Below are 70,564 nucleotides of genomic sequence, written 5' to 3' on the forward strand. Positions count from 1 at the left end.
GCCAAGGCGGGGCGATGCTCACAGGGGAGCAGATTATATTCTTTCTGGGGCACCCAATTCACAGTTTCCTGGACAGCTTGTGGGCAAAACCCTCACAGCCCTCTTCTGTGTCTCCCATCTTCTGTGGGAGAGGTGAGGTCTGCTGTCCTGAGACTGGTAAACATCCCATTTGGAGTCTTGTTGTATTTCTCGGAAGAGGTCATTTAAAGGCCCCAGAGGACCAGGACAGACAAAGCCAGGCTCGTGTTCCTGGGGGCGTTTCTGCACCTACCCAGAGGCGGGGGTGCGACCTCACCCAGCTGACAGCTGTTTTGTGTTGTTTGGGGAGGCCACTGGGGCTGTAATGTGCCCCCTGGGGCCGGGTCCTGGGGAAGAAAGCCACAGCCCTGCCCCACCCCCGGGGACTCCCAGTAGCTCCGAGGAGAACCCAATGGCCGTAGCTCCAGCCAGTCCTACACACCAGCCATTTGTTATCTGTGGGCCAGTTTCCTCTGAGGTGGCTCTTCACGGAGCCAGGTCCTAGCCAGGGTGCGCCTTGGAGGACAGGGTGACTGCCTTACGCTCGGGCTTTATGTTCAGTACCAAATCAATAAACAGATAACTGATTTTCATTTTTATTTTAAAGTTATAGTTGGCATACAGTAGTTGCAGGTGTACAACCCAGTGATGAGACATGTATATACCTTACAAAGTGATGATCCCCTCAGTAAGCCTAGTGCCCGCCTGGCACCGTACATAGTTGCTACAGTGTCACTGATGGTATTCCCTTTGCTGTACACGGCACGCCACGTCCTCGTGATTAATAACTTAATAACTGGCAGGTTGTACTTCTTAATCCTCTTCACCTTTGTGCCCACCCCCCACTCCCCTGTGATCCTGTCCCCAGAGACGTGGATTTGCATGGTGTGCTGAGGGCAGGGCGCCGTGCACACAGCGAGGACGTGCTGAGCCCCACGCGCGGGCTTCGGTCCTGGTCCTCACGCTGCCCGGGGCTGGCTGCTCACGCTTCTTGGGTCTCTGCTCCCCTGTTTGTGAGTACGGTGGGAGTGTGGGGGGCCCCACAAAGCCTCTCCAGCTCTCTAGCATAACCCCCTTCTCTTTCTGTGCAAAAGAGCTTGGGAAAGCCAAGGTGAGGCCCTCAGCACACGGCGGTGGTGTGGGCATGGCCCGCCCGGGAGGCAGTGTGTGGGTCTGAGGGAGTGGGGCTTCTCCGAGGCTGCAGGAGTTACCCTGCATAAGGAATGAAAGGTGCAGTGGGCAGAGCCGGAGCAGCCCACGGGCAGAGGTGGGGAGGATGGAACCCCTGCGGCCCAGGGCACCAGGCCTGGCCATTGTCACGCCAAACCAGGAGGGGGCAGGCTGAGCACCCACAGGACTGTGCGCATGTGACGGCGCAGAGCCAAGAAGGCAGCCAGCCTTGAGCAGTCTGGATGGACATCCGGTGCGTGCTCCCCGACAGGCCTCCACAACCCACACCTTAACCCTCATCTCCCACCTGAGAAACTCAGCGGGTTTAACAGCGCCTCCCACCAAACCCAGACTCCTTGCCGTGGCCAAAACACCTGACATGATCTGACCTTGGCTCTGCCATTGCAGCCTCAGGGGGCTCCTTCTGTCCCTCCCACGTGCCTGCTCGTTCCCCACGCGGCCTGTGTGCTCACAGAAACACCCCTCCCCCGCTGTCCCATTACCCCATTTCCAATCATACTCATCAACGCCTTCATGGCCCTTGTCTGTCCGATTCACACCTAGCGTGTATTAGGTGCTCAATACGTTCTTGTTGAGTGAGAGAAGGAACTTGTGCAGCCACAGAGATGTCACATAATGACCCCTGGCCACTGTGAGCTAACCACAGAGCGCTTCAAGTGAGCACCCTGGAGGCCCGTGGGGGCAGTGTGGAGGCCAAACTCACATTTTAGGTTTATTAAGTTTACTGTAATTCTGGAGTAAAGGTCGCTGGGCTATGTTACCATTCCCAGGGTCGCTAAGGAATGAAAATGTGCCAACCCAGACACATTCCATGCCGCCCGTCACCCGGGAGCTTTGTGGAAAAGACCATGACTGGGGTTCCTGGGCTTTGGTATGTGACCCGGATCGCTGCGGACTTTTGATGACTGAGCCTCAAAAGTGGCATCTGGGCAGCAAATGCAGCTCTGCTGGGATCAGGTGGACCCTGAGAACCGGGGAGGGGGAGGGGTGGCACATCCCAATGTCACACCGGGATCTTGGGGCAACGTGGCTTATTTCCTGTGTACTGCTAACAGGTCATCAGTCAAAGGCCTTTTCCCGCCTAGAATTTGGTGGGATCTTCAACCTTGCCTAGGAAGAGTATGGTCTCTGTGGCTTTGTTGATGATCAGCAGCAGGAAGGACCTGTTGAAGCAGATGGCAGGAGAGGGGCTGTCCTTCGACCGGATCGTGAGCTTGGTGGCGGTGGCTGCTGCGGCTGTGGTACCGTCCTCGCTGATGTCCAGCACGGCCTTGTGGGCGGCCTGCCAAGGGGAAAACAAACATCGACCCTTTTTAAAAACTGAGTTTGGGGGTTTTGCCTGGAAATGGAGACTCTCACCCCCCAAGAGGCCAAATGCTTGGCATGAGATTTTCTACCGGCCAGTTGGTTGGCTCCTGAGCATGGAGATGAAGGTTACAAATACAGCCCAGAAAGACCCAGATCTGAGTCCCCGTTGTGCCACTTGTCACTGCAAAAGTTATTTAGGTAAAAGGGTGATAATAATTGCACGTGTCCCACGGGGTTATCTGATGAATGGAAGGAGATCCTACGACGTACGTGTACCGGGGGCTGCGTGGGGGACGGGGCTTAGGCACGGCTGAATATCGCCTCCCTACTTGCTCTTCCAGACTAGAGATTCTTCGCCTGGGTTCACGCACTGCCTTGTTTGGGGGGCTCGTGAACTCCCGACAATTCAACCATTATTTTTCATTTGTGCATGTGAAATCCACTATGCTCATCATATTCTTATTTTAATCTTCACTTGAGGATATGTTTATTGATTTTAGAGAAGGAGGGAGGGGTGGGGGAGAGAGAGAGAGAGAGTAAGATAGATCGGTTGCCTCCTGTATGCACCCTGATTGGGCATTGAACCCACAACCTGGGCATGTGCCCTGACCTGGAATCTAACCCACAACCTTTCGGTGTACAGGATGATGCTCTAACCAACTGAGCCACGCGGCCAGGGTTGCTCATCGTATTCTTGTGGAATCTGCCTGTGGTCCTTCCCTGGACACCAGTGACAAAGGATCCCCTCCGAGGCCTGGGGCCACTTCTGACCAGTATGATCTGTTATCAGAATAAATGTTAGGTCAGGGATCGGAAACCCATATGAAGACAGGGTAACCCCAATGGGATGAGAAGACCTCTTGTGAGAGCATGGGGTCCATGGGGAACCAGGAGGTGCCCTCTGTCTAAAAGGGGTGCTCATGGCTCAGCTCCAACCAGTGGCCTCTATGTAGAGGTTTGGACTGACTCGATGATTTGTTCCAAGAGAATCAGAAATCTAGTTTTTTAGGTCCAATAGCCTACGTTTTAGAAGTCAGCTCCCTCTTTTCCTATTTTTCTTTCTTCCTTTTTCTTTTCTTAATCACGGCAGGCCAAACACATCAACAGGGTACTAATGGCCCAAGGGCAGCCATCGAATGACCTCGGTGTGAGGGCCTGGGCCCCAGGGAGGTGAGGTCGAATGCCAGCTGGGCACCTGCTCGTCTGCAGCTGGTGTGGGGCGATGCCCGGTTCTCACAGGACTGTCATTGAATCTTAGGAACACTTGTTTGAAGAGGGATAAGGGGCCCGTGTATCAGAGGTACGGTGGCCACAGGCCTGGCCATGGGATCGGCCCTATTTCTGCCACAAAGAAGTCACTTCGCCTCCTGGGGACTCGGTTGCCTTATCAGTGAGATGAGTGTGCTGATTGGCCAGTCTCTGCAGGCCCTTCCAACGCTGCCTTTCCTGCAAACACGCTCCCGGACCAACTCACTTTGGAAACCTGCAGGAAGTCTGTCTTTGTGATTCCAGAAAAATCCGCCTTTCTGTCAAAGGCATCCCTGATGCCCATCTTCGGGAGGATGGTTTCCAGGGCGTAGGAGGTAGAAGTGGAAAATTTTGGAAGGAACACCTCTAACCACCTGTGGAGAAGGGGACAAGAAGAGGTGAGGTCAGAGGCCCTGGGTCCCCTTCTCTGTGTCTAGGCGGCATTTCAGGAGACTTCTTCCACTCGGGTGAACACATCCCGGACAACCAACCTGGGTTGCTTTGGAAGTAAGTCTCCTGGATGAGCAAGTCCAGCCCTAAAGATGTGTGAGATGAAAAGCAGGCCCCCTAATGAAGTAGGGGCCATTGTAGAGATGGGAGCTTATGGCAGAGACCAGTGGGAGGCACTGGATAGTGACGGGAGTGAGCCTGCCTCCCCTGGACCAGAGTGCCCCCCACCAACCCTTCTTGAGACAAACCCTCCTAATCTCCGAGAGCCTCAAAGTCCAGAACTTTCTACAAAGTTGGAAATATTCCATATCTGCGATGTCCCATATGATAGCCACTAACCATATGTGATTATCGAGCAACGTAAATGTGGCTAGTGCCTACAGGGAACTAACTAAATGTTTAATTTCATTTCATTTTAATTAATTTAAACTTAAATAACCACCTGTGGCTGATGGCCGCTGCATTGGACAGCACAGCTCTGGAGTCTGGCATGTTCTTAGTTTCCGTGAACCAAGAGTGAGAAACGGCCTGCGTTTATGGAGCATTTACTGTGTGCCAGGCATCGCCTCAGGCACATCCTTGAACACCATCTCCAGTTTTAGAAATGATAAAGCTTCGTTTTAGTGCTTTGCCCAGTCATGTGCTTACTGAGTCACAGAAATGTAAGCACAGAAGTGTTGGACGGACACTTGGGTGCCCACTGATGGACTTCCCGTGACAGCAAGCACCACCGACAGCTCTCTTCCCTGTTTTGTGTCTTACCCTGGCTTGGCCATCTTCATCTTCTCTCTGCTCTGTCTCTTTACGGACACCCCCACGCCCACCCCCAGCCTCCGCGCTTGCTCTCTCCTCTGCCCCTATCCAGCCTTGGTTGCAATCTAAGAAGAGAAGAAACCTGCGACACATTCTACAGTGTCCCTCGATCCTCAACCTCGCATCTTCGCTAGTGCTGTTTCCTTGGCCAAATATGCCTTGTCCAAGCCTCTGTGTCCTGGCCGTCCCTTCATGTTCTAGCCATACTGTGGCTCAAATGCCCCGCCTCCCTGAAGGCGCCCATCAGTCCCGGCTGCACGTGATCTCTGCTCAGACGCCCCTCAGCCCTCCCTTGGGCATTGATCTGTGTCTTTCCCAAATTACAGTTACCCTGATCCCATCCTTTCTCCCCTCCCAGACACAGTGCCAAGAAAATGCTGCTAAGAGATCAGACCTAAGACTTTGTCACTCCTTTTTCTCTTATGGTTAACGTCCCTTTGATACTCTTCATAAAAATTATAGAACTAATGATAATATTACTATTAGCTGACATTTATTGAACCCTTATCATCTCCCTGGCATCCTCCTAAGCACTTTATAAATGGTAACTTATTTTATCTTTCCAACAACCTATGAGTTCAGTGATGTTATTATCCTCATTTGTAGGTGAGCACCAATGTGTGTTTGTTGTTTTTTATGGAATTAAATATCTTATTGGCTGATAGAGTAAGCTCAGCTAGCATGGAATAGCTACAGTGATATAATAGTTTTACAGGGGCATAGTAGCTGCTTGGCCTTGGGTAATTCACTTCCTCTCTTGGAGCCTCTGTTTCCTTGTCTGTGAATGGGGGTGATTGCGACGTTCACGTGAGAACACTTGTGCACAGCACTGAGCTCCCTGTCCCGCATGCAGTTGGCGCTCACTTTGCAGGAGTGATTATTCCACAGCCGCTGTCATGGTCTTTCCCCCGTTCTTAGACGTATACCATCACCTGCCTCAGGCCCCGGCAGATTGACAGAGGTACCCACCTCTTCTGGAGTGAGTGGCTCCACTTCCTCAGTGTCCTGGATGACAAGGCCTGTTCCAGCTGCCTCATCTTGCCCTGGCCGGGGAGGACAAAGAGGGCCGCGGTGTCCCCACTGTAGTCCATCTGCAGCACAGAGCAGTTCAGCTCCGGGTCCACCGCAAATGCAAACTGCTCCACCTGGTGCATCATTGGGACCTTCACGGTGGTCTTGCCCACCAAGAATGGGTATCTTTTACTTGTGTACCTCGGGTTAAAGGGCTTCTCCCACTTGGCTAGCACAAAGAGAGAGAGGTCTTTCGTCACAGTGTAATCAGTGTGGTGAAGACAGAAACAATGATAAAGTAAGGACTCTGAAAACGCCACCAGAAAAACAAGGAGAAACCTGCCAACAATGGCTAAAATGAACTTTTTTAGAACTCTGGAAATTAACCAAATGCTTTCAGCAAACTGAGAAACAATTTATTAAAGAAAAACAGCTAAATTTTGGTAAGAATAGTCAGCTTGGTGGTATTTTAACTTGTCCTGTTCCACTCCCCATGCCCAGCTCCATAGGAGCCTTGAAACACAATAGCCTGCATTTGCAGTGAAATCCAGCCACCCACAGTCACTGAAGGAAAGAAATGGGGCTGGAACCTTTTCAAAGCCTCGTTCCCAAAGAATTCTCATTATTTGAGTGGCCTTATGCTTCCCTGGAAGGCATCACCTGCAAAGCTGTCTGGATTTGATCTGATGCAAAAAGCCAGGTCCTTATGGAAAATTAGTCAAAATTTAGTTACAGGCACTGATAAATTTTTCAGCTGCTTGAGGCTGAGGATAACAACTGAATAATCAAAAAGCTTAATAGGCCCTGGCAGGTTTGGCTCAGTGGTTAGAGTGTTGGCCCGTGGACCAGAGAGTCATGGGTTCAAGTCTGGTCAAGTGCACATACCTTGGTTGCAGTTCGGTACCTGGCCTTAGTCTGGGTGGTGCGGGAGGCAACCATTTGATGTGTGTGTCTCTCTCTCTCTCTATCTCTCCCTCCCACTCTGTCTGAAAATAAATGGAAGAATATCCTCGGGTGAGGATTAAAAAAAAAAAGCTTAATAGGACAGGCCGGAGGTGATGGTGGGGGTGGATCTGCAAAAATGACAAAGTAAGGACCTCTGCATATTTACCCTTTCAAAAAGGCAACAAGAAAAATTGGCAGAAATAGTCAGAATTGGCATTTTCAGAACTCTGGAAGTTAGCCAAAGTCTTGCAGTAGCGGGGGGAGAGTCCATTAAAAAAAAAAAAAAGGCTCAACGAGAACAGTCAACTTTGTGGCATTTTAACTTGTTTTAGTCTCCCCCTCCTCTCTCTAGCTCAGCAGTAGTCTTGAAAAATAGCAAACTGTATCTCAGTACTAGAGGGAGAGAAACAGTTCTGAAGAAGTTTCAAAGCCTCTTTTCTAAAGAGTCATATTATTTGACCTGTCTGATAGTTTCCTGGAAGACCCCACTTACAGAATTTCTTGGTGTTCACTCAGCGCTAAATGCATTTCTCCTCCAGAGTAAGGGAGTATTTGCTAGGAACAATTATAAGCAAGTGTTTTAGCTTCATGGTTGCCTGGATGATGATAACAGATGGGAAAAACAACAGACTAATCAAAAAATTTTAAAGCAAAAGCTGAAGAAAAAGTGTCCATAGAAACTTTGGAAAGATCCAGTGTACCCTGGGCATTTAGATGCTGTGTGCATGTGTAATGTTATGTGCATATTTAAAAAACAAAACAAAAAACATATGAGAAGGTTGTAAGTTCTTACCTCTGACTGACCTTGAAGTTCTGCACAAACAGAAACTGAATGCTAGATCAGTGTTATAAACTGCCTTGATGAATGTTGATGGCATGCTGCACCATACCCACAAAGACCCTCTGCAAAGACTTGGAGATGTATTTCTTCCAGGCATTTAAGAAACCTCTGCCCAACCATAGCTGACCATTAAAATAACCAGGAACAGACTTCAGTGACTACACATGATAAAGTATAGACTTTAAAAATTATTTAAGAAAAATCAATAAGCAAACAACTATTGCAACAAGCAGTAACAACAAACCCTTTGGAGGGGGAAATAATTTTAAAAATCCAGCTTAAAAAATTATTTGGCATAAAAAGAAACAAATTATGGGCCATACACAGGAAAAAAACAATCTAGTAGTATAAGAAATGAAAGAAGGAACACCACTACAGATCCTAGAGACATTAAAAGGAAAATAAAGGAATACTATGAACAACTCTATGCCCACAAAGTTGACAACCTAGATGAAATGGTCCAATTCCTTGAAAGGCACAATTTGCTAAAACTCCTGTTAGAAGTAATAGACAATGTGAATAGGCCTACATCTATTAAAGAAATTGATAATAATTGATAACTTTCTAAAACAAAAAACATTACAGACAGGGATAAAGTTTGCAGCTGCCTGAGGAAGTTGCAAAAAAGTACCACGTTCAGATGGATTCACCAGTGAATTCTACCAAATATTTAAAGAAGAAATGATACCAATTCTCTACAATCTCTTTCAAAAGAAAGAAGCAGAGAGAATACTCCCTAACTCATTCTATGAAGCCTGTATTACCCTAATACCAAAACCAGATAAAGACATAAGAAAACTACAGACCAGTATTTCTCATGAACATTAATGCAAAAAATCCTCAACAAAATATTAACAAATCAAATCTGACAACATATAGAAAGGATTATACACTATGACCAAATGGAGTTTATACCAGGTTTGCAAAGCTGGTTCAACATTTGAAAACCAATTAATGGCCCTGGCCGGTTTGGCTCAGCGGTTAGTCCGGAGAGGCCCGGGTTTGGTTCCCGTTAAGGGCATGTACCTCGGTTGCAGTTTGTCCCCGGCCCTGGTTGGTCGTGCGGGTGGCAGCCACTCGATGTGTCCCTTTCACATCGATGTTTCCCTCTCTCTCTCTTCCTCCTCTCTCTCCCTCCCACTCTGTCTGTACAAAAAATGAAAAAATGTCCTCGGATGAGGATTAAAACAAACAAACAAACAAACAAACAAAAAAAGAAAACCAATTAATGTAATCTGTCATATAAACAGGCTAAGAAAAGACAATTACATGATCATATTAATAGATGCAGAAAAAGCATTTGATAAAATCTAACAACCATTAATGATTTTTAAAAAACCCACCCCCACAAAAAAACTTCTCAATAAACTGTGAATAGAGGGGAAATTCCTCAACTTGATAAAGAATTTCTGCAAAAGGACTTATAGCTAACATGACACTACATAGTGAGAAACTCAAAACTTCCTCATTAAGGTCAGGTATAATACAAGGATGTCCTCTCTCACTACTCCTTTTCAACATTGTACTGGAAGTTATAGCTAATGCAATAAGACAAGAAAAGGAAATAAAAGGTATACAGATCATGGAGGAGAAAATAAAACTCTTTGTTCGCAGATGACATGATTGTCTATGTAGAAAATTCAAAAGAATCAACAAAAGAATGTCTGAAACTAATAAGTGATTATAGCAAGGTTGCAGGATACAAGATTAACATACAAAAGTCAGTCACTTTTATATATACCATCAATGGACAAGTAGAATTTGAAATTAAAAACATAATACCATTTAGCATCTTCCCAAATGAAATAGGCATAAATCTAATAAAATATGTATAAGATCTATAAGAAGAAAACTACAAAACTCTTATAAATGAAATCAAATAATTAAATAAATAGAAAGATATTCTATGTCTCTGGATAGAAAGACTCAATATTGTTAAGATATCAATTCTTCCCAACTTGATTTATAGATTTAAGGAAATCCCAATAAAAAACCCTAGCAAGTTATAGAGTACGTATCAACAAACTGATTCTAACATTTATATAAAGATGCAAAAGACCCAGAATAAGCAACACAATATTGAAGGAGAAGAACAAAGTTGAAAGACTGACTCTAACCAACTTCAAGATTTGCTATAAAGCTACAGTAATCAAGACAGTGTGGTATGGGTGAAAAACAGACAGATAGAGCAACAGAACAGAATAGAGAGCCCAGAAATAGATCTAGATAAATATAGTCCACTGATCTTTGACAAAGGAGCAAAGGGCAATCAATGGAGCAAAGACAGTCTCTTCAACAAATGGCGTTGGAGTAACTAATGTCCGTATGCACAATAATGAATCTAGACACAAACCTCACACTCTTTACAAAAATTAACCCCAAATGGCTCATAGACCTAAATGTAAAACACAAATGTAAACCTACAAGGTAAAATAGGAGAAAACCTAGATGACCTAGGGTATGGCAATAACTATTCAGATATAATACCAAAGACACAATACATAAAGGAAATAATTAATAAACTGAACTTCATTAAAATTAATAAACTGAACTTCATTAAAATTCAAAACTTCTGCTCTGGAAAGACAGTGTTAAGGGAATGAGAAAACAAGCCACAGACAGCAAGAAGGAATTTGTAAAACACACATCTGACAAAACATACAAAGAACTCCTAAAATTTAACAATAGAGAACAAACAACCGGATTAAACAATGGAAAGGCCTTGAGAAGATACACAGGTGGTGAATAAGCACACGAAAAGATGTTCTGAATCATATGTCATCAGGGGAATGCAAATTGAAACAACAATGAGATACCAGTACACACCTATTCAAATGGCAAAACTCTGGAACACGGACAACGCCACCTAGGATGTGGAGCCACGGGAACTCTCACACTTGCTGCTGGGAATCCAAGATGGGGCAGACACTTTGCAAGACTGTTTGGTGGTTCTTTTCAGAACCAAACAGATTCTTACCACTCCATCCCGTAATCATGCTCCTTGGTATAAAGAATCAAAGAGGACATTTACTGAAAGACCTGCACACATTGTGAGAGTCTATTTATATGAAATGTCCAGAACAGGCACGTCTGTAGAAACAAAGAAGCTGATTGTTGCTGGGGGGAAGAGCAGGAACAAGGAGTGACTGCTAATGGATAGTGGGTTTCTTTCTGAGCTCATCAAAATGATGTGGCTTCTATAGCAGAGGTATTTACACAATCCTGTGGATATGACATCAAGTAACCAAAACCCAAAACCAAAATCCACTGAATTGTATACTTTAAAATGGTGAATTTCATGGCTTGTGAATTATATTTTAATAAAATTAAGTTAAGCGGAACAACATATACTAAGTGCAGGGAACTTAGCAGGGACTCGAGCATATTAATTCTTTTTCCCTTCCTCCCACCTTGCAGAATGGATGGTAAGTGGGTGGAAGGATGCATGAAGAGAGGCAGAAAGGAAGGGAGGAGGGAGAGGACGGAGAGAGGGATGTGCAGTAGTGTCCGTGATAACTCTGCCTGGAGAGTCTAGGCACTTCAACCCTAAGCACAACCCTATGAAGTTGGCTTTATGTCCATCCAGTTAGCATGAAGACTGGCTCATGTCAGGCACTCAACACATGGTTGATCTTTTAAAGCAACATGCCTAGGACCATGGAGCAAGTAAGGGCAGAGGTGGAATTAAAACCGGGACTGTCCGACTTTAAAACTTAAGCTCATTCCGTGCGACACAATGTCTTTGTCCACTGTGAAGCTCTCGACAGATGTACAGGAAATGTGACTGACAGTTCCACCGGCCTGTCTGCACGTCCACACCTATGAAAGTATTCTCACCTTTGAATTGGCTTCTTTTTTTATTTTTAATTACAGTCGACATTCAGTATTATTCCATGTTAGTTTCAGATGTGTAGCATAGTGGCCAGTCATGTACTTTACAGAGTGGTCCCTCGATATTTCCAGTGCCCACCTGGCACCGTCATAGTTATTACGACATTACTGACGATGTTCCTACATTGTAATTCAATCTCTGTGACTATTCTGTGACCACCAATTTGTACTTCTGAATCCCTTCACCTTTTTCACCCAGCCCTCCAACCCCCCTCCCCTCTGGCAACTATCAGTCTGTTTCTTAGCCTGGTTTGTCAGGGAGCTGTGTTCCTTCTCAAAAACTTCGGGGGGCTATGGGGCAGCTACTGGTGGGGAGAGAGAAACTCTTTTCTCCCAAGCTAATTTCTAGGAAAAGTTTTTTCCATGGGCTGCCCACAGAGCCCAGGGTTAGCCCCTCAGGACACATGATCAGGCTATATATACAAAGACAGAACTGAATGAGCCCAAGTTGTGATTGATACACTGAAGCTAAGAGAGAGAACATGAGACAGCCAAGGTCATGCACCCAGCTAGTTGCAAAGCTAGTTTGAACTCGGGCCTTCTCCCTGCTCTGCCCTGTTGTCCAGGGTTTGTCTAGCTTGATTATTTGACTGCAGGTAGGGAGGAACAGAAGGTTAAAATCAAAATCAACCTCTCAGAGCCTTACCTTTAAAGAAAATGTAGTTCACCAGGACCATGGCTGTCTGAGGTTCAAGGTCTTGAATTAAGTCCACAATCTTCCCTTTGGTCTCCTTCTCCACATAGCTGTTGATCCTCTCCCGGGCAGAAGAGGTGTTAGAGAAGTCTGTAGAAAAGACTTCCGACTCATACAGCCTCTTGACGTTGTCTAGGAAATGTGTCTGCAGCTGCAGCTCCTTTTTGATGAAGAGGACGCTCCCCATCCTCAAGTCCAGGTCTTTGCTGGGGACATTGAGGGAGTGGACCAGATGTTGGAAGCCCTGCTGAATGGCGGGCTCTGGCGTGTGTGTGAAGTTGAACCCCATGCTCTGAAGGATCTGGGTCTTGGTGGCTGAGCGGGCCCCGAGGGAGAGCATGGCCAGGGAAGCAGAGACACTCACGGGGGAGAAGAAGATGTTCTGACTTGGGGTCTTTGAAACCAGCCTCTGGTACAGGCGGAAGGCAAAGTTGGCATTGCTGGAGGACACCTGGGAGGCAGGGGTGCTCTTTGTGGAGGATGGGCTGGGGGCACTGGATGAGGACACACAACAGATTGGAGCACAGAGGCTCACAACTAAGAACACTTGATAAAAGGAAGATGCCATTTTGGAGCGAAGTACGTCTGCAAGAGAGGCAAGAACCATTGAGGGGAGGTAAGCTGAGGGTCCAGACCCTGAATTAGAGACCCTGCAACATTCCACACCATTAGCAATTGAATGGGGACCCGTTAGGACAGTTACCAGGGTCCATGAAACAGAGTCTCAGCCCCAGAGAGGCTGGAGGAAAAGGGGACAGGGAGGGGTGAGCGACAGGCTGCAGAATCAGAGGCCTGGCGCTGACATAACCGGCTTCATTCCGGACCGTGGAGCACTGAAGGACTGATGCGGAGGCCTGCCTCCATCATGATGGAATTCTCAAAGACTATTCTGGTAGCTACGTGTGGCATTCATCGCTCTCCCCGCCTCCAGCCCGGTATGGCGCACAGCTCAGTGGGTGCTGGCGCACTGACCTGAGCTGGGGAGCCTTTACGCCGGTGTCTGGACCAGGGTGGAAGGGAACACAGGAGGGAGGAGCGCGACACTGAAACCCCGAGTTTCTCCCATTTGATGAGCTCTGTGACAGGCTGGGGTCTTCAGGAAGCCATGTGGGAATGGGGGCCTGCAGGACGCCGTGTGATGGGCTGGGGCGTCTGCTGTGCTAGCGTGGGTAGTAATGACTGACTGTAGCCCTCGATCTTGACAGCCAACCCCAAGGCAGAGCCTAAGCAAGACCATTTGTTTCCTCACCACCTCCGAGCAGTACATTGTGTTTAAGGACTGTGTTCTTGTGCAACGGCCTCTCCCGGCGTCTCCTCCCCGAGTCTCACTTTCCCCAGCCGTGGAAAAGGGTGGCTCCGAGGAAAACGTGAGGCAGTCTGTGTGATGCTAGCATGGCATCTGACCCTCTGGGCCTGGGAGGTGGGGTGAAGGGACGGGCATGTCCCTGGATATTCAGATCCCTCCGTGGCTCCCACTGACCGTGGGAGGAACGCCCGAGCACCTGGCTATCAGATCCGTCTCCACCTGGCCCAGCTCACGTCCAACCAGCAGCAGCTGCCGTGGGTTCCCGGAGAGCTTCATTTCCCGCGGTCCCCCCACCCCGTGTTCGTTTGTCTTCTTATCCAGCTTCATTTCATTCCAAAGCGCTACCCACCCTGGGATCTCTGCATCCATGATGGATATTTTCAGCAAGGACTAAGGTAGGCAGTAGGGTCTGCTGCGAATTGCCAGTCACCCGTCTCGACTTGCCTGCTCCCAAAGCCCTGACCGCCTGTCCCGCTGCCTGCAGGGGATGTCTCAGCCTTTTCCTTATGTGGGCTCCTCACCCTGCCCCCACACCTGGATCAGAGAGCCCTCAGCAGAGGAACTGCCTCGCCCCACGAAGACATGGCCCTCCTTTGCCCAGCGCTCCTCCCCTCCCCCACTCCTTCAGCTAGCCCTTCTTCTAAGGTCATTCTTCCTCCCGGAACTTTAGAAAGCATCCTTTACCTCCACCTCAGGGCCCTTCCACCTCTCTCTTCTGTATTTAAACACCCCACCTTACTGGATCCTTGCCATTGGCTTTTGAAGATGTTCAAGTCTAGCGCATCAAGTCAAACAAACTACTGAAGACACAATAAATATCCCACTCCCTTCTAGCTACTGCCCTATTTAAAGAAAAAAAAAAAAAAGCCCTGGCCGGTTTGGCTCAGCGGTTAGAGCGTCGGCCTGTGGTCCAGAGAGACCCAGGTTTGGTTCCCGCTAAGGGCATGTACCTCGGTTGCGGTTTGTCCCTGGCCCTGGTTGGGTTGTGCGGGTGGCAGCCACTTGATGTGTCCCTTTCATGTCGATGTTTCTCACCCTCTCCCCCTCTCTCGCTCCCACTCTATCTGAACAAAAAAATGGAAAAATGTCCTCAGGTGAGGATTAAAAATAAAATAAAATAAAAAAGATAAAAACTTTTTTTTTTTTTAGAGACAGGAATGGAGATGGAGAGAGAGAAACATGGATTGGCTGCCTCCTGCACACTCCCTACTGGGGATCGAGCCCACAACCGGGGCATGTGCCCTGACCGGGAATCCAACCAGGTTTTGTGGCCTCCCCTCCCCCACATTCCCGGCCCTGGGACTCTGCTCTGGGTCCTGAGTCCACAGCAGTGGGGCAGCCCATGAACATGTCTAGGCTCTTGCCTTACCTGACCTATCAGTAGCACTTGGCACTAGAGACCACACTCAGCTTCTTATCCATCCCCGCCCTGGGCTCTGTGACACCATGCTGTGTCCCCCCCACCCCGATCCTCCTCCTCAGTCACCTCTGCTGGTTTCCCTTCTCCTGCCCCATCCTCATGGGCTCAGCACCCAGCACTCTCCTCACTTTAATCTCTCCTCTCATCAGCTGATCTCATCACACACCACCCACTGCTCTATTACTAAAAAATGCAAATTACTTATTTTTAATTTCCAGTCCAGACCTTTCCTCTGAACTCTGTATATCTAACCACCTACTTGATATTTCCTCCTGATGTTGCAAATAAGCCTTAAGCTCAGAATCGCCCAAACTGAACACACACTCCCACCCAAACACCATCTCCCAACAAAATTACAACTGAAACCTCTTTTGCCTGGCCAGCGTGGCTCAGTGGACTGAGCATCCTCCCCTGGACTGAGAGGTCCTGCTTCCATTCCTGGTCAGGGCACATGCCCGGGTTGTGGGCTCGATTCCCAGTAGGGAGCGTGTAGGAGGCAGCTGAGCAATGTTTCTGTCTCACATAGATGTTTCTATGCCTCTCCCTTCCTTCCTCTCTCTCTAAAAAATCAGTAAAAATATATTTTAAAGAACAAAGAAAAAAAAATAACTGAAACATCTTTTAATATCTCCATCCAGGGCACCACCACGCACCTCCTTCTTGCTTATTTCCCAACCCATGTCAGCACTTACTATTTTAAAGTGTTTCAGTAGCCTCTCGTTTCCTAGAGAAATCTTTCACTGAACCTGCACTCTGGCCTCCATTGGCCCCTCTCACGTGATCACACAACTCAAAGGCCTTTTCTCTGGACGGCTGTGTCCGGCCATTCTGCCCATTTTTATGATCCGCACATGTGATCTTCGCTGTCCCCTACTCTTGGAGTGTTCTTCCTCTCCCCTCATCATCCTCCCCCCAGTAGATGTTTATTCATTGTTTAGGTCTTAGCTCATGTAACTTCCCCAAGGAAGCTCTCTTGGACCACACAGGTAAGGAAAATTCCTCCTATTAAATGTGTGTGTGGTTTTTTTTTTAAACATATAGTACCATTAACCTCTTTGTGAGACACTTACCACTTTCATAATCTCACATTTCTTTGTGCGACTGAAGATGTAACGAATCAAGGCAGTTGCCTATTTTGTTCTCCTTGTACATCACAGTATGGCCAGTACTAAGGGCTCAGTAAATGACGAATGAGTAAATTAATGAGTGGAAATAGAAATGAGCAATTTGCATCTGAGGATTGATACCAACTGGAAATGAGCAAGAGAGACTTTTTCAGGGTCTTTTAGGGTTAAAGTGATAGTTACACAGGTATATGCCTATATAAAATATGAGTTGACTTACACTTCTGGCCAAGACAAAGTAACTGACTTTGGACTTTTAAATAGAAAGAAATAGAAAACAACTGAGACACAAAAAATCTATGAAACAATTCAGACATTGGACAACAGGCAGAGAAGGGAAACAAATGAGGTAAACCCTATGATTGTCCCAACTTTCCGCCTACAGGCACTTTCTGGACACAGGGAGGGAACACAGAGAGCGTGGCTTGCTGAGCTCGGGAGACAGAGAGCATTGTTTGAGGAAGCTAAGGAAGCTACAGTCGTGCAGCAAAAGTGTGCGTTCGCTGAAGTCCAGAACTAAGTCCTAAACTCTACATTCATAAAGTGAAATTCTGTGAGGTTAGTCCAAAAAATAAATAAATAACAGCAACCCCCAAAGCCCTCAGAGCAAAAGAAGAAACCGCTGGATGTAAGTGGAACAGTTTCCAGAGTTCACACAACGTGGGGAGATATTTAGGTTATGATCAGCTAGAGTGAGGAGACCTCATTGAACATCCGGGGCATTCAGTAGAGACCCTGTTTGTTGGATCCTGACATTAAGGCTAAACTGACTTTGGTTTAAGGCTACTCTAGATACCCTAACAAGGCTTGAAAATATGCCTTGATGGGGTAAGTAGTTCTGTAAGTGATTTAGTTGGCTGTCAAAACAGATGTCGACACACTGTAAAGGAAGATAACAAAATCCAGACCAAAAAAAAGAAAATTGTGCTCTGGCTGGTTTGGCTCATTGGTTAGAACAACAGCCATGGACCAATGAGTTGCAGGTTCAATTCTGGTCAAGAGCATGTACCTTGGTTGCGGTTTGTTCCTGCTCAGATAAGGGTCATGTGGGACAACCAGTCGATGTGTCCCTCTCATGTCGATGTTTCTTTCTCTCCCTCTCCCTCCCTCACACTCTATCTGAAGATAAGTAAAAAAATATCTTCAGGTGAGGATTAAAAAAAAATTTGTAATGCCACAATGACCAGCATTCAATCAAAAATTGCTAGATGTTTAAAAAATAGAAAAATGTGACCCATGACCAGAAGGGAAAATCAGTCCATAGAAACAGACCCAGGCATAACTGGGACTCTGGAATTAACAGACAAGGACTTTAAAATGGCCTCTTAACATAGGCTTAAATAAAGACAACTTGAATATAATGTGAGAAAAATCAAAACTATAAAAGTATCAAATCAAACGTTCAGAGATGAACAACTCAATATCCAAAATGAAAAACTCACTGGCTAGGCTTAAGAGAAAAGTTATAGAAAATAAAAAGATCAGTAAGTTTGAAAACATAGCAATAGGAACCATCTAAACTGAAGAGAGAAAACTGGAACAACAACAAAAATTAATAGCAGAGCCCCAGGACCCCGGGGGACGAAATCAGGAAATCTAACAGACGGGCAGTTGGAGTTCCAGGCAGGAAGGGGGTCAGGAAGAACAGAAAAACTTTTGAAGAAACAATGGCCAGGACTATTTGTTAATTCGCTCTATGTAAACTGCAGCTAAATCACAAAGACTAAATGCAATGCAATGAAATAGCTGGAGCCCTGTCTTTCTCCCACCCCATGTCGTTCGATCACACCTGGTTCTGTGTTCCTAGACGGCCGGCCCCACTCACCCCACCTGACAAACTTCCTTCCATCCTGCCAGCCCCAGTTCCAAACTGCCCAGTCCAAAGACTCCCTGAGTCCCACAGAAAGCCTGTCCCTTCCTGGAGCAGAGCACACCTGGAGCACCCCACTGCAATTTACCTCGTTAGCTAGTCGACCTTGTGTGGCTTCCTCGAGGGCAGGGACTATGAGCAGCAAATGATGGGCCAGAGGGAGAAGAATGAGGGGCATATAAAGAAGTAGGAGGGAGTGGGAGGGATGGTTGGAACCCCAAGGGCCAGGCTCTGTTGACTCACCCACCCCTGCTTTGAAGCAAGGTGGCAGTCGGAATGAGTTTGGGGTTTCCCAAGCTTGGTTCATTGTCGAGAGAAACTGTGATCTCATTAAAAGGCAGATCACCAGGCCCCACCAAGAATGACAGATTCAGACTTTCTAGGGAAAGACAAGAAGGCTTGGGAGTGCGGGGATCTGGGTCTTCCTAGCCCACGACCCCTGCCTTTGCTCCAGGGAGAAGCTCTCCAAGGCTCCCTGCATCTCTGAGCTCCTCGGTTCCTGGGACCTCTGCGCCTCCCAGGGAGCAAAACCTGTTTTTCTTCGAATTGGTCAGACCGATCCTGCTGGAGCAGCGACGAGGCGAGAACATCCCCAGCAGCCTGATCGTGAGTCCCTGCTGCTCCACGGAACCCCTCCTGCCACATCCAGCCACTCTAGACGCTTCCTTTCCTGACCGTAGAATCTCTCGCCTGTTTTTATGCTTTGGTCCCATTGCTGGTGTATGGAGATCTTCATATCATTTTCTAAAATTGGCTACATCTTTATACTTAAAAAAAAAAATTATTTTAAAATGTCACCTGTTATTTACTGTCAACCGCGGAGCAGATCGGGTGCCTCACGGTTGAACTTGTGATGTCGCCTTAACCAGAAGCTTCCCTTCAAAAGCCTCTGGCAGGGACCCGATAACACCCACTGTGGACATGCGCACCTGTCTCCCGGAGAAGTGCTCCCTGCGTCTCTTCTGCTGCGTCACGGCTCATTTCTCAGCCTGCCGGGCGTGGTCAGGACGGGGCAGGGGTCGGAGCCCCAGGACCCTGGTCTGACTGTTCATTTGTTCTAGTAGGTTTGGGCAAGGGATCACTATGTCCACTTTATATGCCAGCTGGGCTTCCTGCTTCGGGAATCTAGTGCCCAGCCTAGTTCGGGAATCTGGGATTCCTTTATTCACGTCACACAGAGAAGCAACAGCCGAAGGCCACCTGTGCTGGGCGGACAGCGGCTTTCAGAGAGGCACCCCTGGTAGGCATCCCTCCCCCACCCTGGGTGCCTTGAAAGGACACCACTCATATGGCTGGACGCCTACCCACAGGCATGACATCGCTGAGTCCCCCCGAGAGATGGACGTGATGACCCCCTTCGCAGAGAGGGAAAACTAAGACTCGGGTGTGATTAAGTGCCTTGCCTCACGTCACAAAGCAAACACGTGGCAGAGCTGGGATGTGAGCTTCAGCCTTCGGGCGCCAGGGCCTCCCACCAACCGCCAGCCTCTTGAAGCCCCAGCCCAAGTCCGTAAAAATGAAAGGCCACTAAACACAGCAGGGGATCGTGGGCTCGAGCCTGGGGCAGTTGAAAGGGGCTCAGTGAGAACAACTGCTGAATGGCAAGTGAAGCTTGGCTAATAGTCGTACGAACGTGCACTCCTGCGTTGTGACTAATGTCTCATGGCTACGTGAGCTGTCGACATTGGAGAGACGGGGGTGGGAGCTGTAGAAACTGTACTGTCTGCACAACTTTCCTGCAAATCTTAAATTATTCCGGAACACAAAAATGCATTTAAAAGAAGGAGGAGGAGAACGGAAGGCCAGGCGTCAGGCACATAAATCATGTGCACATTCCCACCTTGACCTAAGATCTCGGCGGTCCGGTTGGTGACTTCCGTGAGCTCACAGGCTGCACAGTCTCGGATGCCTTCTGCCCACGATGTGGAACCAGACGGTGACAAATCCAGTTCTCTCCTGATCTTCTCCAGGAGACTGTCTCAGCTGGTGCCATAATCCTGACAACCATTGTATACCTGCTGACTCCTTTTTTTTTTAAATCCTCACCTGAGAATATTTTTCTATGTACCTTCAGACAGAGTGGGAAGGGGAGAGAGGGAGAGAAAGGGAGAGAGAGAGAAACATCGACGTGAGAGAGACACATCGATGGGCTGCCTCCCGCACAACCCCGACCAGGGCCGGAGATGAACCGCAACCGGGAATGTGCCCTTGACGGGAGTCGAACACTTGGCTCGTTGGTCCTCGGGCCGACGCTCTAACTGATGAGCCAAACCTGCCAGGGCTGACTCTGTTTTTAGGGGAGGGGTGACTTGGGTGAAATTTGATCTTATTTCAGAACCTCCAAACATGACGTCATTTTCAAACACATCTGGCGAAACTCCTGGAAACACAAGCAAAGGAAATCGAAGGTGGATGAGCCCCTGACACGTCTTTGCAGCACCTCGGACGGAACAGAGAAGTCAGACACTTTCACGTTCTCAGAATGAAGGTCAGTTTTTCTCAATACGTTTCATGGTGACTGAGGATCCGACATGCAAAAGGCACAGAACTGAGGGTAGACAGAGAAAAGCCTTCCTCTCAGCCCTGACTACAAGCTCCCTGGTTTGCTGTCCCTGGAGGCCCCCAGGGTCGCCAGTTCCTTTGTCTACCTGGAGCTTCTCGGTGCACAGGTAACCGTGAGCATCGGCTTCCCGCCCCTGTGGTGTTCACACGGCGACATTACCACCCAGCCTGAGCCAACTGCTCTCGTCTCAGTGCCGTTTGACGTCTAGATCTTTGCCAATTGAATAGCTAAGGCGTGTGGTCTCGTCGTTTCTTAAACATTTTTATTTGTTTTTCAGTTACAGTTGACTCAGGGCTGCAGTAGGCAACAGTCTTGGTGGAATTTAATCAGAGGGTTGGTTTTGTCGTGTGTATTTTTACAGTTAACTTCTATTTGTGGCGAGTCTTCTGGGCTTCGATATTAATTTTTCTGTCTAAACAAATATCTTTCATTTTTCTAAAGTCGATGTAAAGATCCACCATGAGCAAATAATAGTACAAAACTGATGAGGCTTCAGCCACGATCATGGAGGCAGTTCAGGAATGAATGAGATTCGGGAAAATGAGCAGCAATGGCGAGCATGCTTCCCCCAGGGGAAGGAAGGGTACCTTGGCCCTGTGCTCCTCACTCCTGAGCTCTGGCGTGGCGGCTGAGCAGGTGGGGCGCGCTCTCCAGCCAGCCCTGCGACCCTGAGCTCCCACCAGGCTTTCCCGTGCCTGGCACACTACCTGGCACCCAGTACCTGCTCAGTAAATACCTGTCGACTCAGTGGTTGCCCGGAAAAATGAATATGCAGATGCCGCTTTGGAGCCAGTGCAATCAGTCCCGTAAGAGCATCAAAGTATTGTCTGCGGTAGGAGGGCAGCCCCGTCATTGCACAAATGAGAGGCGCAAGCCCAGGAAGGGAAGGTATTTGCCCAAGCCAGGAACTAGGGCGTCTCACCTGTGACTACCCTTGCCAGCACACCAGACTGTCACTTCCAGTATGTCCCATGTGAATGACCTCAGCCTGGACAGATGAAACTAGCCTCCCGGTACCCTGCCTGTGCACAGAGAGTCACCTGCGCAGAGGCTGTCTGCATTTCATGGACAGTCTAGCTGAATGTCGTCACATGGGCTTTCGGACCCCGGGTTTCGGATGTTGGGCACTTCCATTCTTGGTTGGGGCCAACACCTCTCCCGTCATCAAGAACACCCATGCATGTGCACCTCCTGGGTCAGAAGGCGCCAGAGGCCGATTATGCAACAGAGACCGTGGAGAAAGGAATCACAAAATCTATTGTCTCAGGGAGTGTCATTGTCTCAGCAGGGCGTGTCACCTTCCCAGTGAGGCCGACCTGACCGCCACCAGCACCCTCAGTACCTCCAATCACCCTGACCTGCTCTACTTTATGCTCTTTTTTATTGATTGATTACCCTGTTGTTTATTGCCTGCCTGGAAGGTCCCCAAGAACAAGGAGCTGTGTACAGTTGTTCGCTGATGTGTCTCGACCCCCTAGAAGAGTCCCTGGCACTCAGCAAATGTTTGTTGGCTGCCTCCTGCACGACCCCAACTAGGGCCGAGGACAAATGGTAACCGAGGTATGTGCCCTTGACCGGAACTGAACCCGTGACTCATTGGCCCACGGGCCGATGCTCTAACCACTGAGCCAAACCTCCAGGGCCATGGGGTCTTCTTGATCCTCAGTTTACTCATCAGTCAGATGGAACGGTCATACTAACTGGAAGGGTTGGTGGGGCACAGGGCTGGAGAAGACACCTTGGTGCTGGGCTCGGAGAGACATTCAGTAGCTGTTACATCAAAGTCAAAACCCATTCGTTCGTCACCTGGTCAGTCGGTCCACAACGTGGGCCGGGAAGGCTTCACAGAAGGAGAAGGGTGAGTGACGTCAGGGAGGAACTGGTGGGCGCGGGAGGGAATGGGGAGCATCCGCGGGGTGGGGGGTGGCATGAGCGATGCGAGGAGTGGCCGGCAGTGCCGGGGCGTGCCTGGCAGGCTCTCGTGAAGAAGCGGGCCTTCCCTCCCGGAGGAGAGGAGCGCTCTGGAGGGGCTGGCCTGTCCGGGACACGGGCAGTTGCTGCACAGTCGTCCTTCTCAGCAAACACGCACCAAGCACGTTCTCCATGACATGCACTGGCCTGGGCACTGGGGCCACAGGAAAACCCAGTCTGCAGCCAGAGGGACACTTATAACAAATGAGTCACCCCTCCCCCCAACTAAACACCTGCAACAGCTCATCACAGTTGTTCAGTCAAAGGCCAGCAGTTTCCCTGTGGCTCACAAGGCCCCGACCTACCTCCCCAGCCTCGCCGTCCTCTCCTCCGGCCTCGTTTTGTTGCTCTGGCAATATTAACGCCATTTCAGTTCATTGTCCATGCTGCCTTCCTACCCCAGGGCCTTTGCATGGGCTGTTCCCTCTGCTTGGTAGAGTCTCCCTCTGCTCCCCACCCCAATTGTTTTCCCCTCTGTTTTTCTGTAATTACAGAATTTATTTCTGTGATAAAGAATAAAAATATGGCTGTGAAGTAGGAAATTGATCTTTAAGATGCAACAATCATTTTTTTTTTTAATCCTCACCCGAGGACACTTTTTGTATTCATCTTCAGATAGAGCGAGAGGGAGAGAGGGAGAAAGAGAGCGAAACATTGATGTGAGAGAGACACATTGACTGGCTACCACCCACATGACCCCAACCGAGGCCGGGACAAACTGCAACCGAGGTACATACCCTTAGCAGGAACCAAACCCGGGTCTCTCTGGTCCGCAGGCTGACGCTCTAACTGTTGAGCCAAACCAGCCAGAGCAGCAAGTCATTTTTTAAATTAACTTACTTAAAAGGAAGATGAATAAACCACTAGAGCTTCGGCTCAATTTCTATTTGAATGACCAGCCAGTATTTTAGATCTTTATTTAATCACAAACCCCTCTGCCCGCCAGGGGGAGAGAAATCACTGCCAGCCAAGTGGGTGGGGTAGGGCATCTAGCCCCAGCGTTTGAATGGGCAGAGGGGGGCTACGTGCAGAAGGCCTGGGGCCAGCAGTGCTGCCTGTATGGACGTCCCTGGGCGCTCACGGTGCTGTGGGGGGAGGGCAGTATGTCCCTGTGGCCTCAGTCCCCGGGAGATGAAGCGTCTGGAATTTTCCTTATGCGCCGGAAGGATTAGTAATCTTTCCTACGAAGAGCATGGCGGGTATGATCTTCTCTGTAATCATCAGCAGAAAGGGTCTGTTCAGCTTGTAGGTTAGCGGCTTCTCCATGGGCAGTGTCTCCATTCCAGAGGCCGCGGCCGCCTCCGTGCCCTTCTCGTCGACCTTCAGCTTCGCCTTGTGCACCGCCTGTGGGAACCGGCAGCGAGGTCAGTGCGCGCCCAGCGCCGGAGCCCGGGGTGAGCCAAGGACGGCAAGAGGCCCAGAGAGGGAGAGGCCTCCACGGCCTTGCTCAGCACAGCAACAACAGCTGGTGCCAGCCTCCCCGGGCCTCTGCGGTCACCTGTCATCACTGAAGGACACTCAACAAGGAGATGACGCATGAGGAAGAAATGATGCAGCGGAAGCATCAGCTATGGGGGTCGGGGTGGGGGTCTGGGGGACAGAGTGGAGTTTGCTCTCCTTCCTGGGAAGTACAGGAAGTGCCAGTGGCGTAATGGCTCCATGGGAGGGAAGTGGTGGCCCTGTGCTGAGGCCTCCAGCCCGATGACCCCAGAGGCCCGGGGAGGCTGGCACCAGCTGTTGTTGCTGTGCTGAGCAAGGCCGTGGAGGCTCACCCCGGGCTCCTGGTGGCCCGGCGCTCCTTCCGACTGCCTGGGAGATGGTGGGCGGGTGGTTACGAAGGAGCCCGTTCCAGGCCAGCTGTTGCAGATAACTTGGATCCCAGATCCACCCCAATACCATCAACATCTGGGACCAGGTGATGGGCACTGGGAAATTGATGGGTATCCGTGAAAGACTCACACGCTGCATCCCATCCTACAAAATTCTACCCACTTTCTAGCCATGGCTCACATATAGGGTCACAGCTATGGGCACCCCTAACTGAGGGAGGAGACCAGCCATTGAGCCGCGTAGAGCTACAGGGTAGCTGACCCGGCACGTTTGTTTATAAGATGTCTGGGGCTGGAAAACTGAAAAGGGAGAAAATTCTATTCACTCTTTTCCTCCCTCTTGCAAACTGGAAAAAATCGGAATCAGTGCCCACAGTCAGCTTGGCACCTTGGCTTGACCTTCAGGCTCAGCACCAGACAGTCCCCACCCCCACCAGCCTTTGGCGGCGCTGCTCCCCCTACTGGAAGCTCCTCCCCACACCCAGTTCTGCTTGAGACCTTTCTCCCCTCAATTCTATTTTAACCTAAAAGTAGGGTTCCTAAATAAAATACAGGGCACCCAGTTAAAAATTTTTTTTCAGATAAATAATGGATTCTTTTGTGTAAATGTATCCCATGCAATATTTGGGACATGCCTATGCTAAAAAAAATTTACCCTTTATCTGAAATTTGAATTTATCTGGGTGCCCTGTATTCTATCTGCTAAATCTGGGACCCTACCCATGTGTTCCTCTCTGCATGCCCCTGAAGGCAGGTGCCCAGCCTTGCTGGAGACCACAGGCCCTTTGCTTGCTCATCTTTTAATCACGCAGACCATGTTCACAACTTACTCCCGACAGGCCTGTGATGCCTTTGAGTGAGGGTCTGGGTCAGACCTAGACCCGTTCTAGGCCTGATAAATGTTCCAGACCCTGATCAATTGTTTGCTGCACCGAATCGACTTCCAGAACAGCACCAGGAGTGTGGTTCTTATCTGAAAGACTGGGAACGTGAGGCTGGGGGAGTTTCATGATTCACCCAGGAGCACGTGGCTGGAGCACGTGGCCGGCAGGGGCCAAGCTGCATTCGAACTCGCCAGACTGGAGGGTGGAGTCCCGGCTGTGCAGTGCCGTGACGGTGGCCCTGGCCCGGCTGTGGGAAGGCTCCCTGTGCCGGAGGGGGCAGTGCCCAAGCCTAGTCGGCTTACCTTACCCACTTTCAAGCTTCGATTAGGGGCTATCCTGGTGAGATCACCATGCTCCTCGAAGATTTTGCTGATACCCAGGTAGGAGAGAGTCTTCTTTAGGTCGTAGGTGCCAGTCATGGAGAACCTGGGCAGGAACACGTCTACAACCCTAGGGAGCGGGAACGGACAACGGTGAGCAGCAAGGTTCTAACCTAGAGAGGCCCCAGGATGGATGACGAATGAGACAGTCTCCCCAGACTTGAAAGTCTCCGACTTTTTCTTTATCCACAGAATGAGGAGGGTTTCTCAACTCTAAAAACACCCATGCCCTCTGGACTGTCTCTGCTTCCTATCAGACCTGCTCCAGAGCCTTCATCCCCAGAAATGTTCTCAAGTCCCCACCATCTCAGGGCCCCTTCAGCTGCAACCACTGAGGTCTCCCCACTGCAGGCTCAGCCATGCCCCGGCTAGGAGCCAGTCGTGACCCCGACAGGCCTGATGTTAGGGGCAGCAGGGCCAAAGATCTGAAGCCGGGCAGCACTTGTTCACTTCCACTCTGTCTCCCATGAGCTCTGTGACTTGGAGCTAATGATCTCACCTCTCTAAGCCGCTTGTGCAGAAGTGATGATGGTAACCATGGCAGCCCCGGGGCGGTAAGGGAGTGAGTGCAGATGCACGGGGGGTGCTCAGCACAGCCAGTGATCAGCACATGTTCATCCTCTTGCCCTGAGCTAGCAGCCTCACATCCCCCATGGATGGGACCTGGGCTGGCCTCTCTGCCTGGGACCTGTCGTCAGGTGTTCTTGAGGCACCTGTGGGCCTTGGACTCCTGTCCTTCTGACCCTGAACCCCATTTCTTCTTGCCTCTTCAAGAACCCATCCCCGCCTCTGTTTCCTTTCTCTCCTGTGCCCTCCATAAAGGCTATCTACTTGGCCGTGCTCAAGAGCAGACCACCTGCTAGAATAGCCCCTGTCCTAAAAAACAAAAGCAAAAAACATCTCCATTGCCCCTGAGTCAACTTTCCAGCTTCCAGCCCGTATCTTTACTTTTATTCATAGCAGAAGTGGTATCTACCAGGTGTCTCCACTTGCTCCCACTGTTGCCTCCACCCGCTCCGGTCAGGGGCTGTCCTCCACGTCCACGGCAGTAGCTCTTTCCAGAGTTGCTGCCGACCTCAGGTGGCTGGATCCGGCCGCAAACTCAGGGGCCAGCATGAGACAGCTGACCCATCTGTCCATCTTGAAGCTTTGCAACCCAGGTCCACGCCCTCCAGCTTTCTCCTTCCTTCACTGGCCACTCCCTCTCCCACCCTTTGCTGCCTCCCCCTTGCCACCTGTCCGTCACTGGGATGCTTCAGCCCTTGGTCTTCTCTGTTCTGTCTTTTCTCCCTCTCTGGGGATCTCACTCATTGTCATAGCTTTAAAGCCCAGAGATAGGCCTAGTTGACTCCCAAACTTACCTTTCCATTCATCCATTCATTCAACAAATATTTATTAAGTGCCTACTGTGTACCAGGCACTGTGCTAGATGCATAGACACATCCATGAAGAGAACAGGCCAACATCCATGCCCTTGAGCTTGTGCTTTAACAGGAAGACAGGAATGAAGTCATCGGCACAGAACCTCTACGTGGCATAGGCGTGGAGATGGGTAGCTACGTGTCAGAAGGCAGTGTGTGATGTGGAAAAGCTACAGGTTGACGTACAGGATTCAGGAGCGCTGGAGTAAAGGGAAGATTTGTAGCAACTTGGATGGAGGCGGAGGAGTTAGGCAAGTTTTTTGTTTGTTTGTTTGTTTGTTTGTTTTTTCTGAGTGAAATGAGGAGCCACTTGTGGGTTCTGAACAAAGGAGTAACATGGTCTTGCTTAGGGTTTAAAAGGATCATTTTGTCTGTTCCGTTAAGAATAATCCCTCGGTGGTGAAGGGCAGGGACCAGAGCGATGCTGGGCAACCATTTGGAAGTTAGTGAGGTGGTCAGATGTAGGGGGGGCAGGGGTCATAGAGGTGGTGGGAAGGGATCAGCCTCCAGGTTTGGTTTATGGGGCCCCCCGACAGACTGAATGAGGGGCTGGGGAGAAGAGAGTGGTCAAGGAGGACCCCAAGGTTTTCAACTCGAGCAAGTGAAAGGATGGAGTCTCCACTGAAGGACACAGAAGCTTGAGGAGGCTCCCTAAGGGGAATCAGGATGTTCGTTCTGGGCGCTTGGGGCTGAGATGTTCTCAGGCACCCAGGGGCGGTCCTGGGTGAGCAGATGATGTGTGGCCCTGCGGTCGGGGAGAGGACTGGGACTAGAAGCAGACACGTGGCGTGGCGGTCGGGGAGAGGACTGGGACTAGAAGCAGACACGTGGCGTGGCGGTCGGGGAGAGGACTGGGACTAGAAGCAGACACGTGGCTGGCGGTCGGGGAGAGGGGAGAGGACTGGGACTAGAAACATACACGTGGCGTGGCGGTCGGGGAGAGGACTGGGACTAGAAGTAGACACGTGGCGTGGCGGTCGGGGTAACGCAGGCGTCCCTCAGAGCCGAGCCTGACGCGTGCACGGAGGGGCACCGACCAATGGGGGAGGCCTGAGAGACAGCCCTGTGGCGTCATCTGAGACCTGGAGGAGAAGGGGCGGGCAGCAAAGGAGACGGAGAAGGCGAGAGGGATGGAGAGACTGGGGGGCCTGGAAGCCAAGTGAAGAACCCCTCCTAGGAAGGTGGGGATCAATTGGGTCAATGCTGCTGACAGGCTGAGAACGACAGGTCTGACACTGGCCATTGGATTCAGCCACACGGACGCCCTTGAGAACCGTGGCGATGAACGTCTTCATGGAGGCGAGCGCGGGAGGCTGATGGACGCGGTGTGAGAGGGTGCGGGGAGAGAGCTGTGGACAGTGAACGGGGCAACCCGCATCAGGTGTGCACCTGCACAGGGGAGCAACAAATGAAGCAATGGTGGGGGCAGAGGGGGCAGGAGAAGAGATGATAGCATCTTCACCTCTGATGGCAACGATTCTGTCGAGAGCAAACACAGCTGCTGATTTCGGAAAGAAAGGAGGGAGTTTCTAGGGTAACAGTCCTGAGTAGCAAGAGGGGGGGCTCCAGAGCATACGTGGGGAGCACGGCTTCAGTTCACATCTGAGTGGGAAACAGAAAACGTGGGGCCCATGCTGCCAGGTGTCTGAGTAGGTAAAGGCGTGACGGGGAACCCAGGCTGGGAGGGGACCCCTGACATTTTAACAGGAAAATGGCTATTTCAGGGTCACCAGCAGTGTGCCTCCTAGAGGTGGACCTTTCCATTTGCCTCTGGGAAGACCTAGCCCTTTCTCCGGAACCCCCCGGCAGGCTGCTAATTACGCACACACAGCAGGAGTCCGTGCACTGTGCACACCCGGGCCTCGGCCGCCCAGGGCCTGAACCCCCAGGCGTGCTGGGCACGTGTCAGTTGGCCTGTGTCTCTTAGGTGTGTGTCTGCTGGCTCGGTCTCGTCTCCTGGGGAGAGTGTGCGTTTCCTCTTCAGCTTGCCCAGGCCTTGCTGTCTGGAGCGGACCAGCCCTGCCTCTCCCACTAAGAAACAGGGAGCAGTCTAGACAGGACGGCTCGGTCCAGACCGCAGGAGCTCGGGAAGTCGGAAGGTTGGCTATGGTGTTCTGCTGAAATGCAGTTTCCTCCTGAGGCCCATGGACAAGAGTACTCCCTGCAGGAGGATGGGGCTTATCCCGTGAGGCGGTGGGCATCGCTGTTCTCGGTCATTCTGGGGCCAGAGCGATTGCGGAGGCAAGGCCTGGCCTCGGCGGGAGGAGCGCCGGGGGCCATGTCCTCCTGGCTGGGGGCCCAGCCCGACATGGGGGTGCTGGGAGAAGTGTGGGGGAGGCAGGCCTGGAGCAGTTAGGAGGGCGTTCTGGAAGCGACCCTCAGTGCAGCCCGCGCTTGGACTCAACGAGGAGACACTTCTAGGCACTGTAAGTATCCCGGGCCCCTGTGGGGAACTTGGGTTCCGTTATCCCCCAAATAAGGCCTGTGCTGGCTGCAGGAAATATCACAGGGCCTACCCCACACTTGGGTGGAGGAGCAAAGGGAGGGGTGTGGACTCTCCTGAAACCAGAGAGATGATGCCAGTCCCTCAGGAACATTTGCGTGTGGTTAGTGGTGCCCTGGTAGTGACCTCCGCTCCCGGAGCTGCAGAGGGGCTGGGCCAGGGCAACATGAAGCACCACTGTGGGCACCATAGCTGCAGCCCCACGGGAAATTGTCGGAAATAACCTGGAGATGCAGACGGGGTAAGAGCTCAGTAAACCTGGGTTAGAAGAAGTACAGAGTAGGAGGAACGGGAGAAAGAAGGAAGAAGCTGCACAGAGCAGACGCCCCTCTTTACCTTCGCGTGATTAATTTTTTCCATCGCTCCAGAGTGTCCAGATTCAAGGCCTCCTCCACCTGCCTCATTTTGCCCTCGTGGGGAAGGACGAAGGTGGCTGTGATGTTATGATAGTAAGGCATTTCCAGGACAGCGCAGCAGAGCTGGTTGTCATAGCCCACTCGATACATGCCCCCGTGGAACATCATGGGGACCTTCACCGGCTTGTTTTCCTCCAGGAAGAAGTCTTCCTCTTTAGTTGCTTTTGGATCAAACTCATGTTGCCACCTGGCTTAAAATTGAAGAAGAACAAAGTGATGTGAGTGTCCTGCAGGAGACAAAGTGACTGGATCAAGCCAAGCACTGGTCTCTGTCCACACGCATTCAAGGAAAGGGATTAAATGCTCTGAGACGTCAGGTCAGGTCTCCAGGAATCCCTGTTCTCATGACATGCCCGAAAGACTTCTGGTGAGGTGGTCTGGGACCTGATTGCCAGTTCCCAAAGCAGCCAGGCCTAGGGCTGCTGAGCCAAGAGGAGAGGTTCAGGCAGCTCTAAGCCCAGGTGCTCCTAAGGGTGAGAAAGTCTGTGGACTGTGTCTCAGCAGAAGAGACCAAATTATACTTAGTGAGGGCTATTTGGGCCTGATGTGAGTAAAAATGCTTTATTCTAAGTCAGCCCTGGAGGAGCTGCTCTCAGCCAGACTAAGAAAGATGATGGAACAGTGTGCTCTGGGGAGCCTGCTGAAGAGCAATGAACTCCCGAAACTGAGTGTTTGGATCCCCCATTTTCTATCCTGAGGATTCTTTGATACTGTTGGGCATAAATTCACACTCCCTACCCTCAGAGCCCCCAGAGTTCAAATTCTAGCTCTACTGTTCTAGATGGATAACCGTGGGCAAGTGTCTTAACCTCGCTGGGCTTCATTGTCCTTATCTGCAGAATGGGGATATTGATGGGCAACTCTTAAGGCAGCTGTGAGACGGAGAAGGAGCAGCACAGCTTAGTGACCATGTATAGTAAGTGTTGAACGAATGCTAGTCATCATCGGCATCATCATCACCCCAGGTCTTGTAATTTAAGGGATGTGAGGATTTAGGGAATTTCCAGATTTTCCTTTCTCCCTCTGCTTTGGGAAGACTGAGATTTCAGTCTACCATTGTCACTATTTTTTTTTCCCCTCTACTGCTATCCATCTCTCTGTGGATTTGGGGAGAACTGAACTTCCATATTCAGAACCATGTTGCTGACAGCCCAGCAATAATCTTGCCTGGCCTGAGGGCGGTTGGCCTCTGATTCTTACTATGTCGGCCAACCTATGTGTAAGCATGTAGGTGTGTATGGTGGGAGGAATGATGCTGGATTTGGGGATATTCTTCCACCTTCTTTTTCAGTCTCTCAACCTCAGACTTGGGAATCTGTAGGGTTTGGTAGGAGACCAAAGCACCCACCAAAGTGATCATCATCACCATCATCAACAACACCATCCCCACCCTGGGCATCTACTTGGAATGATGGGAAAGCACACAGCTCTTGGGCCAAGAAAAGTGGGTTTTACTTCTGACTTTCATTGACTGGCTTTGTAACTGAGTAAGTCAATTCACGTCTCTTTGGATTTCACTTTCCTTTTCTAAGAAATGGGGAAAAGAATGTCACTGCAACCTCTATAACCAATGTTTATGTTAGGATAATTGGTAATAATGAAAATGCACCTGTGGAGAATAAGTTAGACTTCACAAAGTTTACCACATACATTTTTGCTTTAAATACCAATGACTGTCCTATGAGCTATGTAGCATGGTACTCATTTTGCGGACAGGAAAAGTGAATCTTTGAGAGATTTAACCACTTATGAACTCAAGGTCACAGAGCAAGCAAGTGGCCAACCTTGGATTTTGATCCAAGTCTACTGGTCATGCTATCCTTCCCATGCCAAGCTCTCCCAAGCCTTACCTTGAAAGAAAATACTGTTGACAAGAAGCATCACAGTGCCAGGATCTATATTCTTGACCAGGTTATCGATTCTTCCATGGGTTTTCTCACTGACATAGTCATTGATCTGCTTCTCGGCATTTCCCAAGTCCTGGAAGTTGGTGGGGACACTGTCTGCATTGTACAGGTTCTTGGCCTCTGTCATAAACTTCTTCACTGGTTGCATATTCTGGTCCAAGAACAAGATGTTCTCGAGGTTCAGCTGGAGGTCCTGGGTATTCTGGTTCAGACTGTGGATAAGGTAATGGAAACCCTCATTAAGGTTTTTCTCCTGTATATTCCTGAAATTGAGGCCCTGCATGATCTCGGCCAGCGTGGAGTTCTGGGCACCCAGACACAACATGGAGAAGGCTGTAGAGATGCTCAAGGGGGAGAAGAAAATGTTCTTGCTGGGGCCAATGGAGGTCAGCTTCTTGTATAGCTTGAAGCCAAAGTCTATGTTTCGCCTTGCAAGCTCCTGGGCTGCCCTCTTTCCCTTCCACTCTTTGGCCTGGTTCACAGCTCCGTGATTCTTTGGAGAAACGTTGGGCTTCAGAAGACCTTCCACAGTGAGGAGGCCAGCCAGGAGCAGGCCCAGGCCCAGCATGGGGTTCATTTTTCTTGGAGATTGTCCTGTTGAGTAGTAGACCTAAGGTTAGCGGGAAAAAAAGAACAAGAGAGTCCCGTGGCCCCTATCTAATCCACAGGAAGACCAGATGAAAGAAGTAATGCAGTGACTAGTGTGTGCTATGCACAGTGGGTTATAAGTGCTTTGACATCCATTGTAGCATTCAACCTATACAATCAACTCAGGGACAAGAAATGATTGTCCTCATTTTATAAATGAGAGGACTAGAAAAGAGAAGAGCTCTTGTGTTTGTACCCATCTTCCTCATCTTAGGGGGGAGAATCTCAGTTCCTTTGAGGAACTGTTCCCTCCACTCCACTGGAAATGCCACAGTGTGGACATGTGACCCAGGCTAGGCCATCATAATACTTCATCCCCTGCCACACTGGTTGGTAAAGAAATTAGAGTGCACCCCAGATCGCTCAATCAATGTCTTTCCCTGAGAATGCAGTGTCTGGCTTAACAATGTAGCCCTGGAGCTCAATGTGGCCATGACTTCCATATGTAGAAGGAGAGAGGGAGAGAGAGCGAGAAATGGGGAGAAATACTTGATGACATCTTTGGAGTCCCTGCATCAAGTTTTACCTGAGGTCCTACCACCTCCAATTTTGTAAGTTATGAGCCAATCCATTTCCTTTTTAGGGTTGGCTGATTTGAGTTGGATTTTTTTTTCCCCTTACAATCGAAAGAATGTTGACTAATTTGTAGAAATCAAGCCCCTTGTCTAAGATCACATGGTCTATAAGTGAGGAATATGACCTCCAGAAGAACCCGGGTCTCTGTTAACCCTCTTGCCTGTGCCCTTTCCAGAGAAGAGAGGGGGCAGTGTGGTGAGAGGGACAGGCCAAGTCTGGGTTCACGGCCGCTGCTCCTTCACCACCTCTCAGCTTTGACATCTCCCAGCAGGGGTGAGCTTTGGGGTGGGGCTGGGGGGCAAGATTTTCATTTTTTATTTTCTCTTCATCTCTAGCTCTAATGCTGCAGAGAGCTGCCAAAAGTATGGTCTTCCAGTTCGGCTGGTGTGGCTCAGTGGTTGAGCATCGACCAATGCACACAGAGGTCGCCGGGTCAATTTCCGGTCAGGGCACGTGCTCAGGTTGTGGGCTCATCCCCAGTGGGGGGCATGCAGGAGGCAGCCAATCGATGTTCTCATCTCTCTCATCGATGTTTCTATATCTCTCTCCCTTCTCCCTCTCTCTCTAAAATCAATAAAGAAAAAGAAAGCAAAAAGAAAAAAACGCATGGTCTTCCAAAAAGCTTACTGATTTCTCAAGCTGGCCATGCTACTGTCAATGATTTTTATACCAACTTATATGTCAAATAAGGCAGATTTCTTTGCACGGTCCTCTGTTATCCTTACTGTTTTCGTTCCTGTGATTTACGTCTTCGTGGATCTGAACCTGTGGGAGGCGGGAGGTCCTCACCAGGAAAGACTGTCTGGCTGTGTGGGCCTGGGTTCTTGAGAAGCAGAGCCTGGGTGAGGATTCGTGAGGGTGAACAAGGGCATTGTTCACTGAAGGAGCGCTCTTCGGAGGGGCTCCTTGGGGAGTGAGGGAGGCAGGTCAGGAGAGGGAAGGAGCCCGGAAAAGATGTGCCTGGTTCCAGTGACATCCAGCCTTGACCTGATCGACAGGGGCAGGCCCTGGAGCTGACGCCCACGACAGAGGGGCTCCGTCACTCAGGGGTCTGCCTCCGGGATGCACGGTCTGGGGTGTCGCTGCCTGGCTCAGTTAGCGCCTGTCAGACAGGGGCAGCTTTCTGGAGCGGGGAGGGCGACTGTGAGCTGTTAGCTGCCAACCTCACAGCACCACCAGCCTGGGGAACCGGGCCCAGAACCGACAGGTCCTCTAAATGGAGGAGGCTCTTTCTGTTTGACTGAGTCGGGGGCTGACCCAGGAGCACCCCAAACCCCCAAGTCTGTTGTACCCCAAGCCCTGTATGCCGGGTACCGTGGAGGCAGCCATCATGCGAGCAAAGTGGGTCTTCAGGGAGCTCGTGGTCCAGAGGATGAACTCCCAGGGCACACCGCTCATAGTTTCCCACCCCCCCCCCCCCGCCTTAACAGAACTTCATCTCCCAGCCCACGTGCCTCAGGGACGGGGACCTATCCGCAGCCCCGCGGGGCTGGTTGGGGCAGGGTGACCTCAGGAGCCAGCCCTAACCCAGTCAGGCCACAGTGAGTCCCGCCCTGACAGTTGTTCAGGGAGGGGCACATGGTGTAGGTGGCCCGGTGAGGGTGAATTCAGGCTCTTTGCTGGAATGCTGGGGTCCCGCCCTTTTTTGTCCTCTGGATGTCCTCGGCAGGAAGGTGTGGACACCAGGGGCTCCCACAGCCATTTGCCCAGTGCGGGAAGTGACTCTAGGACAAAGCCAGGACGCAGAGAGGGTGCATGCAGGGCTTTGCAGAGCGTCTGGAGCTGGGGCCACAGGTGAAGCCCACCCGGAACCCACCCTACCTCTAGGCTTCCAGTGGCACTAGTGTGTTACGTGGTGAGTTACTTGAAGCCAAAAACATGCTAGCAAATACAAGTGTTTGTGTGTGTGTGTATATATATATTTTTTGGAATATGGGTTTTTTTTTGTTTTGTTTTGTTTTTTTAGAGAGAGAGGAAAGGGGAAGAGAGAGAGAGAGAAACATTGATGTGAGAGAGAAACATCAATCAATCGGTTGCCTCCTGCATGCACTCTGTCCAGGGATCGAACCTGAAACCTGGGTATGTGCCCTGACCAGGAATCGAACCAGAGACCTTTCGGTGCATGGGATGATGCTCAACCAACTGAGTGACACTTTCCAGGGCACAAATATATATTTTTCTTAAAAGCTTGGGTTACCAAGACGTCAGGAGTCCTGGCTCTGACCTTATGCCTTATTGCTGTGTGACACCACGGAAGGACTTGCCCTCTCTGAGCCTTGGTGATGTCTAAGCACCTTCCATTCCTAATGACACTTTTTTTTTTTCTCCAGGAGAAATTAAAAATAGCTGGTGATGAACAAGGGCTCTAGAGACTGTCTGAAAATAGATCATAGATGAGAAGGTTAGGAAAACCCCCGGGGATGTTTCAGACAAGAAAAGAAACTAGAAAATGGGATGGTTCAGTCTGCCAGGCAGTGGGCCGGACTGTGGACGAAGTCTGCCCGGATTAGGTGGCCGCCTCTGTGTGCACCATTTCCCAACGCCTAGAAGTGGAGACGTTTACACACTTCCGCCAGGGAGCTCAGGGAACATGCTCACAGAGGTTTACCAGCCAGGTGAGATGCAAAGCCATTGAGCAACCTGCCAGAGCAGGACAGGGCCAGGACAGGGCCGGGACAGGGCCAGGACAGGGCCGGGACAGGGCCGGGACAGGGCCGGGACAGGGCCAAGACAGGGCCAGGACAGGGCCAGGACAGGGCCGGGACAGGGCCGGGACAGGGCCGGGACAGGGCCGGGAGAGGGCCGGGACAGGGCCGGGACAGGGCCGGGAGAGGGCCGGGACAGGGCCGGGAGAGGGCTGGGACAGAGCCGGGACAGGGCCGGGACAGGGCCGGGACAGGGCCAACACAGGGCCGGGACAGGGCCTGGAGAGGGCCGGGACAGAGCCGGGACAGGGCCTGGACAGGGCCGGGACAGGGCCGGGACAGGGCCGGGACAGGGCCTGGAGAGGGCCGGGACAGAGCCGGGACAGGGCCGGGACAGGGCCGGGACAGGGCCGGGACCTGGGACAGGGGAGGGAAACTGCTAGCAGCTCCATCCCAGAACCATTCTCTGGCCCAGACACCTCACACATGGTTTGACAGCGATGCCCAGGCAGTGATCCCTGAACCTTTTTTCTGCCTCACCGAGTTTGGGAAACAGGAACTGACCATGGAGTTAGACGTCTAGACAGTCTTCTCGTGCTTGTGTGTTCGTTAGGTGGCAATGCAGCAAGCCTCTGTGCCCTTCAGTATTGTCATCTTTTATCTGTATTTATTCATTGTGTTTATTTATTTATTTTTAGAGAGAGAGGCAGGGAGAGAGAGAGAAACATCCATGTGAGAGAAACATCGACTGGCCGCCCCCTGCACGCCCGCTGGGGATCGAGCCCGAAACCCAGGCATGTGCCCTGACCAGGAACTGAATTGGGACCTCTCAGTCCATGGGACAAGACTCAATCTACCAAGCCACACCAGCTAGGCAAAACTGTCAACTTTTATTTTTTAATTAATTAATTTTTTTACCCTCACCCGAGGACATTTTTCATTCATCTTTAGATGGAGCGAGAGGGAGAGAGGAGGGAAGAGAGAGAGAGAGAAACATCGATGTGAGAGAGACACATCGACTGGCTGCCACCTACACGACCCCAACCGGGACCGGGGACAAACTACAACCGAGGTATGTGCCCTTAGCGGGAACTGAACCTAGGTCTCTCTGGACAGTGGGCCGATGCTCTAACCACTAGCCAAACTGGCCAGGGCAATGCTGTCATCTTTTAAATGGGGGAGGGGGACAATACCTTGGCCTCCTTCCCACTGATGCTGCAAATCAGCTCGCAGCCTCAGCCCTTGGGACAGTCCACACCCTGCCAGGTCTCACCCCTGCCTCTCTGGGCCTGTGTCACAGGATCCCACAGGACTTCAGCCCCGTCCTCCGAGTGCCCACACTCCAGCCTTCTTCCCCACAAACAGCTCACACTAGATCCATTTCTGGCTTTTCTATCCGTCCTCACAGGCTCTACACTGACCCAAACTTGTCAGACGGGTGGGTACCCATCCCAGATGCCTGAGTAGGCTCATTTTTGTTTATTCCATCAATTAAAATAGCTGAGTAGCTGGTTATTTCCCAATAAATCGATAGACTGCCCAAGTTGAGCAACTGTCTTTTGGTTTTCGTTTTGGAGTGTGTGTGGGGGTAGGCGGGGACTGTCACTCTAGATAAAACAAGTAAATAGAATAAAGAAGAAAAAGAACAGCCCTGGCCAGTTTGGCTCAGCGGTTAGAGCATTGGCCTGCGGTCCAGAGAGACCCGGGTTTGGTTCCCGCTAAGGGCATGTACCTCGGTTGCAGTTTGTCCCCGGCCCTAGTTGGGTCATGCAGGTGGCAGCCACTCGATGTGTCCCTTTCACGTCGATCTCTCTCTCTCTCTCTTCCTCTCTCTCCCTCCCACTCTATCTGAACAAAAGATGGAAAAATGTCCTCAGGTGAGGATAAAAAAAAAAAGAAGAAAAAGAACAGACAGAAACAGCCCCGTGGCTACACATAGGGCAGGACTTCGGTTCCTCTCTGGCTGTCCTGGTCCCGCATCCATCCCCATTAGTGGGGCAATGATTTCCTTCCCTTCTGAGAAGATAACAGAGCCTGACCGAGGGGTCATTCCTCCTGAAGGCAGATCCAAAGGAGAGCTGGGGTGTGCTGGGTCTGCGCACGGAGGGGCTTCAGGTGGGCAGCCGCCAGCATGTCCCACACCATCCTGATCACGTAGCCATTGGGACCAGCTGACCAAAGCAGCAAAGGGTGGGGACAGTGAGACGGGCTGGCTGGCTCAACAGTAGCAGTATCTGTTGTGTCGTGAGCACGTCCACAGCTCAGCACCAGAAGTCAACACGCCTGCGCGCCCACGGGCCACAGCGATGCTCGACGCCGCGCGTTTGGAACCGTGTCGTCCCGAGGGCAGAGACCTCCTGACCCGCCCAGGTCACCTCTCCCGTGACAGTGTGCTGTGCTACCTCGCTTCCCTGTGACGAAACTACAAGGGAAAGTTTATGCGGGGTTCGAGCTCACAAGCCAGTGAGACTAAAGAGCTGAGGATGCTTTGGACACGTTTCCGTGGCCGGTGAGCCCTGGGGAGCCAACGTCAGGCAGCCGGGGTACCCCACTCACTGGCGGGCCTTTTCTGCCGCGGCTGGACACAGATGTCCTGTCCCGAGGAGCCCAGGCCCCCTGAGACCCCAGCTTTCCTGCAGCCCTCCCTGGAGCCCCCTGGAGTGCACAGAACGTGGTTAGACTCAGTGCCCGCCGTGGCCTCAGTGAGTGCGGGGTGCTTCCTAGTGCTGTCCTCTGGCCTCCCAACAATCAGCACTGAGGCTCTGGACTTGGGGCACCTGGACATGCTCTGTGGTCCACCTGCTTTAAGGGACCGACATTATTTTAAGAGGAGATCACTCTAGACATCTTAGAAGTCGAGTTATTATTTTTTAAAGCAAGTTACAACTGAGTGATGGTACGATGTACCCTTCTCCCTCCATCAGAGGTGAGAGGATTCATACAATAAACCTACTGACCACTACGGTGTACTTGGTCCACCCTCCTGGGAAACAAGGAACACGGGACACATCGCCTCCCCTCTCAATGACCCCAGAGACTCCCGCCTTCATCCTTCTAAGAACCACTTAAGCCCTCACCAGGCGCCAGGCACTGGGGCTCTGACCAATGCCCGAGGAATGGTCCAGGCCGGTGCTGCCGACTGCCCCCCCGCCTTCGCAGCCCAAACCCGGGCTCCCTCCTGAGAGGCCACGTTCCCAACCAGCCCCTCAGACTTCTCCAAAGCCTTAAGCATGTTCCTGCTCTTTGCTTGGCCTGTTCCTCCTGCGTTCAGGACTTCATTCTAGGATGAGGGGTCTGTGGGTTGGAAAGATTCGGCGACCATCAGCTTCAAGGACACGTGCTGTAAAGGGGAAGCTGAGCCCCAGAGAGGACAAAGGAGCTATCTGAGGTCACCACGAGCATTCTGTGGGTCGCAGTGGGAATCCAACACATTCAGGAGAGTCTGCAAAAGCGCAGGGAAGAGCTGCCTGGTTGCACTTTCTCCGTGAAACAAGAACACAGCCTCTGTCCTCAGGGAGAGCTCGCGAGACACAGACAGCTCGCAGACGAGCTGCTGTGGCCAGAACCGTAGGGCAGGGGCAGATCTGAGACAGCACCGTCCCCAACACCCACGAAGGATTCTCTAGAAAAGCACTGGAAGTGAACACTCATGAACACTAGGCACCCATGAGAAGGGATCCCAGCCAGCCGGTGAGGCTCAGTGGTTGAGCGTCGACCCAGGCACCAAGAGGTCACCAGTTCGATTCCCGGTCAGGACACACGCCCAGGTTGTGGGCCCGATCCCCAGGGGGGGGGGGGGGCATGCAGGAGGCGGCCAATCGATGTTCTCTCTCATTGATGTTTCTATCTCTCCCTCTCCCTTCCTCTTTCTTCAAAATCAATACAGAAAAAATAAAAATAAAAAAGAAAGAAAGAGAGAAAGAAAGAAAGAGAGGGGTTTCCCAGATTTGGATTTCTTCTAGAATCCTCTTCCGGAACCCGCCCGGGGCCCAGGCTGCATCTTCCTGCAATCTGAAGCAGCCCTCACCTGACACAGACAAGAAGCGCTCGACCCTCTCAAAAGGAAGGTGTCATACTCACAGTACATTCAGAGGAAATCCACAGAACCCGCCGAGTGCACCTGCTTTCTTTGCTTTATTATTTATGCTTCCATGACCTCGTGGAAAAGCAGAGTAAGGCCAGTGAAATTAGCTGGCCGGGTGGACAGTGGATGGAGGCTGGGGAGCAGTGGCCACACCACCTCCCGGGACGGCTCCTGCTCCCCGAGGCAGCAGGTGATATTTAGACCACACCCACTGGGTGGTGGCTTCCCTAATGAAGTCCATTCACATTTTTTTTTTTTTGCAATGACTGTATTTCCCAATAATTGTGGGTCTGGTACCTGGAGTTTTCTTCAGGTGGATCATCCTGTAGTCCTGACATTAAATATTAAACCCAAACATCACCATTGTCATGTATGGGGAAAGGTTCGTAGCTGGGTTTCTTGGGGGTCATTCCCTTTACTCCCCACTCTTGTTGTATCGCAAGGACTCTGCAGTTGGCGGTTCTATTACCTTACTCACCTTCAGTCCTTTGGGGACAGAGAACCCAATGGAGATCAGTAGATAACTAAACCCATAGTTTCTGGTAGGGGGTAACAGGAATACAAAAGTCACATCAAAGTATGTGATCATTCAAGAAAATAGAAAATTGTTTTCCGATTGCATAGTTGTTGTTCCAGGATAAGGAGGCTATGTTTGGTCTCCCACTCCACCCCCAGCTCACTTTTCTGTATTTTCTGAGTTGTCTTAAAGAAACAGGTGTGACTTTAGAATTCGGTTTTAAAAGATGACAAAGAAAATGAAAGTCTAAGCTTCAGGTGTGTCAAAAAGGAGCAGCGATGATGTCGAGCAACTTTCAACATGGCTGATATTTTCTTCTTCTTCTTCTTCTTCTTCTTTTTAGTCTTCACCCAAGGATATTCCTCCAGGGCTGGGGATGAACCGAGGTACGTGCCTTCAGCCGGAATCGAACCTGCGACTCTTTGGTCTGCGGGCTGACGCTCTAACCGCAGAGCCAAACCGGCTGATGTCGAGCAACTTTCAAACCCACCGGTCCTAGGATGGGCAGCGCTGAGCCCTGTGTTTCTGCTTCCTCTGGTGCACCCTAAGGAGCAGAAAAATCATGGACCATCCCTTCTCATCGGCGCGTCTCACAGCCACAGTGTGTGACCCAGCACCAAGGGCTGTGAGGGGCTGCTCCTCGCTGCGGGACGCTGCGTTCAGGCCATCCCGACTGTCGCCCGCAGAGCCATCTGGGGCAGATGGCGCAGAGCGGGCCTCGGGGAGGGGAAGGCACTGGCCAGGGCAGCCCCGCCCTCGTGCACTCACAGACCAGACTGACTGGGCTGTGGGGACTGGGGCCCCAGAGCTCCCAGAATCAGGACGAACCACTGAGGGAGGTCGGGAGCTGCCACCTGCCGCCCCCAGGGAGCCGGTCCCCGGAATGCACCTGGTCAGGTACACTGAGTGACCGATGCGGAAGGAAGCTTTGCTCTCGGGCTCTGGTCACTAGGGTGCCCACGGCAGCTCGCCCCCAACAGAAGGACAAGCCGAGGCGAGGGCGGTCACCCCGCTGTGGTGGCAGCTGAGAACCAGCCAGCAGACACTGACCCAGAATCCGGGGCTGCACCCTGGTGTGGATGGGAAAAACCCTGCCTGCTAATGACAGGGTGAGGCCTGTGTGAGTCTGAGGGCCACACCCGCCGGCCTGCCCCAGACACACTCAGGTGCAGGGCAGACTCCCATGGGTGATGCACAGGAGAGTGTCAGCATGGAGTCTGGAGGGGATGCCACTGAGGGACAGGGTGCTGCCCTGGGGACGCCTGAGTGTGGACAGCACCTAGAGGCCAGGAGGCCACAGCCGAAGGTAGCCACAGGTGGGCTGGAGGCAGGCCTGGCCAGGCACAGGAGAAGAGCCCTTGGGGTCCGGCCTTAGCCAAGGTAGCCTTGCAGTGGGCAGCAGCCGGGAGAGGGCTGTGAGGGGACCAGTCCTCCCCCAGCACCCGTCAAGGGCACAGCCTGGACTTGAGGCTGCCCCGACCAACTGTGGATGGGAAGACTTGAAGCGCATGGCTTTGGGCCTGCTGTCCATGTAGGGTGAGGAGGGTGAAGATGATTTTCCAGTCTGGGGACATTGCAGTGAGCTGATGGACCAGAAGCAGTGGCCCGAGCCTGAGGAGTGGCCTGAGTATGTTTTTGCAGCATGGTCATGTGTAGGAGTGAGACAGGAACAAGGAGCTTCCAGTTTCATCCTTGGTTTTAGGTTCTCCCAGATGCTGGGCCTCTGAGAGATCTAGGAACATGCCGATGACCACGCGACGCCCTGACTCCAAAGCCAGGGACTGGGGGAGCGCAGGAAAACACAAAGATACAGCCAAGCTTGCTAAAAGCTGAGGAAGAGGTATCCCTGGGAGATAAAGATAAGCAAGAGGCACCTTATTCTACCTGAGGTGTTTGGGACAGCTTCATAGGTGGGGCACTTTTGACCTGGGTTCTGAAGGATAGATAGGAGTTCTCTAAGTAAAAACTGAGGGCAAGAGCAGCTCAGCAAAGAACCTGCAGTCTGGAGAAAGTGAATGAACAATCTGACGCCTCTAGAAAATGTGACTTTGAGCTTCAGGCTTCTATTCTGAATAATGGAAATAACCTACCTCTAAAGTGGTCACCTCAGCCCTGGGAGCACATTAGAATCATCTGGGAGCTTTAAAAATATCCATTTCTTGAATACCCCTCCAGAGATTCTGACTTAGTTGGTCCAGGATAAAGCCTGGGTCAGGGTGCTTTGAGGAACCTCTCCTGAGGACTATGATGAGCCTCCAGGATGGAGAAGATCTGCTCTCCAGCAGGTAATTCCCACCTGGTGATTGTGACCTGGGACATCTCTGAAGACACTGAGCTTCCTTATACCACCAGATATCTAGACTTTCCATAAAGCGATAGTCATTAAGACAGTAAAGTATTGGCACAGAACTAGAGAAGTTGACCAATGGAATAGGCTAGAGACTCCAGGCCAGTCCTGGCAGAAGAGCCACCTGGTATATGGCAAAGCACCACTGCGATTCGGCGGGAAGACAGTCCTCCCAGCAGGTGTGCTGCAGACACTGCATATCCACGTGGGGGAAGGGAGTCTCAACCCCATTTCCCTATGTACACAAAGTTAATCTAACAAATCATAGGCCTAAATGTGCAGGGTATTAGAATGAACCATATTCAATGATATTTTTGCCTCACAACCCACAATTATCCAAACCGCAAAGCTTCTAGAAGAAAATTTAGTAGAATATCTCCATGACCCCGAGAAAGGCAAAGAACTTCTGGACTTCCGGTCAAGATGTGTGTAGGTAAACACAGTCTTTGCCTCCTCCCACAACCACATCAAAATTACAACTAAACTACAGAACAACCTTCATTCAGAACCGCCTGAACTCAAACTGAATGGCAGTCCTACAACTACGGGATTAAAGCAGCAGCATCCAGACTGGTAGGAGGGCGGAGGGGGATGGGCTGGTCCTACACCCACGTGTGGCGGATAAAAATCAGGAGGACACCTCGGCTGGGAAGGTCCTCCCTGAGGACTGAGGGGTCCCCGTTCCACACCAGGCTCCCAGCTCAGGGTTCCAGTGCCAGGAAGAGAATCCCCATCACTTCTGGCTGAAAAACCAGCGGGAACTGAGGCTCAGGGAGGCTGAGGCTGCTGGAGCCCCAGGCAGCTCCTCTTAAAGGGCCCGCACACGGACTTACTCGGACTCACTCTCTAAGGGCTCCACTGGGGAGGCAGCTTGAAAGGCACCAGAGACATATGGGGAAGAACTGCATTGTTTGGCATTAGGGTGAGAGCTGGAGAGGCAGCTTCCTTCCAGACAGATGTTCGGACAGATGTGCTGGTGGAGGTCATTGCTCCTTTGGTGAGCTCTTCCCCCACAGGGCAGGCAGACAGGCACCATATCTGGGACTCCAGCAACCTGGCTCATACTTTTGCGCCACCCTGGTGATTCCCTGAGGCTCTGCCCCACCCAACTTTCGGGCCCACCCAAGCTATTTCCAAAGGCTTTACCATAGGATTGGCCTGTCTTGGTTCATGCTTTGGCTTTTCCTAAAATCTCTCAAACAAACAGCATCTGGCCTCAGCAAGCCCCATACCTCTTGCTAAGTGCCCAGGCTCAGGTCTAGCAGCAGCCAGTCTTGGTTCACAGCTTGGTTTTGCCTGGTGGCCCCAGGTGGAGCACAGGCAGTGGCTGACTTTGGCCTGTGCCTCCAGGAATAATCCACGGCCAGCACACCCAGTGGACATTTCAGACTACCTTGAAGTACCACAACCCAACCACCTCCACAAGCAACATACACTCAAAGGGTGGACTCAGTGGGTTCTGGAGCTCTGCTAAAGTGAGTCTTACTCTGTATAGTGGGCCCCTGCACAGCTGATCCTCCAAGGTGGTCAGAGGTCAGTGGTCAGTGGGCACAGCCAGTCCTTGCAGCTGATCAGCCTGAGTAATCTCTCCCATTAACATGCCAACAGCAATCAAAACTCAATTACAATAGAAGGGTGTACAGCCTACAAAGCGGCTACACCTCAAGTGTCCAGCTGGAGTGATCAGGGAGGCTGTGCCACTGGACCCTATAGGACAAGCCTAGGAGATGTAGCAACTCTACTTAATCCATAGAAACAAACACAGGGAGGCAACCAAAATGAGGAAACAAAGAAACTTCCCAAATGAAAAATCAGAACACAACTCTAGGAAAATAACGAAATAAAATGGAGATAAGCCATCTAACAGATGCAGAGTTCAAAACACTGGTTATAAGGATGCTCAAGGAAATTAGTGAGGACCCCAAGAACATAATAAAGGACCAGTCAGAAATGAAGGATGCGCTAACTAAAATAAAGACTGATTTACAGGGTATCAATAATAGAGTATGTGAAGCTGAAAATCAAACCATTGATTTGGAATACAAGGAAGCAAAAAACACCCAATCAGAACAACAAAAAGAAAAAATAATTAAAAAAGTGAGGATAATGTAAGGAGCCTCTGGGACAACTTCAAGTGTACTAACATTCACATCATGGGGGTGCCAGAAGGAGAAGAGAGAGAGCAAGAAATTGAAAACCTATTTGAAAAAATAATGACAGAAAACTTCCTTAACTTGGTAAAGGAAACTGACATACTAGTCCAAGAAGCACAGAGAGTCCCAAACAAGACGAACCCAAAGAGGCCCACACCAAGACACATCATCATTAAAATGCAAAACATTAAAGACAAAGAGAAAATCTTAAAAGCAGCAAGAGAAAAGCAGATACTTACCTACAAGGGAGCTCCCATAAGACTGTCAGCTGATTTCTCAAAAGAAACGTTGCAAGCCAGAAGGGAGTGGCAAGAAATATTCAAAGTGATAAAAAGCAAAGACCTACAACAAAGACATTATCCTACAAAGCTATCATTTAGAATCGATGAACATATAAAGAGCTTCCCAGACAAAAAAAGCTAGAGTTCATCACCACTAATCCAGTATTGTATGAAATGTTGAAGGATCTTCTTGAATAATAATAATAATAATAATAAGAAGAAGAAGAAGAAGAAGAAGAAGAAGAAAAAAATATGAATAAGAAAGTGGCAATAAATACATATCTATCAACAATTGAGTCTACAGTCCTGGCCGGTTTGGCTCAGCGATTAGAGCGTCGGCCTGTGGTCCAGAGAGACCTGAGTTCGGTTCCCACTAAGGGCACGAACCTTGGTTGCAGTTTGTCCCGGGCCCTAGATGGGTCGTGCGCGTGGCAACCACTCAATGTGTCCCTTTCATATTAATGTTTCTCTCTCTCTCTCTCTCTCCCTCCCACTCTATCTGAACAAAAAATGGAAAAATGTCCTCGGGTGAGGATAAAAAACAAAACAAAAAACAATTGAATCCACAAACAAATGAACAAGCAGTACAGAAACAGACTCACAGATCCAGAGAACGTTTTCGATGGTTTCCATATGGGAGGGGGGTTGAGGGCTGGGTGAAAAAGATGAAAGGATTAAGAAGTACAAATTGGTTGTTAGACTGATGAACCTCAGAGGGAAGGGACGGGCAGGAAGAGTTGAGATCAACCAAAGAACTTACATGCATCTATGCATAAGCAATGGGCACAGACAACAGTGTGGGGAAGGTGGGGGGTGATAGCAGGGAGGAGGGGGGTCAATGGGAGAAAAAAGGGGGGCATCTGTAATACTTCCAGCAGTAGGAATAATTTTTTTTTTTAAAAAAGAGCTCTGTTTATCAGGTCACCTGAGAGAATACAAAGGCAGGTCACAGACTGAGAGATGGTACTTACAAGACACGTGTCTGATAAAGGACTGATACCTGATTTTAAAAATGTCTACAAACTGCTGTTTCTGAAAGCGACCTGAGGTGACCTCTGAAAATGGTTCACTATTTACTTGACCCAGAAAACCCCACAAAATCAAGAGGTTCAAATCTCTGTGTCCACTTTAAGAAGACTCGTGAAGCTGCCCAGGCCATCAAGGGTACGCACACCCGAAAGCCACCGAGGATCCGAGGACGTCACTTGACAGAAGCAATGTGTGCCGCTCCGTCATTACAGTGGTGCAGTTGGTAAGTGGCCCAGGCCGAACAGCGGGGCTGGACACAGGGCCGGTCGCCCAGAAGGTGCGGAGTTTTCGCGGCACCTGCTGTGAAATGCAGAGAGTGACGCCGGCCGTCAGGGCCCCGCGGTCGGTTCCCTGCTCACTGAGCTGTCCAGGTGAGCACCCGCCCGAGGTGCCGGCAGGACGTCCGAGCGCGGGGCGGACTCACCCCCACGCGGCTCCCCCGCCACCCGAGCTGGTCCCACCGGGACAGCGCCGGCTGCTCCCGACCAGAGGGGGTTGCCCAGGAGAAAGAAACCCCGGAAGAAACGGGAACGTGTGGTCCGGGAGTAAAGCCAGCGTAAAATAAATGCTAATAAAAGTAAAAAAATAAAATGATTAAAAAACAAAATATCTACAAATCAAAAAGGAAAAGACAACAACTTGAAACAGAAGCAAAGACTTGAACACATCATTTGAAGAGAAGGTATCTGAATGGCCAATCAGCACCTGAAAAGGGGCTCAGCATCATTGGTCAGCAGGAATATACATAATAAAACCACGACAGACCACTGCACACCCACCAGAAGAGCGAAACTTACTGATTCATTTGAAAAATCTATTTTAGCTAGAGTGACATACAATAATATATTAGTTCCTGGCGTACAATAGAGGGATTCAACATTTATATACCTTATAAAGTGATCACCATAAGTCTAGCAATGCTCTGTCGTCATACATGGTTACTGTGGTATTATTGACTCTATTCCCTATGCTGTTCATTATATCTCCATGAGTTATTTTATAATTAGAAGTTTGTACTTTTTTTAAAAAAAATGTTTAAAATTTTATTTTAGAGAGAGAGGAAGGGAGAGGGAGAGAACATCGATCGGCTGCCTCCTGCATACCTCCTTCTGGGGATTTGGCCCACAACCTGGGCATGTGTCCTGACCGGGAATCAAACTGGCGACCTCTTGGTGCATGGGTCGACGCTCAAGCACTGAGCCACACTGGCCAGGCAAAGTTTGTACTTCTTTTTTTTTTTTTATCCTCACCCAAGGACATTTTTCCATTTTTTGTCTAGATAGAGGGGGAGGAAGAGAGAGGAAGAGAGAGAGAGAGAGAGAGAAAGAGAGAGAGAGAGAGAGAGAGAAACAGCGACATGAAAGGGACAAATTGAATGGCTGCCTCCCGCACGACCCAACAAGAGCCGGGGACAAATTGCAACCGAGGTACGTGCCCTTAGCGAGAACTGAACCCGGGACTCTCTGGACTGTAGGCTGACGCTATAACCGCTGAGCCAAACTGACCAGGGCCAAAGTTTGTACTTCTTAATTCCCTTCTTTTTTTCTGTCCATCTCCCTGCCCCCTCCCCTCTGGCAACCATCAGTTTGCCCTCTGTATCTATGAGTTTATTTCTGTTTCATTCTGTTTGTTTATTTTGTTTTCTACTCCAGATTTAAGTGAAATCATATTGTATTTGTCTTTCTCTGTCTCACTTATTTCACTTAGTGTAATACCCTCTAGGTCCATCTATTGTCATAAATGGCAGGATTTCATTCTTTTTGTGGCTGAGTAATATTTCATTGTATGTAGGTACCACATCTTCTTTATCCATTTGTCTGTTGATGGACACTTAGGCTGCTTCCATAGTTTGGCTATTGTAAACAATGCTGCAATGAGCATGTGAGTGCATATATCTTTCTGGATTATATTCTTCTTTTCACTTGGATAAATATCCAGAAGTGGAATTGCTGGGTTGAACGGTAGTTCTATTTTTTAATGTTTAGAGAAACCTCCACACGGTTTTCCATAGTGGCTGTGCTAATGTACATTCCCACCTACAGGGCACAAGGAATCCTTTTCTCCACATCCTCACCTACATCTGTTGTTTGTTGTCTTTTTGATAATGGCCATTCTGACAGGTGTGAGGCGGTATCTCATTGTGGTTTTGATTTGCATTTTCCTGATGACAGAATAGCTTAATTAAAAGGGGCTGACAATTTCAAGGTGTGAGACAAGAGGAACTCTCTCACCCGGCTGTTGGGTGTGTAAGCTAGCACACGCACTGTGGAAGACTATTGGCAGGATCCACTAAAACTAAACCTATGCTTACCCTTTGACCTATTAATTGTCTCCCAGAATATAGACCCAGAAATGAGTGCTTGTGAGTTCACAAAAGATAGGTATTGGGACATCCATAGCAGCTTTATGTGATAAACCCAAAGTGGGAATGACTCAAATACCCATTGACAATAGAATGAAGAAAAAAAAAGATTTCAGCCCAGCTGGTGTGGCCCAGTGAATTGAGTGTCATTCCATTTACTGAGAGGTCCCGATTCAATTCCCAGTCAGGGCACATGCCCGGGTTGTGGGCTCGATCTCCAGTAGGGGGCGTGCAAGAGGCAACCGATAGATGTTTCTCTCTCACATTGATGTTTCTATCTTTTCCCTTCCCCTCTCTCTAAAACATTTTTAAAAAAAAGATTTCAGCACCATCCCTGACCATAATTTCCATTTCCAACTGGACCTCCACAAAACAAGATCAAGATTGAGTTAATGAAAACGCAACTTTATTCAGCAAATTAGCTCCAATTAGAACATCATAAATGATTTTCAAAGAAAACTGACATTTTTAAAGAAATCTCCAACAAGGTCCTAGGTTACCCTGAAGAGGTTTCAGAACAAAATGTTGAAAGTCTTTCCATTCAAAAATCTAAGCAAGTAAGAAAATAAAAAAAAGAGAGAGAAATATAAATATAAGTCATAAAAAATTTAGAAAACATTCTTCAAATAACAGAAAATCATGGCATCCAACATGGCATTTCCGAACAATGGACGAAAGGTAAACAATTCTATAAATGTCTTTGGGAAACAACAACAAAAAAAAGGCATTTTAAAAACAAAATTTTAAATATTTAAATCTTTAAAAATTATTGGAGGAGTAACTTTTCATAATAATAGAGTAGAAAGAACTTCATAAGCATGATGCACACAAGAGCCAGAATAAAGTATGTAATAATGAATAAAAAGATGGGTATATTGTAATATAATGTGTTAAAACTCAGGATAAACAAAATGAAGACCAATTCCAAACTGAAATATGTGTGTGTGATAGGGGGCTAATGATCTTTTTTGAAAAAACTTGTTTTTATTGATTATTTTAGAGAGAGATGGAGGGAGGGAGAGATAGAAACATTGATGTGAGAGAGAAACATCATGCAGCTGCCTCCTGCACGCCCCCTACTGGGGACCGAGCCTGCAACCTGGGCATGTGCTCTGACCCGGAATCAAACAGGGGCCTCTCAGTCCACGGGACAACGCTCAATCCGCTGAGCCGCACCGGCCGGGCAGGGGCTAATGTTCTTAGCAGTGGGAACTCACACATCCGTGGTGATCACAGGTGTTCCTTAGCAGACAGGTGAAGAAGTGGGGAAACAAGCACCAAAAGCTTTGAGTTTCCTCTTATCTCATTCTCGTTATCTTACTCTGTGGAATAAAACACAAAACACTTTTATACACATTATTATTAGGTACATTGATTGATGGGTTTTATGTGTTTTTCACGTCAACTCTGTGAATCAGGTGCTGTTACACCCATGTTACGTTCCTATTGCCAGAGTGATGGCAGACCCAGCCATCAACACTCGGGCCTTCTGGTTCCTAATCCTGTTCTGTGGACAGCTCCGGGAGACCGTAAATAAAAGTGGTGGCCACAGTCTTTGACATGGAGAAGGAGACAGAATGGTTAGAGTGGTCAGCTGGGCCTTTGGTTCTCTCCCCTAAGACACATGAACACATGCATACCACACACACACACACACACACACACACGTGCAAGCACGCGTGCACGGGCGCATACGTATGCGAGAGTGTACACTCCTTGAATTGGCCTCCATGTCCCCTCCTTCCCCCTTGGGGAGTCTTCGTTGGCCTCCCCCAGGTCTTGCTGCTCCCAGCCCCTGGCCTTCTGTGTGCCCTGGTCCTCCCGAGGCCTCCAGTCTTCAAGTATGTTCCCTTGGGCTCCCAGGCCCACCGGCCTCATCCACGAACATGATGGGCTTCTGCTCAGAATCTGCAGGGCCAGCCTCCACCTCTGCCCTTTCTCCTGGGTCAGCCTGGCCAGTTGCCCTACTGGGTTCCACACTCAGACAGCAGACGTCTGGGGGTCCCCTCCTCAGCCCCTGGAAAGCTCAGGCCTGCTTTTCTCCCCTCCCCGAACCGCACGCAGCACGGTGTTAGGCTCACTGCGGGAGCTCCGTAGATCCTTCAGTTCGGCTTGCTCGGACCTGATGCTCGGCTCCGAGGACAGTCAGAGAGAGAGGCGAGGGCACGCTGCCCAGAATCAGGGTGGCACACGGCCTCCCAGTCCCTGCTTCCGCAGCCCTGACGCCTGCAACGTCTTTGGGTAGAATCACCCACCCCAGATTCCTTCCCTGGGGTAAGAGGAGTGGGTGTTGGCGCCCTGGCACCGCTGTTGAATACCAGCCACATGCCACAGATGTCTCCATGGCCCCTGCCCCGCTTCCCAGGTGCAGGCTGGCAGCAGGCACCTCCCCTGCCCTCCCTGAGCGCGGGGAGGTCTGGAACACGATGGCCTGGGCCTGCGTTCTGGGGTCCAGACCCAGGTGATCCGTAATGCACCGGGTGACTAGGGCAGCCATCCACTGGGTCAATGGGGTCAGGGGGATGCACTGGACCTATGGCTGCCTGAGAAGGCCAGTCTCTTAGAAGTCATGCTGTGACTTGATTCCACCTAAAATAACACAGACCCCGTCTGCCGGGACTGCCGTCTGGAAGAGCAGACGGTACAGCAGTGGGGCATTCTGGGAAATCACAGGAGGACAAGCGCAAACTGAAAACAAAGTCCCCAGTTTGGTGTTGTACGGTGCTCTGGGGCAAGCCCACCGATCTGATGTCAGCAGCGTGTGTGCACACGCACACATGAATTCTTGCACATCTGTGAGGGAAGAACTGTAATTTCCTCTATGTAGATTAGGACACTGAGGCTCGAGGTAGCGGGCGGTACGTTGAGTTTCACCCGGTTGTTCAGTGGATCTACATTCTCAAGAGAGAACCTTGACACGAAGGAAGAGTGAGTGCGGATGCCAGCAGCGGGCTCCGTGGGAGAAACCGAGAGAAGGCTGGCTTGTTGCTAGAGCGGCACAGTCTTCCTGACAAATGGCCCACAGCTTCTTCCAGATGGTTCGGCTTGTTCGTCTGGTTCGGCCGGTTCCATGTGGCCGGAGGGGAGCAGGAGGCTGGCGCCACCTTCAGTTTCTGAGTCGTTCCTGAGTCCTCACCGTCCTCCTCCTTGTCACTTTCTTCCAGAGCGGCCTCCTGTCTGTCATTGGCTGGCAGAGTTTGGCTCCAGACACAAATTGGGTGTCTAATGTGACAGGCATCGAGCCGGGCGCCGAGCAGGGAGAAGTAACCCCAGTCTCCCTTCCTAGGGGAGGGGTGGGCGCTGGAGCCAGTTCTGTGACAGAGGCCTAGTCAAACCCTTGGGAATTCCCGATGGAGAGATGCTTCTTAGCCACCCAAGAGAGCAAGGAGGGCTTCCTGGAGTAGGTGATGTCTGTCTTTCTCCAGGGAAGCCTGAGGCTTTTCTGTTTCATTCCAGGGGCCCCAGCACAGTTGCAGCTGGAGAAAGTGTGGCCCTAACAAAGTCACAGGAAGCTGTGGGACAGGCCCAGGTGAACGGTGGCCTTGGGAAGCCCTCCTTCTCCAAGGTGCCCCCCCAGCAAGCCAGACAGGACTTCAGGACACGCACGCAGGCACGTGGCTGATTCCCATCTACTTCCCACGGGGCTCCTCTGCACAACGTACTCATACATCTGCCACCCACCTGGAAACTGGGCTGGGAGCAAGGAGGACCCTCCCACGTAGGAGACACTCCATCGGCGGGGAGGTGGGGGGAGGGGCGGGGTGATTCCTCCTGCCCTGACTGCCCTCCTCCGCACTGTCAGACCCTCCTCTCATGCCAGGCTCGGGGACAGAGGTGGGGGGAGACCAGGCTGGAAGGTGTACACTGAATCAGGTCAAGGCCTCCGGAAAAAGCAACACTTTGTTCCCCCACCCAGTCGCAGTCCCCATTCTCAGAGGGCCATGGTGGCGTGGAAGTGGGGCACTGGTCTCAAAGGCACGGGAACCGGGGCTCTCGTCCTGTACCCATCCCGAGTCATCTGGGCCTCGTCAGCCAGGCCACCTGGGCTGTCTGGGCTCCGCTGCTTCCACTTGTGCTGTGGGGTCCGGGGGGCCCGGTTTTCTCCAGGCTGTTCGCTAGCTGTCAGACCGACAGTCGGTGTGAAGGTGGCAAATGAACAGCCCTTGGTAATAGCAACCGTGATGTTGACAATGAGCATGAGGAGATGCGGATTCTAGAAGCTCATCCAAGTCGCACACTCTTCATCACTGCATCCTCTAGCCTTTAGAGGGGTGTGTTGGGTGTTTAACACTGCCAGGGGCCCCGGGGTGGGACATGTGCTATAAATAATGGCTCGGACAACAAGAACAGGATTTGAAGGGAGGCTGAGACAGTCTGTAAATAATTTTGTTAGCACGGGAAAGGCTGTCTCTGTTTGAGTAACCCCTGGGTATTTTCCACGCTGCAGTGCCGTTACGGGTGGGTTTTCAGAAATTCAGGAAAACAGGATGACTGTCTACCTAAGACCAAGGACAGGGTCAAGTCACAGGGCTGGGGCAGCTGAGCCATGTAGGTAAAGGGTGGTGGGAACATACTCAAGACTGTGCAGGCTTCCTCCAGGGATGGTCCACGCAGTCCCAGATGGGGCCCGGGCCCAGCTGCCAGCCACCAGAGCAGGAACAGGGGGTGACAGGGCTCCCCCCGCACTGCACACCAGGAGGGTGGAAGGGACGTGAGAAAGCGGGCTGGTCGGTTCAACCCCCGGGTGGGCCGGCGAGCAGACCCTCTGCCTGCAGGGTGCACTCTGAGCTGCCACCGCCTGTTTGCTGACACCGGACTGACGCTTGCAGTGGACCATGGCTACAATCCAAGGCAAAATGAAGGACAATGACTTTTGGAGAGAGAATATACTAATGGAAACTTATACTAAGATGTGAATGACTGATACCAGAAACCTTTAATGAAGGCAAGGAAAGAAACAGGAGAGACCTAGGAATCTGAAGCAAGAACGAAAGACCTCAGAGCGGGGAAAGATTACAAGCAAGGAAATGGAGGGGTGGGGACCAGAGGACTCTCTCTGGAGTCAGCAAATCTGGCCCAGGCTCCCTGTTTGCCTCTTCCCAGCTGCACAACCCTCCTCAAGTTACTTCATCTCTCAGGCCCTTAATTTCCTCACCCATCAAATTGGGGAAATGCTTGAGAAATCCACTGGGAGGATCCATTAACCCAGAGCCTGGCAGAGGTGCGTGGGGACCATGCCCGCCCATGTACAGGCTGTTCCGTAACTTGGTTATATTGAAGGGTCCCATGTTCTTCCTTTGGGGGATACATTTTTTTTATCCTCACCCGAGGATATTTTTGCATTTATCTTCAGATAGAGCGGCAGGGAGAGAGGGAGGAGGAGAGAGAGAGAACTATCGACGTGAGAGAGACACATCGACTGTCTGCCACCGACACGACCCCAGCCCAGGGGGGGGACCAACTGCAACCGAGGTACGTGCCCTTATGGGAATTGAACCCGGGTCTCTCTGGTCCGTGGGCTGATGTTCTAATCGCTGAGTCAAACTGGCCAGGGCTTGGGGTTAAATTTTTTAAAAAATCACTATGTGATTGTCTTGTAATCGGTGTGGTGTGAGGATTAAACCTAAGCACCACACAACCACCAATGTCCTCCCGTCTGGCTTTGCAAAGCCAGAGTACTGTGACCGGTGGGGACTTCTCAAGACCAGAAATGACTTCCCTCTTGAAGTGACCAGCCCCATTGTTCTGGTGGCCCTTTGGGACACTCCCAGCCTGAGAAGGAGTGTGGGTCTGAGAAGCACCAGGCTCCTGCCACCTCGAATCTCCTCGTGTCTCTGGGCCTCAGCTTGTTCACCTGTAGAATGGGCACCGTCATACTACCTCTGCACTGTTGAAAGGCTAGGAGTTGGCCTGTGAAGCCCTTGCACTGCACCCGGCACATAGCCCTTCATGGGAGCTGCTCTTATTAATGTATTAGTATCATTATCATTATTGTCCATCACTTTAATTATTACTTGATGATGACACTGTGATGGGGGTAGAGCCGCGGCACGGAAAGCAGAGCATTTCCATGGAAGGCACACATCACCCCACCACACCCACCTCACCTCCCAATCACAGCCGTCTCCCACCTGGCACACGCTGGTGGCCTTGGACCTGCCCGGCTGGGCAGGAGCCGTGTGTCACAGTCACGTGGGCAGAGCTGGACGCCAGAGCTACCAGCAGGCCCTCTTGGCCGCCGCTGGTTCTGTGACTCACCTTTCGGTTATGGCTGGAGGCAGTGGGAGAACAATGCTCAGGACTCGGGCGGGGCGGGGTGGGCGGGGACCTGGGTGGGGCCCTGGGTGGGTCCTTGGAGGTGGCTCTGAAGGCTTGATCTGGGCCTGGTTGGAAACTATGGGGCTGAGGCTGGTGAGAGATGATTTCCATCCACGTGGGTGTCCAGGGAGGGGGCTGGCAGTGGACCCAGAGGTTCTCTCAGTGGGTCTGATCCCAGGGGCTTGATCTGGGCCAATGCAGGTACTGAGGGGGCCGGAAGTGGAAGGCCGAGGGGCTTCTGAGATGGTGCAGTGGGTGGCCAGAGACAGGCCACGGCCTGATGAGGAAGGAAACTAGCCCATGTGTGGTTCCACAGAGCCGTGTGTGTGTGTGTGTGTGTGTGTGTGTGTCCTCCCTCCCTCTCCCCTGGGCACCAGAGCATGGGACAATGGGACAATGGCTAACACACTCGGCACCCCAGGCAGTGCCTGTCCTGGCAGGAAGCACCGGGAGAGCTCCAGGTGTGTTTGGCAGGCTCAGGTCCATGACTCACCTGCTACCCCAGAGCCAGCGGCGCGGCGACTGGCGCCCTCCTGCGGGAGGACATCGCCCAGCTCTCTGGTCGAACCCTCCTCTGGCCTTCACACACTGTGTTCATTTGCAGACGTGTACTCGGCACCGGCTGGGTACTGGGCGCCGGCAGCCATCCGTGGGCGTGGCGGACGTGAGCGTGTCCTGTGCACTGAGCCCTCCGTCCCCGAGCGTCCCCACGTCCAGCTGCCCGTGGTGCGCGCGTTAAGTCGATTGTCTTTTTCTACGTACTGGATAGATTCTGTCCCCCCTGCCCCCGCTGTCACCCCTGCCTTGGAAACTTCTTTCTCCCTGGGGTTGAGTGGGTTTCTAGACGTAAGGAGAGTGCCCGGCAGACTGGGCCCGCGGGCTGGTTCTGGTGTGGCACCCACTCAGTTTCGGATGAAGGAGAACAGGTTTTGATCCTGAGAACCAGCCTTCAGCCTTTGCAGATGCCAGCAGGGCGTCAGCCAGGAGGCCGGTGCGGACCGTCTGCCCAGACACTGAGGGCCTCCCTCATTCCAGGGGGCCTCCCGGCTTGTGACACCTCAAGTGCCCCAGAGACAGCTCCGGCTGAAAGGCAGCATTGGAATGGGTGGGAATGAACCTCTAAGTGGGTCCTGAGCCTCAGTGTCCCTGGGACACGCTGGTGGGCAGATGTGCTCAGCAAACTCCCAGGAACCTGTGGCAGTCTCGGGGAACCCGGGAGATCCTGGCAAGATAACACTGTCCCTGCATTAAGCACGGGAGGGAAGAGGGGAGGCCGAGGCATTGTCCACAGCGAGGACCTCAAATCTAGTGTCAAAATATCCTGCTGCTCACACCCACTCGGTGGCTGAGGTCTGTAGTTCCAGCATCAGCTTCGCCCTTCACTGCAGACGCGCGTCGAAAGGGAAAGGTGGTGTTCGGGTGTCGGACCAGCCTGGCTTCAGACTCTGCTCGAGCCCTTGGGCACTGCTGTATCCAGACAGGTGCATTCACCTCGCCAAGCTTTAGGTCTTTTTAAAATTAAAAAAAAATTTTTTTCTTTATTGATTTTAGAAAGAGAGGAAATGAGAGGGAGAGAGAGATAGAAACATTCATGAGAGTCGATTGGCCGCCTCCTGCATGCCCCCCACTGGGGATGGGCCCACAGTCTGGGCATGTGTCCTGACCGGGAATCGAACCGGTGACCTCTTGGTGCATGGGTTGACGCTCAACCACTGACCACACCAGCCGAGCTTCAGGGTCTTCTGAAATGGACTTCACGCTCCCCACACAGAGCTCTCGTGAAGAGTAATACGGAAATATCAAATCTAGGCCTTGGAAGCTATTTTGACCAATAATAACATAGTGGAAATACAGTTACCAGCTTCTAGGTTTATTGTGAGGATCAATGGGGTGATTTAAACAGATTTGGTGATTTTATTCATTGCTCCATCCCCTGCACCTTGCACATAAAAGGCACTCAATAGATAAATTAATGTTGAATCAGTTAATAAATATGTGAATGAATGTGTGAATGTTCTTTTCCTCATCAAAACCCCTTTACCTATGAAAAAAATCCAAATTTTAAAAATAGCTGAGAGATGTTGTTGTTTTAATGTCAACACCTACAGGTACCTACCCCCTCCACCTACCAGCCAGTTCAGCCTCTTCTCCCGTCTTTACATTTCGGAAGGGCCAGATCCTTAACCTTCTCCCTTCTCTCTGAGACCTTCCTGTCTTCACACATGCCGGCCGTGGGCTCACAGCACCTGCTCTTGCCCACCTGGGAAGTTCTTATCCATCTTTAAATTTCAGTTTAGGAGGCCTTCTCTGAACTCCCTTCCTCCAATATTGCCGATCACTCTCATCACTGTCCCCCTGCACTGGGTCCCTGGTCCTGGGCCTGTTCTTATCACAACCATTATCTCAGGGCAGAGAAGTCGTTGATTTCCCAGGTCTTCTATTTCTCTCTTCCTCCCTTCTTTCCTTCCTTCCTTCCTGCTTTTCTTTATACTTCCTTCCTTTCTCTCTCTTCTGTTGTTCTTCCCATCCTTGTGGGCTCACGTTCATTCAGCAATGTGACCCAAGCATTTGTTCTATACCCGGCATTAGGAATTCAGTAGTTCACAGAAACACCAGCGTCCTGGTCCCCACAAAGCTTGTACTGTGGTGGTAGCCGTAGTGGTGATGGTGATAGTGATGGTGATGGTGGTGGTGGCTATCATATTGGTGCTGGTATTGGTGTTGGTTGTGGTTATGATATTGGTGGTGGAGGTGATGGTGGTGGTGGTTACGATATTGGTGGTGATGGTGGTGTGATGGAAGTGTTTGTTGGTGGTGATGGTGGTGATGGTGCTTATGATATGAGTATTGATAGCAATGGTGATGGTAGTGACAGTGATGGTGGTTGTGATATTGGTGGTGATGGTGATGGTGGTGGTGGTATGGTGGTGGTGGTGATGGCGGTGATGGTGATCGTGGTGGTGGTTATGATATTGGTGGTGATGGTGATGGTAGTGGTGGTTGTGATATTGGTGGTGATGGTGATGGTGGTGGTGGTATGGTGGTGGTGGTGATGGTGGTGATGGTGATCGTGGTGGTGGTTATGATATTGGTGGTGATGGTGATGGTGGTGGTGGGGTGGTGGTGGTATTGGTGGTGTTGGTGGTGATAGTGGTGATGGTGATAGTGGTGGTGGTGGTTATGATATTGGTGCTGGTGGCGATGGTGGTGATGGTAGTGGTGGTTATGATATTGGTGGTGATGGTGATGTAGGGGTAGTGGTGGTGTCAGTGCAGAAATTAAACCAATCCTTATCTTAATAAATGTTTAATTATAATTGTGATGTAGCTGACAGGAAAGTTCTGTTTTAGTCTCTTTTTTCTCTTAACATTCAAATACACTTCAATCTTCAGAGTGCTCAGCTTTGATGACCAGGGTAGCCCGTAGCCTTTGACAGCAGGCGGGGGAAACAGCAGTGGGTCCCTAGAGGGGGACAGGGGATAGAAAAGGGAATTCCCCTCCTTGGCCTGCCCTCCACTCCCATTCACTCATTCACTTGTTCATTCATTCTTGACTGTCTCTCTGTGCGGGCACTGCGGTAGGCGTGGCCAAGATTCGGGGGATCCGTACTAAAAGGACTCCCTCAGGCTGTCACAAATGCCATTTTCCAAAGGGAAGCACAGCAGCTCCACCTCCTCATATCAGGAACCCATGAGGGAAATGCCTATACTTATAATTCATCTCTAGTTCTGCTACGCTAAACAGTCTAATGACCTAGATAATTAAGTCCCCAAGCCCAGAAATGTAATAAAGAAAAAAAAAAAATACAAGCACATAATTCCTCAGCTTAATGCTTTGAGTTGGCAAAGGAATTCAAGTGGCAGCCCAGGGTGCCAATGTCGTGGAAATCTTTGCCTCTTCAGCCCGGGCCTAGGAGGCGGTGACGGGGGAGAAGCAGGCAGGTGTACAGGGGCCCCGGTGGGCAGAAGTCCCTTGGGACCTGGAACACCACGTGGCCTGAGCCGCAGTCAGCACAGGCAGGCCGGTGGGGACCGTTCGGCCACCTGATCTTCAGGCTGGGGAGGCCACCCCCAGGCCTGTGCTGCAGCCCGTCTGATAGCAGGGGCTGCGGGTGTGCGCAGCTCCCGCCCTGGAGGATGACAGCAACCGGCTAGGGATTTCTTTGGCCGATGGGAGCTTCCCTCTGCCTCTGGGGGATCGTGGTAGAGAACACACTTTTCTGCCACCTTTGGGGTCACTTGTGATCCTGTTCTTTTTCTGTCCTCCCCAGTTTCTAAAGAGAAGCCCGGTGCCAGCACTCCCTTAACTTCCCTTTTCTTCCGCTGGACTTGGATTCTGGAGCCGCTGGCTGACTCAGCCGTCCACAGAGGCCCGGACCCCCTGCAGCCGCCCGAGTCTGCTTCCCCGCTGAGCCGCAAAGGCCTCTCTGTCCCTGGGTACGCGCTTCTCTCCTCCGCATCCCCCGTGGCCTCCTCCCACCCTTCTAGAAACATTCATGTTGACCCTGCACAAATCTACCTGCAGCTAAGCTCTGCACAGCCCTCTCATAAACACCCAGAGGCTCCCGCTCCGGGAGGCCCTTCTCGTGGAAGCTGCCTGGAACCGCACACAAACACATGCTTAAGTCAAAGTCTGCGCCTCCGCGGCTCCACCCAGCTGGAAGAGGCCACGCCCCCTTCCCCACCTGCCTGACCTGCACCTTTCCAATGGCCGGAACACCCGCTGCTTGGTGCTTATCATTGACTCACTGGCCTGGTTGCAACACCCCCACCAGCTGGCATGTCTATGAACCGGTGTGTCCAGCCTGTGTCCGGTGGGCCCTTCAGCCCGGGAGTGTGTCTGCAGACAGCTCCTTGGTGGTCTGCGGTTACAGGCAGGCTGCACCCCGTGACTGAGCAGGCTGGGGATGTAAGGTCTCCGCCATTGCAGCCCAAGAGGGGACAATGCTACCTCCAGAGCTCAGGGTTTGGCCAGAGCTCGGTCAGGCTGGCATGCAGTTCCACGGTTCCACCCACCCCACCCCACTTCCTCCCACTTCCGTTCATGGGTGCTGATCCTACCAAGCATCTGGTACCCCAAACTCCAACTCAGGTTCTGCTCCTGGAGCCCCCAGCCAGCAGTACTGGACTCTCTCCTGGGCCTCTTGGTCCTTTCGTTCAGCAAATCTTGGTGGAGCCCTGACCACGTGCCGACACCGCTCTGGGCAACTGGAATCTGCCAGCAAACAGCACTGGGCGCACCAGGCGGGCGGGCAGACGCCCTGGAAACAAGCAGACAGATGAACACGGTGATGCGGGTCCTGTGGGGATGGATGGACTCGTGGGTCAGGGAGAGACTGGGAGGTCACTACCCTGGACGGAGAGCAGGTGTCATGGAAAAGCTTCCCTGCGGAGGAGACGTCTGAGCTGAAGGCTGACAAGGAGCCAGCTGTGGGAAATGCTGTTCTGTCTGGTCATCTCTGCCCAGCAGCCTTCTGCACATCTCACCGAATGCTCCGAGGCTCCGAGTGGCCCCAAGTGGCCTTCCCCACGCCCTTACTAAACCCCTCTGCCTGTGCTCAGGATCCAGGGGGACATCACCCCTGTCCACCAGCCCCACAGCCCAGATCCTTTCAGTCACCTCCCCCACCATCACCAGAGCCTAGTGCCACCCATCTTCTGGGGCAACCACACCCCGAAGCCAACTGCAGACCACGAGTACTTGTCGCAATACCCACCCGACTGGTCGCCCTTCATCTCTTAGCACCCTCTGAGCTGACAGAGGGCTCCCGGTGTGGGGTGCCTCCTGCATAGACTTCCGCCCGGCCCATCCTCCCTGCCCACAGGACCAGGCACTCCCACTCTGGGATGGCACATCACCCCCTGGTTTAGTATGGGGGCCACCGAGAACCGCGCACCCAAAGGCTCAAACAGCAGAAGTTTTTCTCTCGTGGTTCCGGAGGCCAGGAGCCTGGGATGGAGCGTCCGAAGGTCGTGCTCCCTCTGAGACTCTGCAGACTCCTTCCTGCCCCTTCCCGCTCCCGGAGGCTGGAAATCCTCGGGGTCCTTGCCCTGCAGCTGCATCAGGCTAGTCACTGCCCGTCGTCCCGTGATGCTCGCCCCTGCGTGTTTGTGTTCGTGCTCAATTTCCCCTTTTGGGAAGGACACCCAGTCACAGTGGATTAGGGCCCATCCTGATGATGTCATTTGAACTTGATTACCTCTCTGTCTCCAAATAAGATCACCCTGGGGTGCCCAGGGGGTTAAGACTTTGACGTGCCTTTTTCAACCCATGACAGCTGTCAGGCCCCCACCTTAGTCCTCACTCCCGTCCTGGCTCAATGTTCTTCCACTGGGGCTCTCTCCCCATCCTCTGCCAACCCCAGATCAATGGCCTTCACCCTTCTTTGACTTTGCAGCACAGTTATTTTTATTTTTATTTGTTTATTTTTAATATTTTTTATTGATTTTAGAAAGAGAGGAAGGGAGAGGGAGAGAGAGAGATAGAAACATCAATGAGAGAGAACATCCATCAGCCGCCTCCTGCACGCCCCCTACTGGGAATCGAGCCCACAACCTGGACATGTGCCCTGACCGGGAATCGAACCGGGGAGCTCTTGGTGCGTGGGCGATGCTCAACCACTGAGCCACACCGGCTGGGCGCTGCACAGCTATTTTAAAAACACAATTTTATATCCACTCTGATAAAAGACACACTGGGTGGAGGGGCTTTCTGATTAAACGGGAAGGGGGCAGGGACTTGAGGTGATGCCCCCACCATGGCACTTCCACTGGCTGACCTCTGAGGACGTCTGGGTGCCATGGACCACAGTGAGGGTGAGCCGTGTCCAGCTGGAACTGGGCCCTCACTTCATGTTTCAGGGATTGTCTCGTGTGACCCCTAACCAGCACCGACAGAGCGGTTTTCAGGCGAGTGTCACCCTATACAGAACTTAACTGTTCAAAGTAAACTATTTGAGAAAAAACCCAAACTATGAGAATGTATAAGGATTCAAATGTAAAGCAACTATCATCTCCCCCAGTTGCCAGGAAGAGGGGGACCCACATTTACTGAGCCTCCCCCCATGATGTGCGCACCACCGCGGTTCATTCTGACCCCACAGAAGCTGGGTAATTACCCTTGAACGGAGCTGGATATAGAGGCTCAAAGGCTACAGGACCTGCACAGGGTCATGCGGCTGATGAAACACAAAACCAGGACCCTCACTCAGACTCTGCCACCTCGAGTTTTCCTGTGCCCACCCCCTGCCTCTACAGAGCACCTTCTCTGCACATCTGGTTTTGAAAGGAGTTCATTTCTTTGCTCCATTTTGGAGATTAAATTGTCTCCTCTGTCACAGTGCAAAATAGCTTCAGGTACAGAATCTAAACCACAGGCGTCTCCTCCTCACCCTGGACCCAGCCCTGTAGGGATCTTGAAAGAGAAAAACCTTTGAACCAAGAAACCCGGTGAAAACAATGAGCTGCGGAGGGGCGGGGCTGCCGGCTGGGAGCTGCCCGGCTCCCCACAGCCCTGAGCAATTCCAGCTCCAGGAAGGAGAAGAGCTGGGGGGCTTCGTGGGGGGACGGGAAGAATAAAGAGGTGCGTTGCCGAGTTCAATGTTACCACTTAGCTCAACAGAAACTCCAGGGAAACATTTGTTTTTCTCATTTATGTTGTTCAAGATACAAACTCCCACCCAGCTCTGGATCTTCTTTCCGGAGGCTACAAAGCAGACCAGTGTGAGTAAGAATTCTGTCATTGGTTTACTTGTTTCCTGTCCATCACGCTGCCTGGAATATAAGTCCCACCATGGCAGGGCTTTGTCCTGCTCAACGCTCCATTCCCAGAGGCCCCTGCAGTGCCTGTCACAGAGCAAGTGCTCCAAATGACCATGACGACTTCATGAAGCCTTCCCTGTCTCCCCCTTCCAATTCCTTGCTCTATGGCTCTATGGTGTACGGCCTTCCTGGGGCTGCCTCACGTTATCGCCGCTTGTGGTCAAACCTTGTCTCCTGCCCACGAAGGTCCAGGTTATGTCTTGTGCACCTGTGTGTCCCCAGTGCTGGCCTCTCTCCATCCTCCCCCAGAACCCTGCTCACCACGCCAGGTGCACTGGCATCTTTGCACCCATCACCATTCCATGATTCACTCTTCTGCAGGACATGCTGTTCCCCTACCTGGAACACTGTTCCCTGCTCCAGCTCCTCTCCTTTTTCTTCTTTTTCTTTTTTTATCCTCACCTGAGGACATTTTTGCATTATGGAGAGAGGGAGGAAGAGCGAGAGAGAGAGAAACATCCATGTGAGAGAGACACATGGACTGGTTGCCACCCACATGACCCCAGCGAGGCCAGGACAAACTATAACCGAGGTTCCTGCCTTAGTGGGAACTGAACCCACGACTCTCTGGTCCATGGTCCGATGCTCTAACTGCTGAGCCAAACCGGCCAGGGCTCCAGCTCCTCTCCTTTAACTTGTCTCATCTTGCTCAGCTCAAGAGTCGCTTCCTCAATAAATCCTTCCTAACCCCCTTCCCGACCCCTGGTCAGAGCAAGTCCCGGTTCAGTGAACCCTGACTCCCAAACCTGCCCTTCAGAAGGGCATCCTACAGTGTGCGGTCACAGGTGAGTGTGCTCCGCATAGCGAGAGATGGATGAATGAATGCAGGGACCAGCCTATCTTCTCCCCCCTGAACCCCAGGGGTGTCAGTTTCCTCCAATCTGCAGTCAAGTCTGAGCTTGAGGGAAAGGAGGGCCTGTGTTTGTGCGGACAGAGCGGGGCCATGTTTGTGAGACCAGGTCTGCCATTACGTGGCCTTGGGCGAGTGCTGTCCCTCTCTGCAAGAGGTGTTTGGCTAGATGAGCTGTCTTTAACACTCTCTCAGAAGAGCAGAGAGCCAGGTGCACTCTCCCAAACACAAAACCGTTTGTCACCCCAAGTCCCAGGATGAAGGTCTTAGGAACACTTGTCAGTGCAGGAGATGCCCGTGCAGATAAGAAGTGGCGGCGCGCCCTCTGCTGGCAACAGGGTGAACTGCAGAGACCAAACCCCACAATACTCTTGCTCTGAGAATATAGGGACTTTCAGGACTCATTTGGGGGTCTCATTCAAGCGCAGATTCCAGGACCCACCCTAGGCCACCTCCGTGTCTGTGGTTCTTCGCTTTTAGTAAGTACCTGCCGATGAAGGACCCCAGGACCACATTTTGAGGAACGCTGGTCTCGGGCAGAAGGGCAGCCAAATCCTGGTTTCCCAGCTGCCTCTGTGGTCTTGGGGGCCAGTCGTCTCTGTCCTGTGATTCTGAGTGTGGCCCTGGGAATCGCAGGGTCCGAGTCACACACAGTCCCTCCCCCAGAGGCTCTCAGTCTACCAGCATAAAACAGTTTAAAAAACAACAACTCAATCTCTTTTGAGGGGGACAATGTGGGTTGTTGTGGCCTCTGGCTGGCTGGCCAATAGCCTGAGGTTAAATCACCCCCTTTCTAATAGTCAAAAGTGGAGGCTAGGATCTTAGACTTTGGACCCAGAGACTCTCGGGTTGAAATCCCAGCTCCCCTATTTACTAGCCGTGTGTCCCAGGGCGAGATGTGGTGACGAAATTGCCCAATACAAGACCCGGCACACGAGGGCAACTCAGCAAACAGGAGCCGATGATGTCGTGGTTATTATTACTTTTCAGCAGACCCTCACGTTCTGTACAAGCAGTGAAAGTTGGGGGGAGGGGAGCACGGAGGGAAAGATGAGTGAAATGGTCCTCTTGCTTTCAGAGAGCCCAGAGCCTGTGGGGATGAGAGGTGGTGGTTTGAAGCTTGGTTTCGAGAGGACACGGTCCCAGCCACTGTCCAGCTGAGGGAATACGAGCGAGAGCCACCCAGATGAGCCCGGTCGCACCCAGAACCACGAGAGGTAATGACACTGAATGACTGCTGCTGTCTTACGCCACAAATTTGGGGTACCTGGCAGTATGTCATCGGGACACACGCGTATCCCCAAGCCAGAGAGAAAGTGATGAGTTGAAGAGAGAGACAGGGGAATAGACCCAGGGGTTCCCAGGAAGTCTAACCAGCCCACCATTGCCTTTTCGATTTTTCCAGACACACATCATGCCCCAGTCTGTGGTCCCCACTAATGATAGGGGTACGCATGGTGCTGTATGAGTGTCCTGTTGAAGGCTCTTACTATGGTCTGAAAGTTCATGTTCCCCACAAAACTCATATGTTGAAACCCTGGCCCCCATAGATGACGGTGTTAAGAGGTGGGGTGCTTATGTCCTGAAGGTGGAGGCCTCATAAGTGATGTTAGTGTCCTTAAAAATGAGGCTCCAGCCCTGTCAGTGTGGTTCAGCAGTTAGAATGTCGGCCTGCTGACCAAAAGGTCTTGGGTTCGATTCCAGTTATTGTAACGTGTCAGCGAGATAATCAGAGACGCACAGCTGTACTGTGAAGGAGCACTTTATTCACTGGCGGGCTGCGGGGGCTCTCCCCAAACCACAGCAGCGAGTATTTTTGCAGCCCGCTTTTAAAGGCAAAAACTACATGCTCTTGGCGCTGCTTTTGGCACCGTTAGGGGGGGAACTGGTACAAAAGGGGACGAGAGGAGCTGTTACAGAGGTCAGGGCAGTCATTAATCTCTTTCTCTTCGTGGTTCCTCTGAGTTTCCCAGGGCCATCATTAACCCCCTTATCTTTATAGTTTTCTCTGGGTTTCCAAGTCCCTCATGTTTACAAGAAATCGCCAGGGCATGTACGTGCAGTATCTGAGGGTCAGAATGGAGTTACTTCACAGTCAAGGGCACGTACCTGGGTTGCAGGTTTGATTCCCGGCCACAGTTGGGGTCATGTGGGAGGCAACCAACTGATGTGTCTCTCTCACATCGATGTTTCTCTCTCTCCCTCCCACCCTCATACCCTCCCTTCCTCCCTCCCTCCCTCCCAAAATATTATCAGGTGAGGATTAACAACAGCAAAAATGAGGCTCCAGCCCTGGCCAGTGTGGCTCAGTTGGTTGGACATCATCCCGTGCACCAAAGGGTTGCTGGTTCAATCCCTGGTGGGGGGCATGTGGGAGGCAGCTGGTCGATGTTTTGCTCTCACATCAATATTTCTCTCTTTCCCTAAAATATATATATATATATATATATATATATATATGTATGTATATATATAAATGAGGCTCCAGAGAGCTCCCTAGTCCCTACCCCATGTGAGGACAATGAGAAGTCACCAGCTATGAACCAGGAAGAGGATCTTCCCCAGAACTCAGCCACGTTAGTACCCCAATCCCAGACTTCCTGTGAGAAATAAATGTCCGTTGTTCATAAGCCACGCAGTCTGCAGTATCTTTTGATAGCAGCCCAAAGGGACCAAGACATCCCTCATTCTTGACATGCCCCTCCCACTCAGAGCCAGGAGACCAATTCCTGACCACCTTCCCTGAAGTGTTTGCCGGGCATCTCCTTGGTCTGAAACATCTACTGCCTCTGTGCCTCCACCAAAACAAAGACTGGATGGGCCTCACTGTTGCTATTCCGTATGTGCATGTACCCATTTTCTAAAGGCTAGAAGGAAATAAATTAAATCTAGTTATATCTGAACCACGGGTTTGCATATGACTTTATTTTCTTCTTTAGACTCTATTTTCCCAGTTTTTTTTCATAGCAACCATGATGTTGCCCATGGAATTAAGAACAACGACGGCCTTTCCAAGGGCGATGCCCTGGCCCCACCTGAGGTCCAGGGGGCGTGAGGGGAGTTGGCAGGTGGCGGGCAGGCTGACCAGTGTGGGTGGGCTGGCTTTGGAGGCCAGGACAGCCGCCAGAGGGCTGGACTTCGAGCTGCACAGCGACAGACAGAGGGTCCCGGGGGAGTGGGGTACCTGGCGGTGGCGAGCTCAGGCCGCTCCTCAGATGCTGGGAAACCCAGAACCCCCGCCCCCCGCACAGACACAGCCTCAGTCCTGACTGCAGCCGGCCCACCCCACCGGGAGCCACAGCGTGCCCTCTGGCGTTGGGCAGAGTGGGGCGAAGAAGCGCCCAGCCGGCACTCCCCACTTCCACCTTGGCCTTCGGCTCAGATGGCGTTTCCTGCGGCACTTAGACCAGCACCTGAGGTCGCCCGGAGCAGAGCCGCCGGGGCCCATTCATCCTTTCATTCCCCCGGGTGTCTCCTCCAGGCCAGGCTGCTCCCACACGGAGACACAGGACTGTGACAGGGTTTGGTGCCCGCTCCGACCCCACAGATGACTAATGAGAAACTCGTGGCCTTCCAAGGTGCAGCGGGCAAGGTGTCCATAGTCCTTAGGCCTCCCGAGGCTTAGGGGAGGCGCAGCCCGGCGCTGGGCGTGAGCTCCGGGCTGCAGCTGGGCCCAGCCCGCCCCCCGCGCCTGGCCACCGGCACCCCGTCTCCCACGCTCAGGGCTCACTCCCTTCAGAGAGCTGGAGGTCGTTTTCATCTCTCCAGTCTATGCACTGCTTTTTATGGGAGAAAGTGGCACAGGGACCACACGGACTTTGCGGGATTCACTCTCCCGAAAGGGGCCGTGTGTGCTCATGGCCCTGAGAGGCCGGAGCTTCTTGAGATGCTCTGTCGGGGCCACAACTCGAGGAAGCTGGAAGACACTGGTTTAGCCTCCGTTACACATTCTGGGTCAATGACCAGGGTACACACCGTCCGGAACACGGCAGTGGAATAACTCCCGTTCGTTTCTGCACTTACTGGGCACACCCTTATTCTAAGCACTTTGTGGACGCACATGTACCGGTTCCTTGCGACAACCCTGAGATTTGGGAACAGTCGTTACCCACCGGTCACAGGTGAGAATGCTGAGGCGGATCAGTAACTGAGCCAGTGGGGGGCCGGGTCCAGCCCAGGCAGAGGCCTGAGCCCTTGTCTCCAGCACAGCAGCAGGGAAGGAAGGAAACACCCTTGGAGCCTGACGCACAACTAACTGGACACATCGAAGGCCCCGTCCCCTTCACATCAGCCCTTCCAATTGGTAATTGCTCCTAATTTGACAAACAAGAAAAATGGGGTTCAGAGAGGTGGCGTAACTTTCCCAAGGCCACACAGCTCAGCTGTGGCAGACCCTGTCTGATTCCAAAGCTTAACCTCTGTCCCGAGTGTCGCAGGGTGCCAGGAACCAAAGGGCAGCGGCTGTGTACTCACAGGGGGCCCGGCCTCCTGCAGCGACGCTGACCGGACCTGCGGCTTGGTGACATCGCCCCGGGTCACTGGAAAAGCCAGACAAGAAAGCAAAGCCCGACTGTAGACGATTATAAAGGGAATCGTTTGGTTTTGCATCCCCGAGACCACACGTCCACCACCTCCATCCTTTCACGCAGGGAATACTGCTGGGGCTCCTGTGGCCTACCGGACCCCGCCCCAGTGCTCGGGTCACAGCAGTGACCGAAACTGGAGCAGACATTCCAGTGGGGGATGGGTTCGTCCGTGCAGAGAAGGAAATGTCCAGGGTGCAAATCCCGACTTGGGATCCGAGCTAACAACTTCTTCGGGGTTTAGTTTTGGTTTTCTCGTCCGTCAGTGGGATATGAACAGTGCTCCGCGTGTGTGACAGAGAGAGGGGATGGGTGGGGGCGGTGAGGAGACTCATCTGGAACATTAAGTTCCTGCTGTTGATACAATTTTGTCTTATGAACTTTATCGATGGGGGAACATTCAAATCTGTACAAATCCGTAGAGAATTTTTGCAACTCTTTATTTGAGTCAGAGGATGTTCCCGGAAGCAAGGTCTCTGCAGACTGAGTTAACGGAGGGAAGCCAGGCAGGGGTCTGCTCACAGGGCAGTGAGGGGAGCATGTGCTTTTGGAAGGAGGGGCCTGAACAGAGACCTTTCAGAGGCCTGTTGACCTGGCTGCACAGAAACAACAGGCCTTGCTTAAGGCAAAGAACATGAAGAAGGAGTATGTCTGGGCTGTGACTATCCACCATGACCTGGCCAGTGAGGAATTTATAGTCAGATTGTCCTGTGAGATAACTTCACAGAGAAACCCTTTTCCATCCTCATCTTGAACTTCCTTGGGCCCACAGCAGATGTGGGATCCGGGTCCCCTTTCTCCGTGACTGGGTGCTCTGCCCAGCTCAGCTGCTCCACGGTGCGAATTTCATTCACGTCAAGGCCCCACGCACCCGGAGCCACCTTCAGAAAAGTCTACTGAAGCCCTGGCCAGTTTGGCTCAGCGGTTAGAGCGTCGGCCTGCGGTCCGGAGAGACCCGGGTTCGGTTCCCGCTAAGGGCACGTACTTCGGTTGCAGTTTTTCCCCGGCCCTGGTTGGTCGTGCGGGTGGCAGCCACTCAATGTGTCCCTTCACGTCGATGTTTCTCTCTCTCTCTCCCTTCCTCTCTCTCCCTCCCACTCTATCTGTACAAAAAATGGAAAAATATCCTCGGGTGAGGATTAAAAAAAAAAGAAAAGTCTACTGAAGGGAGCTGAGTGTCAGGGCATCTCATTCTCACCTCGATGTGGCACTGAGGGCTACATCATCGCGCCCTGTGGTCCTTCCCCAGTGGCCGGAGACACACCCGCTGCCCCAGAATGGTCCGAGGATGCTGAGGCTCACTGATCACTGGGGAGAGGACAGCTTCAACTCCATAGTTAGAGGACACGTGCAGCTGGACTTCTGGCCCGAGCAGGGGTCTGGTCCCAGCCCACCCACCTTGCCACGGGGAGGCACTGCCCTTGAAGGCTGACGTGGCACCTCTCAGTGGTTCTGCCACAGAACCAAGCAGCTGGAAAGTCGCAGAGTCGGGAACTGCAAACGGAGGCCCTGGGCGGGATCTGGGACCCGAGGGGTCTCGACTGGCTGCCGAGAGCCGAGTCTTCCCAGTTCCACGTACCCACTGTCCGCCGCCGTGTCCCCCGGGAGTCGGCCTTCTTTCATGAAGGCACGAGAGTTCGCTGCTCCTGGTCTGGTCCAAGTCTTCACGGTGCAGGGAGAGAGGGGACAAAGACTGAGAGAGGCCCAGACCCGCGAAGGGGTTCCCCTGAGCCCCGGGAGGAGCGAGTACCAGGCAGACCTCCGTGAGTGACCGAGTCAGGAAGGGGTGAACCTTGGCGTCTCCCGGGAGGGGAGAGGGAGTTCCCTCGGGAGGAGGGAAGCAACTTCCAGTGAGTTTCCCTCTGTGTCAGGACTCCATGCTGGACTCGTGGGTCTGTTTATTAATAATTACCTAATTGGGGAGGTGGTAGGCGGCGCTGATAAGTGTCTTCAATCTTCCTGGGCTTGATAAACCCAAGTCACATTCCTGGGCCACCTCCAGAGCCGAGACAGCTGCACGGAGACCACTCCTGAACGACTGAGCGGTGAGTAGCCCCCTGAGAGCCCCATGGAGGCTCCGAGGGAGGACCGGGGGACTCGAGGCCTCCAGGGCCCTGTGGACGGAACATCCAGACCCGTAGAACAATTTTATCAGGGTTTATTAGGATGTATTTGAGTCAAACGGACATCTGGAAGCGCGAGGTCAGGGACTGAGAAAATGCTTCCGAGAATGGCAGTTTGCAGCTTCTCTTATGCCTCTGGAGCTCAGCAGGGTGAGGAGGGTGCCGTGCAGGTGAGAGGGAGCGAGGCAGGGGTCGGCTGCACAGTAGTTCCTGGGATCCTACGC

At 51.5% G+C, this 70,564-nt stretch overlaps 2 protein-coding genes across 2 annotated transcripts; both read right to left on the reverse strand.

Moving 5' to 3' along the window:
* Window positions 1-2,290: 2,290 nt before the first annotated feature.
* On the reverse strand, window positions 2,291-12,978 carry SERPINA9 (serpin family A member 9). The gene is made up of 4 exons (XM_036251452.1): window positions 12,363-12,978; window positions 5,998-6,268; window positions 3,992-4,139; window positions 2,291-2,491 (listed from the first exon to the last, which is right to left on the reverse strand). The coding sequence occupies exons 1-4, from the start codon at window positions 12,976-12,978 to the stop codon at window positions 2,291-2,293; spliced, it is 1,236 nt and encodes a 411-aa protein (XP_036107345.1).
* Window positions 12,979-23,816: 10,838 nt separating this feature from the next.
* On the reverse strand, window positions 23,817-32,581 carry SERPINA12 (serpin family A member 12). The gene is made up of 4 exons (XM_036251462.1): window positions 31,948-32,581; window positions 30,018-30,288; window positions 25,680-25,827; window positions 23,817-24,008 (listed from the first exon to the last, which is right to left on the reverse strand). Exons 1-4 carry the CDS (start codon window positions 32,579-32,581, stop codon window positions 23,817-23,819), a joined length of 1,245 nt encoding a protein of 414 aa, XP_036107355.1.
* Window positions 32,582-70,564: the final 37,983 nt, after the last annotated feature.

This window comes from Molossus molossus, unplaced genomic scaffold, assembly GCF_014108415.1.
Source record: "Molossus molossus isolate mMolMol1 unplaced genomic scaffold, mMolMol1.p scaffold_m16_p_1, whole genome shotgun sequence".
Taxonomy (NCBI): Eukaryota; Metazoa; Chordata; class Mammalia; order Chiroptera; family Molossidae; genus Molossus; species Molossus molossus.

Excerpts from the sequence above, each read along its gene's own strand:
- SERPINA9 (XM_036251452.1), bottom strand. The coding sequence starts at position 12,978 with ATGGCATCTTCCTTTTATCAAGTGTTCTTAGTTGTGAGCCTCTGTGCT. Across the intron at positions 6,269-12,362 it reads GAACTACATTTTCTTTAAAG|CCAAGTGGGAGAAGCCCTTT; the intron begins GTAAGGCTCTGA and ends TCTTTGTGCTAG. Across the intron at positions 4,140-5,997 it reads AGCCACTCACTCCAGAAGAG|GTGGTTAGAGGTGTTCCTTC; the intron begins GTGGGTACCTCT and ends CCTTCTCCACAG.
- SERPINA12 (XM_036251462.1), bottom strand. The coding sequence starts at position 32,581 with ATGAACCCCATGCTGGGCCTGGGCCTGCTCCTGGCTGGCCTCCTCACT. Across the intron at positions 30,289-31,947 it reads CAACAGTATTTTCTTTCAAG|CCAGGTGGCAACATGAGTTT; the intron begins GTAAGGCTTGGG and ends TTCAATTTTAAG. Across the intron at positions 24,009-25,679 it reads GAAGCTTGAAAGTGGGTAAG|GCGGTGCACAAGGCGAAGCT; the intron begins GTAAGCCGACTA and ends CGGTTCCCACAG.